At 36.1% G+C, this 72089-nt stretch overlaps 1 protein-coding gene across 2 annotated transcripts; it reads left to right on the top strand.

The window, feature by feature from the left end:
- Nucleotides 1-45111: 45111 nt before the first annotated feature.
- Nucleotides 45112-67778, top strand: NEIL3 (nei like DNA glycosylase 3). 2 transcript variants are annotated; one of them, XM_063402170.1, is made up of 10 exons: nucleotides 45112-46292; nucleotides 49538-49653; nucleotides 51616-51750; nucleotides 53028-53241; nucleotides 54300-54374; nucleotides 56122-56288; nucleotides 59169-59338; nucleotides 62239-62641; nucleotides 64490-64661; nucleotides 65467-67778. In XM_063402170.1, the coding sequence occupies exons 1-10, from the start codon at nucleotides 46200-46202 to the stop codon at nucleotides 65641-65643; spliced, it is 1722 nt and encodes a 573-aa protein (XP_063258240.1). In that variant the 5' UTR covers nucleotides 45112-46199; the 3' UTR covers nucleotides 65644-67778. The 2 variants fall into 2 exon arrangements, with proteins under 2 accessions (XP_063258240.1, XP_063258239.1); XM_063402169.1 differs by having other exon boundaries at nucleotides 45112-46424.
- Nucleotides 67779-72089: the final 4311 nt, after the last annotated feature.

The raw sequence follows: 72089 nt of genomic DNA, 5'->3' as shown, positions 1-72089 counted from the left end.
GCCTTCATTAAACTTACATTATTTAATTATTTCATGCTCATTATACAGCTTATTCAGTCTCTTATTTCAATTTTCATCTAGTTCAGCCTTGTTCCAACTATATTTGTATTGAAAAGAACCAACTATGATAAAGAACACGCCTTCTTTCACTACAGAGTGTAAACTTTCATTTCCTGTAGACATAAAATCCTACTATGTAAAGGTGAGGGCTTACAAACATCCACAGAAATAGTAATTCTCAGTAGGTGGAAGAAGAATCACATGCTCACAGAAGATTACTAAATCAACAGCTATAAAATAAATTTAATATGTCATCTAAATGTCTGCTTAGCCTTTATGGGGGAAAAAAAAAAGAGAAATCCCAGGTATTAGTTTTAAAAATACAGGGATTTAAATTTCTTCTCTCAAGCATAATTAAATGGCTCTAAAAATGTTTAAAAGACTACAATCTCTGGAAAATGCTGGTTTATTAAAATAATAGAAAATCTATTTCCTTAAATATCAGTCGTTCCAGAAGTGTGATATCCCAAAATAGAGACAGTAAAAGTATCAGGCGCTTCTGCACTGTTTTCTTCAGACATGGATGACGACTGTACCAATGAAGGTGTCTCAGACTGGAATGTTCATTTGTGATAAACTAGCAGAGTCTCTAGAAACCTCTAGATTGCCCGTGGCACACATCTACACTGATACACTTGAGATTTGCTTAATCCTGCTAGAAAATATCTGAAATATTATTTACATTTTTGCCACAGATTTCTGTTGCTAGAAAAACACTTTCTGTCTGCAAAAACAGTTCAGAAAGGATTAAAGGTAGAGTGCAGCATGAAGAGGACCAATAACATCTGCTTTGGGCTTTGTTGAGTCATGTGATAAAAGTCATCTGAATACTCACAAAGGAGCCTGGGGAGACAAAGGCCCATCACAGCCCACCCCCACCACCCCCAGGAGAGGAGAGGGGCACAACGGCCCAATGGAACCCAGATTAAGGACTCCCAAGGACAATTTCTCTGGGCCCTTTCCAGGACTGCTGAGGTACAGCCACAGGACCATTGTCCTGGGACATGTTATGGGATGCAGAGGGGGAGTGTTTTGGGACTGCACAGGAATTTTGCAGGATGTTCAGGGAAAGAAGATGGAGAAAAGGGAAGTGTTTAAGTACTTTAGGGAGGAACAAGTGTGGGAAAAGAAAGGTAAGAGGATAAAAAAGGGCTGGTCACATGTGAATTGGTCAATGCAGTCTTTTCTGTCTTATTACACTTTTTTTCTAAGTCTTTCCTGGATGGGAAAGTCCATGTTCTGTCTGCATTGGAAACTGGCAAATCTTGGCTAGCTGTGTGTGTACAAAGTCTGTACCCAAAACTATAATACAGAATAAGTATTCTGAAAGTCCATGGAGCAATATAGTCTGCTTTGCTCAAAAGAAGGTTAGCCAAAGTGGGCAAATAAAGCTCTGAACCACTTTAAACAATGGAATTTAAACAAATACTGTGTATTTGTGTAGTGAACATTATTTGGACTTTTTTTTTTTTTTAGGAAAGCTAGCATTTCTCTGTAACTAAAATTTACATCATAACTTATGTGCAGCTCCACTGAAGTTGCATAAAGACCCTAAATACTAATCTTAAAATTCCTGACTTTGCAACATTGATATTTCTACTGCAATGTTTTTCAAACACTCAGATTAATTCCTGCCCTTTTCCATCCCCTGTTATTATTTAATTCTATTGTCCCCCACATGGATTCCACATCAGGACTTTTTACTCTACCTTACATGTTTTTTTCCCCTCAAGAGGCCAAGTACACAAAGAATGTAATGATTAAGGCACTTGGAAAAGACGTCATGAAACAGTTCATCTGTCATTGTACAAGCACTGCTCATTTACTCAAAGTAGGGCTCTGAGAAGACATTTTTTCTTGAAAGAATGCATCAAAACTGATCAAATATAAACCTACATTAAGAATAAAATATTATACCCAAGGTTTCATCTAATCATATTGCACCACTTTTACTCTTTCTCCCTCAGGAATTCAGATTTTGACCTAGTATCAGAGAACAAATCCTTCCATGTCAACGAATTCTTATGTGCCTATGAAACACAGTGCAATAGTGGGTATTTGTTTTTTGCAACCATAGTGATGAAATGTGTTTATTGGCTAAGGTCATAAGAATTGGACACAACTATTTGCCTTTACTTAATTTTTGAAAATGTGAATGGTCCTCTAACACCAAATAACAGGGATTTGGGGAATAGCAGTATAAATCAAGTTTTGCAACTTTTTTGTCAGATACCAGTCCACAAATCTGACTTTTTGATTATTTCAAAAAAGAATTATGAAATACAGAAAGACAACACAAAACTTACTATTTTACATGGTTCTTGATTTAATGCTGCATTAGTGTTGAGTTTTTATCGAAATGCCCCAATTCATATTCTTGAAGATATTTTATTTCTGCTAGGAGCTGTTTCTACATCTATAATTTTCCAATCAGTCTTATAAGAACTTAACAGAAATTACCAGATAAAGATTTCTTGCTCTTAATGTTGTGAGCAATCAAAATTTAAAACATAAATGCTTCAGTGAATGCTATATAGAAGAATATGTAAGTATCGTGAATTTTAGGGATGATAAAAAAAGTAACATGCAAGAAATCTCTACTGAAAAATAAAATAAAATAAAACAATCCATGCCTGGTGGCAAAGTTACTAAAACACAGACTTCATTCACTGACAAAAATATTTTCCCTTTAGTGCAAATGAAAAACAAACAAACATAATCTTCCTCCTCTAGTGTCATTTAAAATGCTTGGGGGTGCCAAAACTGCAAGCATGTTATCAACTACAACCTTCATCTGATTTTAGCTGCGATTCCTTAAATTTAATAACATACATTTTGGTGATCTGTGTGATTTTTCCTTCCTCAAAAATGCTAAGGTTCTGGAAACATTTTCTGTAGTACGCTGGATAATCTAGCTTTCAAGTCAATATGCCACAAAGCAGAACACGAAATGGATACATTCATATTCTAGTTTATTCCTTCCATACATTTTATCCAAAAAGTCTGGTAGACGTGAAAGCACATGAAACAACACAGTATTGTGTTTAATTCAGAAGGAATCAAAAATACATTTAATGTAGTCTTCTCATTGGATTAAATCCCATTGACAGAAAAACGTAACTGAAAACAGAACATACTTCTTGCATTATTAAAAGAATTATCCCTTAAAAAAAATGAATCCATCTGTTCACTCAACTGCTACACAGAATCCAGAAAAATTCTTATGATAACACTTTTTGACTGAATTGGTAGATAAAAATATTTCAATGTGTTTGTTATCCTTGATTTGACATGGTTTTAGTGCCAGAGTTAGAGGCAAAGATCCAGGGGAGGAAGTCCAAGTGACAGAAATTTTAAAGAAAAACTTGAAATATAGGGCACCACATGAATCAATGGATTCCAGAAACGGTTTCTTCAAGGGTCAAAACCAAAACATGAATGAATTACACTGTCTGGATGATATTTCTCACATGTTAAAGCTATATCAAAGCTTAAACAAGGAAAGAACTAGAAGTATGATCAGCTAATTTTTCAATTTAACACATGACAAGTGATATGCTATGAAATATGCAAAGTATATGACATACAAAACACTTCTAGGATATCTAGAAACAATGTAGTGAAGTGTAAAAGTAACAATAACAACTGTCAATTGAGGAAAAAAAACCAAACTACTTTTTACAGGCACAAGATCCTATTCCCCATCATTTTAAACACTCCGCCTCATTCTAATGATACACTTTTTTGTGGACAAGAGTATTCTCTTTGTTAAGAAACAAAAAAAATCACATCTGTGTAAATATCCTCCTCTACCTTCTTTTTCAATGAGAAGGCCAAGCATATTCATAGCTAGACTGTTGTTAATGACTTGTCCCTGTCAGTAGGAATTCCCAGTAGAATTCTAGATAAAATAATGCTCTTTTGTCTATCTGGAATAATGACATTTTAAATATTTTAAATAGACAAGTCTCTTCTGTTTCAATAAGTTAAACTGGCATCACAGAAGGACAATGATAGCAAGGTAGCAAATATTAATTTTGAATGTTACAATAATGTCTTTTTGCCTAACTTCTGGCTTGACTACAGAAACAGTGTCACAAATCACTCATCACCAAAATCAAAGAAAACCAAATTTCCACAGATAATGAAGCAACTGACCTTGATAGCCAGTGATAGCTTCAAATTAAACTACCCTTATCAGTTACCCTTTTCAGCAGTGTCTGTTTAGGATATCACTAAAGTATACAAACATGATCGGAGCTAGTACTTTATCCTTCACATTTTTAAACAATTTTCGTTTGCTATATAACTTCGCTGCAGTCACAGAAATGCCCTGTGACATTGAACAACTTAACTCGGCTTGACTATCAGTTTTCTGTTCATCATTTGATTTTTCTGGTACTTGAACCCAGGGTCTTTATATGGAAGCTGGAACAGAGCAACACACGATACGATCAATATGGTTAAAACATATGTTCTCCTCTTTATTCTCAAAATGGTGGTCTTATACAGTGCAAAATAATTTACAGTTGCAGATGCATTTTTATTGGCATTCAACATGAACAAATATGTAAACTATCTCAGTTTAAGGCAGCTACCGTGACTTCACTCTAATTGTCCAATCTAAATTAATTAACTAATTAACTTAATTTCTAACTGTGCCACAGGTTTATCTACTTCTACACAGGCCCAAATCTGAAGCCTAGCAGGCCCAAATCTGAGGCCCACTTTGGGATAGCTCAAGCTTCATTCCATAACACATCATGATCCTGCTACAGGTACTCAAAACAAATGCATGACTTGTTAGATTTGGCTGTAAGACATGAATACAAGCTCATGACATTTAAACCCAATGTGCCACACATTTTCAAAAGAACTCCTGAAAAGGAAGTAGGGACAAAAGCTTTTATATATTTTTAAGCAAGATCTTTATTATTTGCTAGTTTTCTTTTAACTGAAGTAACGCCTTAACAGTTTTGTAGTCTGTGCATGGCCATTTTTGCTAAGAATAAAATGGGAAGCATGGAATTGGTGTAACTTGCTGATTTGTTTAATTTATCCCCTGAAAACAACAGCTTTCATTCCTAAGTATTTTTCCTCATGCTGATTTTTGTTCTGTTTACTTTAATTACAAGTACTTTGAGAAAGGACATTTGCTTTATTTTTGTTTTTCACTATGGAGCTTTAAAGAGCCTTCATTATTTTATTGCAAATCTCTCTAAACAGCAATAAAAAAATTATAAAATCTCCCTTTAAAAAATTAAATAGTATTTTGAAGCCTCATAGTTATTATTATATTGTTAAACCATGGTTTTCAAAACTTAAAAATCATCAGCTATAAAAAGCATATGAAAAAATGTTTAAGATGAATTCATAATTTTGAAAATCTAAACTTTGGTTTAACATTCTCAGAGATGGCAATTATACGTCAAGGGTGTGCTATATCAATTAACCAATTAGAAATCCAAAAGCTGAATACTTTGTTTTTGACTGTTTATTGTCATAAAATTATATTTCAACTTATGGTATTTCTTAGCTAGAAAATATTTAAATGTTAATTTTAAAGACCTGAAAATTTTGTTCATGGAAATTCCAATGCTGTAAAGAGAAATGTCCCTCACCACAGCCTTCATTGGTTTTGTCTTCTAAAAAGTTACTGTAGATTTACCACCTTGACATAAAATTATGAAAACTCTGTATCAGAAAGCATAAGCTTCAGTAAAGGTTTTGATTTGATTAATTTTTAATACTATACTCCCTTTATGTATTTGAAGCTTTTTCTGTTTTACTTAGATTAATTAACGCAATTCCCTGCATGTGATACATAGCTTGCTTTTTTTTTTTAAAGTTTTCAAAAAAATCTAAATTGACCGAATAATGGCTTAGACCACTCCAAGCTGATTAGTGGCTGTATTTGAAACAGTTGTTCCAAAATGGGCCTTTAAATCTATAAAGTGTTTTAGTAAGTCTAATCTAGCAACATGTCAGAGATATACAAGAGCTCGTATTTAGCTAGTCTTCAGCTTACGGCTCTCAAACTTCAAAGTGATTTTCTTCTGGTTAATAAGTGACTGGAATAGGCATGTAATCCCTCCAAGATTTTACCTAATTGGGACAGTCTTTGTGACATTTAGTTGACCCTACATAGAGCTATACTGTAAGGCAAATTAAACATCAAGTTTTTCTGACATTTCCTGAATTCATAGGGCCATTGTGTTAAATAAACAACACATTTATTTGGTGAATTTGGAAATTTTGGTGAATTACACCAAAAATCTATCTTTGTGTAAGGCTCCCAACATCAGATAAATGGTATTTTAAATGATAAATAGCTTACTTTTCAGGAAGCAAGCAAGCTTGTAATAACCAATTCCCATGAAGTATTTTTTAATCAAATTACAACAAAGCAATACATTAGGTACAAATAGTTAACCTTAGAATAAACTCAAGTCTCCTAAATAGCCAGTGAGTGCTCAGAGGCATCTGGGCAAAATATTAGCAATACTATTATAATTTCCCAGAGCTGACAGGGCAGGTTAGTGAGATGCACACTATGACAGTGGTCTTGGTTTGAAAAACAGGTATCTGCTAGGAAGGGGCAGGACCTCCCTAGAGATGGAGAATTCAAATCCCCTCCCTCCAAATTATTCTAATTTAGAAAATTAAAGAGGTTTTCAGGCAGAGGTATGGGGATAGGAATAACAGTTCTTTACTAGTATATATGACAAAACAACAAAGAACAACAACTATAGCATCAATAATAAACAGAACCAGGAACCTCGAGGGCTTTCTTTCACAAAGCCCGGGGCAGTTTGATCTCGGTGCCCCTGCAGGGCTCCGAGAGGCCGAACTGGAAGGGAGGAAAGTCCCGGGCCAGTGGATGAGATGAGGAGCTCTGCGCTGGCAGCTGGAACAGCAGGGGTGTCCCGGCAGGGCTGGGCAGGGCAGGGCTACAGAGTAGCAGGGGAACCTCAAAGCTCTGAAGAAGCAGCGGCAGTGGGGGGAGGCTGGAGAAAGCGAGCTCAGGATTCCCGGGTACAGGAGCAGATGAGGGTAGATTTCTCAGGACGAGAGGGAGTGGTGGCTGTGAACTCTTCCTGCAGCGAGTTCATAACAGGCAGCCTGACCGTCCTCCCCGATGCCGAGAGCAAGAGAGCCACTGCCCCCCCAGCTCTGTCTTTTACCTTTCCCAAAGCTCGCGTTCTCTCCCCTGTCTGAGAGAAAACTCCCAGAGACCCCAAACCATAGGTTAGCCTGGTGGTACAATCTTCTTTGGCCATTTCTTTGTTTCAGTCAAAGACTCAGTAATTTATCTCCTACCAACTTATGGGGGAAAAATTCTATATGAAAAGGAAAAAAACCGAAAAACCCCCCAAAAAACAAAACAAAAAACCCAAAAAAACCCAAAAAACCCACAAAAAAACCAAAAAAAACCCAAAAAAAACCCCCCAACAACAACAACAACAAAAACCAAAAAAACCACCACAATCAAAAAAAAAAAAACCCCAAAAAACAACAAAAACAAAACAAAACAAAACAAAAACCCACCACAGAACACACAAACAAATCTAACCCCCAACAACAGTGCCGGCTGTAATCATAATTGCAGAAACCAACTGCAGACATTTGTCTTAGGGGCTTTATAAGGCATCTGTGTGAATCCATGTCCTAGTGAAAACACTACAGTCTTAATATACTGTACTTCATGCAAAGACTGACACTGTGAGAATTGTTGATACTACAGAAGTTGCTTTTAATTCAGAAAGCACAGCCAAACAATTTGTTTATTTTTTTTAACCAAAATGTGTTTTTAAAGAGTTTTTAATTTTTTCATGCCTCTTTAAAAAAGAATGAATGAAAAACCCTAGTAACCCAACCATGCTCTTGTGGAGCCTTCATCTGTACAGCATTAGATTAACAGGAAGGGCATCCTTTCAAAGATGGAGGACACTTTCTTTCAAAGATATAGAAGTTGTTTCCACTGAGCACAGTGCATTTTTACCCTAATGATTACTGGGTATCTGTTAAATTGGTGTCTATTATTATCAAGGAATCTAGTGTTACCTGAGATGCCTTTTATGGTAGTTGAGTATGAGAACATAGGTAATTGAATCTGCAGCACGGAAGACACAAGGTACAAGGTTTAATGGAAATACACGGAAGTTAAATTCTGAACACTGAACAAGAATTTGAGCTCCTCGTGCATAATACGAATTAAGAATATAGGAAAAAGTTATGGGAAGATGATAAATATTTGGGAATGAATGGTAGTAAAGAGTAAGGCTTAGTTTACCTGCCTGTTTTACCAGCCTGACTGGTAATAACTACTTCTCATCAACTGTGGTTTTTGTCAAAAACATTCTGAATCTTATTTTCTAATGTTGGCCGACTGTTTAGGAAGGGTCTTTTTTACAAAGTAAAAAGTAAGAAGGACTCCCCAAACCATAAAACTAGAAAACTCATCTGGATGGGAACAACAGGTTCAAGCCTGCATTCTCTATAACGTCAAGCAGTTCCCTAGCTGAGAAGCCTCCCTGCCTATTTACTGGAGGTAAAAAGGTTCTTAGGTTCTCCTGCTGCTGATGTCAAAAGTTATAAATAATTAAATGGCCATCAGGATACTGCATGAATGCAAGACTAATTATAAATCCAAGTTCACCCAGGATATTGAAAATAAAATGCATCATATAGGTAATATTTTATATATAATTAATATTTTTACTTATATTTCTATTTCTTCTGACAAAAGTATCTGTATTCTGGGTTCAAAGAGCAGATTTTTTTTGAAAACACTTGTACTAAGTCCATGAAGGTATCATTCTCTTGTAAGTAAGTGTTTTATAGTCAACAACAGGAATAAACTTAATTATGAAAAAGCTTAACAATTATTTATGTGATACTTTTCCTCAGGCATGTACACTGCTGTAATAAAATCAAATATGATTTCAGTCTTTTATTCTACCGTGCTGACATTTTAATATTCCTTTTGAATGGTTTTACTGCATTCTGAGACTTTTCATAGTTCTACATGCTTTCTAATTGAATAATTAGAAATACTTTTTGTAGGGAATTATCAACCATGAACTTAACATTATCATACGGTATATATATCTAAGAGAACACAAAAGTTGCATTATTGGAAATGAAGCTGTAACTATTATGGTTATTTTCTCTGAGAGACCATTAAAAAATTATCCAAAGCCAGACACAGAGCTACTAGTAAAAGTTAAATTTCTCTTTAAAGTGCACAGTTCCCAAACCTTATTGTTTCATTGGGCAGCACTATCTACCAACACTGATTTATATAAAAATTTAACATGGTTAGTATACCACAAAAATTTTTATCTTACCCCGAAAAAACCCCAAATGACTACAGTAAAAAGTATTACATATGTCAAATAAACATATTATGTTTTTAAAAGACTTATTTAGAAACATATTCTACATGCACAAATCAGTGTTGTTGAAGGAATTAGAGAAAGAAGACAAAGCAGTAGAAACCAGTATTTTATTCTCAAACAGCTGATTGTGGCTGAGAAGATTATCTGATTTGAACATATCTTTGGGAATTTGTATTTTATACAGATGGCTAGCACAAGCAAATTGTATGGATCTTTCAATATCCCATTACAGGTCACAAAATGCCTGGATCTTAACTGATTGCTTTACCAGCTAAAGCTTAGATTTTTAGAAACTGTGCATGTTCCATAGTAGGTTAGAGCGCTGTATGTAAAGTGATCTCACAAGTAAACAAAAATAATTGTAATTACAATAATAATACAATGTATTTATTATACTTTACCAAATGAGGTTATAAAAATAAAAAAGGTGGTGAGGTTTTATATTAAATCATAAACCTGCAGGAAAATCTAAATTTTTCACTTCTAAAATACTCCACAAAAGAAAATAAAAAGTTTTCCTTCCAAGTAATGTCACATATTTGTCAGGCATCAGTCTGTATCTCTTCTCAAATAGTGTCTTGACCAGATATAAGTTTGTGTATAGAAAAAAAGATATACAGGCAGAACTAAACAGGACAGCTAGTATAGGACTTTAGAACTGTTCTCTTTACCTTGAACTTTTATGTTAAAATTTGCAACTAGTGTATTGTAGTACATTTGAAAGAATACTTCTAACTGCTGGTACATTAGTGGAAACTTCACTTGGTAGTAAGCAACTTGATTTACATTTCGAGATCTGTAAAACTCATTAGTGTTCTAAAAATTATTACCAATCATACGTTAAGCACTTGGAGTGTTGGTATCTGAAGTCTTCCTTCAAAATTAGAGTTTCATTTCTCACAAGACTTAAACATTATTATGTTAATGTACTAAGTCAACGTGCTCATGTCTCCCTCTAGTGCCTTTATCTGTCTTGTGTATTTTTAACTGGATTTTAGAGGTTCTAGTCTAGAGGTTTACTAGGTAAACCTCTGGTTTAGAGGTTCAGTGCAGAAACCAAAGTTTGGTCAGAAAACCAAAGAATTCAAGGAGGGAGAACTAGGTTTGAATTGAGCTATTTTCCCTAGCTATTTTCCATATTTTCCATAAAAATCCTAAAAATAGGGAGCAGTTTTAGGATTGGGTTGTAGGGGTTTTGTTTGTTTGTTAATTTGTTTGGGCTTTTTGTGGGTTTTTTTTTGATGAGGGTTGGATAAAATGAGAGAGGAACAAAGCAAGTATAAACCTAATTCTCAAATGGGCTGTTTGTATTGAGTATTCTTTTGATCTCTCCCAGATTTATTTTAGTTTTACTAACTTCTTTATTAATTATTTATTAATAGGAAAAAATCCTATTAAGCTCTTTTATATAAATCTTTTCAGTGTGCAAAAGTACATCATCATGAAAAGTAGAGGTGACTTGAGAAATTTTTGTTTGGATGTAACTGAATCACAAAAACTTGGTTTTGGTAGACTGTCCAAACAAGTGGCCTCCTACAAAGTGACATATGCAAGGATGTGAGAAATTTACAAGGAAACAGCTTTTTCCCTATTTCCTTTTATTATTCCTTAAGAGATGAAAATAAGTAACCATGTTGACAGTACATCTTATCAGTCATATTGAATGTCTGCTGTTATCAGATATTACAGGTTCTAGTTATTGCTGTTTAATGCTAAGATGATGAGACACGGACAAATAAATTCCTTTGAAATAGACTTAAAAAACCCCTTTCAATATTTACCTTCACCTAGAAAAATGCATTTGCAAATGTAATTGAATGCAGGTTCACAATTATTTTGTGCTTACAAATTGAAACAGAAAGGGTTCATGATTCATAAAGCCAGCACAGAATCACTATCATCTTCTGTATTGAAAATGCTACTATGCAACTCACAGTTAGAAGTTATCTTGTCTCTGCCAGAGTAAATAAAAATAGGTATTACTTCTAAATATACCAATGTTCATTTTCCTATGTTGTTTATGTCACTTAAAAAAAGACACCTCTTTTGTACCAGTTTTAAATTCTGCAGGACATTTTCTCTTAGTTTTCATATACAGAAAAACACCATGTTTAGGAGAATTATTCTGCATATTTTATATAGTAGAGAAACTAAATTAAAAACTGGTTCTTAGGAGTCAGATATGAAGTAATATTTTTTAACCATATTTTCCCTAGGTTTCTAAATCTGAAAAAAGGCAGAATGTTCTTCTGCCAGTTGATGCTTATCCCATTACTCCCTTGTTAGTCTGAATAATTGTACACTCTATACTCAGACTATTTACTTTATACCTCATGAAATAAAATTACCAGGCAGTACATTAGAACCTTAGCTACAAGTCTGCCATGTAAACAAAGGGACCATCTAGGAATTCCGAATCCCACCAAGATTCCCACTTGGTAACATTGATGAGTCTATTTTATTTTGAAAACATTTCTGCTGTAGTCTTCTGATTACTTATTCTTTTATCAGTGTCTTGTCTTGTGAATGAAGTTTGGTCAATCACAATAATTTCCTTTTTTATATTCACTTTCAATGAAGATTTGCATGAAGAATCCCTTAGGGAGAAAGCAATCAAATGAATACGCCCATAACCAACAGTGAGAATACACAAGCATTATCAAATAAAGAAACCAAGCCACATCCAGCAGTGTTTAAAAAATATTAAAAGTTTGTAAAGCTTCATGATTTTTAACCAAAGGGAACAAAACAATAGAAAAATACAATAAGCTGTCTTTCAATACAGTATGGTAAATAGTTTAAATTTCCCTACATTTCATTATACTTACATGTATAGAGAGTTACTATATTCGTTTTGAAAAATAGCTTCCCTATTTTTTAAATAAAGGCACACTTCAAATGGAAATGCAGATATATCTCAATACAAGCAACAAAAATAACTTTGTTAGTGACATTATTCAAAGACTGTTTGCTAGGAAGTGGATAAGAAAACCTGAAGATTTATTACTCTATTGTCTAAATGAAGGTCCTTGTGCACAATAAATAATCTCTGTGCCATTCAGTCTCCAAACAGTTTCAAGACCTATGTTTTCATGCCTGGAATGCCATAAGTATGAGAATTTAGTCCAGAATTTTTTATGTTAAATAAGTGAATGTACAAAGCTATTTCCAGCTAAAATTAGTCTATCACGACAAGAAAACAACAATCCTACAAAAATTCTTTTTATGATGCTTCAGAATAGCATGTTTTGCTGAGAAAAATATATGTAATAGCAAAATATTTTTTGTTTTATCACACTTTTTAAAATGGAAATATAAATAGGTGTTATATTACAACCATCTCTTTCTCTTCAGTCATTCTTTTGACCTTCTCTTCCCTTTTGGGTTAATTTAAGGTTTTCTATCTATCAGCAATTTGAATCAGTCTTAGGAATAATCCATTGGTATCCTCTGATTGAAAATTTTGCCTCAGATCACATAACCATTCAGTGTGTGTATACAAATGTGTCTCAGACATGAAAGCCGAGGAGAGGGCTGTTACATTATTCATTTAATTTCTCGACCACAAAGATGATGCTTTGAAGAAAACTTTGTGGATGCTGAGAGTGTGCAAACTATTCTGCATAGTTACATGCCCTCATAAGTGTAATAAAACCGTATTAGGCAAGTTAAAGTGTACTGTTAAGTGCTTTTTATAACGTAAAATCTATTTTTTTTCACAATATGAAAAGGTTTCTTAGAAGAAAGCCTCAAGAAGCAAGGGTGTTTTTACATCAAAATATTTCCATCAGGAGTATGCATACTGTCAAAGAGAAATAGTGAGATGCAAGCCTCCATGCCAGGAGCCTTGTTTGCCTATGGGCTCTCTGAAGAGCTGGAACAGAATCTGTTGTCTCTTCTGAGAGCTCTGCCCACCAGATGAAAGCAAAGAAAATACAGCACTAGTATCCCTTCTGAGGGAGTAGCTACTCAGATGTCCAGTTATGCTTTCATGACCTACAAAAATCAAACTCACAAGAATTTTGGCAACCAGATACTTCTCTCTATTTAATATGGATCTCCCTTTGTTCAGTTTAATTCAGTTCTCTTCCTCCATCTGAGCTTCAAACAAAGGTTTGGGAAACAAGAGCAAAAGCCTAAAACCAAACTGAATCAAAACAGATAATCTTTCTTTCCACATGTTAACTCTGATGGATATGACAAAGTTCCTTTCTCAGCCCTCACAAAGTTGATAAAAGATTCTACTGACTAAAACTAAACAAGCTTTACTAAAAATTGGCAGTTAATTAAATCTTGAGTTTTTCTTCTAGTTCAGTCTGGGTTTGCATTTTATTATAAAGAAATCAGAAGATATGAGTCCAATTGTGCTTAATCACTGAAAGAAGGGACTGATTATCACCTTGTGTCAGTATTTATTTGGGTGATTTAAGCTCCCAGCATTGTGACACTTGCTGCTCAGTTTACCAGCTCCCACACTTGCAATGGATAATCAGGTCTTAATCAGTACTTTCTTGGCATTTAAAAAAATTATCTAGAAGTATCTGCATATTTGGTTTTGTGCATTGAAAGTGATCTTGACCTCACAAACTCTGATATTGATTTGGGGTAACACCAGTCATATAAATCAGAGTTTGCTGTTAAAGAGAAAGAATTGCATTTTCCTCCCATGGAAATCAGTCAGCTTGCTTTGAAAGTAGTAAATGTAGGTCTGGATCTGAAGGAAAAAAATAAACAATCGTGTTTAAATCTATGCTTGGAGTTCTAAAGCATGAACATTACTTCCTACAGGAAATATTATATCTATCTAGAAGAGAAGATCTTACTATTGACCTTCTATTTTATATTGCAATGTGTTTAAAAAGGCCCAAATGTTCCTATAAAATTGTGTAACTCACAAAGACTTCAGCTGTGGTTGCAGCATATTTATTAGTAGAATGGAAAGTTTTCTACCTGTGCCAATGTGTATTTTGCTAAACCTTTATAGGTCACCTCTAGTATAAGCTTTTACTAAAGTCCAGCAGATGAAAATGAACTGTTTTCTTTTAATGTGTTTGTTTTTCTGTATCAGTCATAGTTTCCATATCCAACACAATGTGACAGGCACTAAGGCAGGTAGTTCCTGAAAGCATTCACATTGGCTTAATGATTTTCAGCTATCTACTATCTACTACTATCTACTTTTATTTCATTTGGAAATATGGCCTTTGAATACAGAGAGTAACCTGGGATATTTTTAAACCTGGGGCTCAGCTTGGGTTGGCAGCAAAAAGCTGTCAAAACCATGAAGGTTGTCTTTTATAGAATGTACTCTTTTACTACTTTAGTTCTGGATTTTGTTGTTGTTGTTGTTGTTTGTTTGTTTGTTTTTGTACTATTGGAGAAACAATACATTGTTATGACTTTATTGACTGTGTTTATGGAGATAAGAAGAAATTTAAGATAAGGAGATAAGGAAATAGGAGAATGCTTAAGGAGATGTAAGGAAGTGTTAGTTCTCATATTCAATTCAATTGCATAGAAAGTAATGTTTTGTTCAGAACCAGAATTGACAGGACGTGGTAGTTTATAAGAGACCGTATTCAACCCATTCAGCTCACAGGCATGAACAAGTAATTTCAAGAGAAAAGTTTTTCATGTTTGAGCTGTGTTCTTTGTTTTCTGTAGAATACCATGATTGGAATATTGAACCAATGGAATAACAGTTCAAAGAGAGGTTTTATTGCTATTTGTAAAGAACCATACTTTACAGACAATTTTTTAGCCATCATAAGCAGAGTATTACTTTTCATGAATAAGCTTATTAGTAATATGTCCACCAAATTGCATATTGATTATTTTTTTCCTCTCCCTCCCCACAGACATGTTTGATGGTGATGTTTTGATACTTGCTAGCCAAAATAATGTACTTGGCCATCTAAAAGTACAAAGTACATGGCCATTCAAACAACAGCACGTAATCTGCTCCATAGAGACCACTGGAGTAGTCCCATAGTCCCACGCAACAGGAATAAAAAACACAAGAGAAATTCTGGTTCTGAGTTACGATTAATTTCCTGGTGTACTCATAGACTATATTGATCTCATTATGCCCTTGCTCAGGGTACATCAGAGAAATACAATTTAAACATAAATATTAGATCTTTAAATGTGATTAAATAGTATAGTGAGAGTCATCACTTAACTGAAACAATTACACCCTTCTGCAAAACTGAAACATGTATGCCTTCTGCATACCATTTTGAAGTCCATTCTTTGAACTCAACAGAAGAAAATCCTACAAATATTTGCTTTGGATTTTTAAATCACCAAACTAAAAGAGAACCAGCATGTATGTTTCTTTACCATTATTAAGCAAATGTCAAGTTAAAACAGTTTGGTTTGCAAGAGAGTAGTACATAAGATATCATAATCACAGAAGAATTCAATTCAAAATTGAGTATTATTTGTATATAATAAAAAATTAACTCATAGGTGTTTTTTATGTCATCATTGAACCCTCACGTAGAAAGGATCCCAGAAGAAAGTTGTACACTATCATAGTAAAATACTATGCATGAGAAGGCAAGAACAGGCCAGACAAGAAAACTTGTCAGGCAAGGAAAGGTGTAAAATCATGTTGGACATGGTGCATTTTTAACTCTACAGCTTCCAGGAAACTGCAGTGGGATTCCAGAATGTAGATGCCAGACTGCCCATCTTTCCAAAGCACATGGGTATCCTATTTCTGTACTGAGTGAGATGCAAAAAACATCTCATGGTTAAATGCAAGCTATCATATTCTAATGCAGGTTCAGGCAGAAAAGGAGAGAAGACTTATACCCTTACAAAGGATTATTGTCAGGTACATAAAGAAGCATGGACACTTCAACTCCAACTCTGGAGTACTTCCACGAGTGTTGCATTCTGCATTGGATGTTACAGCTGATGCTGTAATTCCTTGCTAAATACTGTCACATGAAGCAGATCACAAACTGAGACAGCTTGGACTGAAAATTCTTCTCATTATACAAAGGTGACATGCAATCTTGTGGCAGATTTTTCTATATTCAGCTTACACCTACAGATGCCTATATTTGAAGATTAACTGATTTTAAAGGCCAAGTTACTTTTTGACAAGTACCTTGACTTAATAAGAACTGCTGCTGACTAAAATCCAGTTCTTTGTAAACTAGCACTAGCAGTTCTCTTTCAATACTGGATGTCTGTGCAATGGACATATTATTTATACCCCAAAAACAGAAGTCTCAAAACAAAAGAACACTGACAGATAGAAGATTAATTATTTTTATTCCTGGAAACAGAATTCCACATGTTTCAAATATATTTTGAATTATGACTGTACTTTTTTTCATATTCATATAAATTTCTACAGATAAAAAAGAAATGTCAGTGAAAAGAAACTAGACATACTGAATGAATGTCACAAAAAAGAGGCCAGATATCAAATTTATATATACACATGTGATCAGTCACAAAAGGTATTTTCAGTGATATTAGTCTTATATCTCATATAATAAGTCAGTTAAAATGGTACTTTTGAAATAAGAATTTAACAAAAAAAATACAACATATTTTTTATTTTTAAACAGATATATAAAATTTGCAGGAAGCATTTGGAAGAGAAACAGAAAAAGTAACAAAGAAAAAAGTTAAAAGTCTAAAGAAAATATTATTCTCATATGACAAAATAATAGATTCTGCTTTCAGTTAGAATCACTAGAGGGATAGCAAATTTCCTGAGATATGAATGATATGGCATTCAGGATCAAACTTGTTATGCTCAGTAACAAGCCAGGTTTTGCCTTTCATATGGTTTTAGTGAAAAGATTTACATGTCCTCATTATCTCTCAACAATCATGAGAAAGCAGAGCGTAAGCACTCTCCCCACAGTTTACATGAGGAAAAGGTTTCCATTTATCATAATGATCTCTTGAATCTTTTTAATCCTCTGTTAAAAGGAACAAGCCAGCTGCATTTGAAGCCCTTCCTCCAGCTGTGTATTACTCAGTTGTTGGTTTTTCATGGAATTTGGGAATTGGTGTAATTAGACTGAAGGGAATTGGGTCATGCTTATCAATTAACTCGGCTAATAGAGCTGTTGTGCCTAAATGCTCCTTTTGGGCATCTGTATAAACATTTTCTCTTGGTAATTCTTTGCTCTCCACTTCTTACAAGAATGGATTGGCAGCTCCTTCCACTATCTACAGTCCATGCTTATCAACCTTTAAGTTAGATATATGACAAAACAATTCTTTTATTAATAAACAGAGTAAATAACAATATGACAAGAGATGGGAGAGGTGATTTCAGAAAGCAGATTATGAATTTACATTACTACAGACTGGACATCAGCATCTGAGACATTAGGAATTCTATGTGATTACTGTTACAATTTTAACTTGATTTACTCATCAGTGAAATATAATTCAGCTTTTGTATTGCAATCTTTAATTCTGATCATTTATATTGCAGTTGGATTTGGAAGGTTTGATCATGGAAGGAGCTGAGGCTTAATTTAGTAGAGTTAACAGAACTCGATACTTTACACAATCTGGCCAGAGAAAGCAAACTTTATAGTTGTGGTTCATGATGGCAGCACAAGAAGGGCCAGAAGCTGTTAGAAGAATGAAGCATATTTGAAAAGAAATTGGCTACTTTGCAAATAATTATGAATAAACAGTTCTATTAGAAGCAGCAACATGGAGTCATGTGCCATAGGACTAATGAGAAAACATTCTTTTCTGTGATCTATCAGAGAAACAAGATAAGGTATTTCACTTCTTTCTTTTGCCTGACAGTATGTTCTTTAGCATTCTGTCCCTTAGCATATTTTGTATAGTGCTTAATAGGACAGCTCCTTAATCCTAATCATAACCACCAGTTCTGAATTCTGTTTTTCTCAAGAAAGAGATTTAAGGACACTGAAATAAGCAAAATTAAGTCACAATAAAAACCTGTTGCTGCCAAAGACTCCTGATTCCCTGGATACTGCAGTGCTGGAGCTGTAGCCGGTTCAAATCCAGAGCTGATGTGCTGATATGCTAGAGATAACTCCTCATTTCCATGTAAACCTGGTATCATTCAGAAAACAAGCACTGTGCGAATCCAGGACCCAGACCTAGCAGGCCTTTTAATATCATGCCTAGCACACACTGACAGGAGTAACTAATTTTTCACTGCTATTGTCTGTGAAGAGAAACAAGGAACACAACCACAGTCCTTTATCAGGACTAAGGAAATCATAGCCTACAACTTCTATTGTCCAGCTCCCGATGCTCAGATCTCTGCCTCCCACCTGATCACTACTTTGGACTTCCACCTGTCTCTCTGTAATACCACCAAGCTACTCTTCACAGGGCATATCTGCATTCAGGTTTTAGTTTAGACCTATAGTACACTGTTCATGTAAACCTACTCATCAACGCTACTTATTGTGCCTTGGATCAGACAGCAGAATTTCCTTCCTTTCAGAAGATGCCCAACTGGAAAATTCAGTCCAACTGTCATAAAATGTGCTTTGTGGTAGTTTTTTATAGCAAGCAACTACTCCTTGCAAGAGAATCACCTTCTTCCCTCCCTGTTCCCTTTATCTTGTTCTGTACATTCCAGTTTGGCCTACAGAAAATTAAAGCACACCAAAAAAGTCACGGCAAAATTGATAATAGTTATGTAAGTATTCAGTAAACATTATTCCAAAATCCACCAACCAATTAGAGTGCATCATTTGTATCTGTTTAGCATACTACCAATCATTGCTGATGGCATCAGAAACAAGAACATCAAGCAGTGAGTTAGAGCAAATCCTCACAAAAATTATGTAGCACTGGAGAAACAGCATGGTGTAAACTTGTCTTCATCATCATCATCTTCATCCTTCACCATCACTGTCTGCCGCACACCTTCTCTACTGAATGAGCTTCCCCCTTTAGAGGTGATGTGTGCCTTCAACTACAGATCTCGCTAAGGAACTGTTATGCCTGCAAGTCTATGTAAGTCTGGCTTAACATCTGTGGAACACTGTGTTCCCTCCTCCTGGAAGCCCTGTCTTTCATATTGCTTTCTTCTGCTTTCTTTGCAACTACTCATATACACATGTGCTCTCGTTTTACAAAAAAAATCAAAAAAACCCAACAAAATGACAACAACAACAAAACCACAAAAACAGCAACAGCAACAAAAGCATAAAAACAACAACACCAAAAAAAAAAAAAAAAAAAAAAAACAAAAAAAACCCCAAAAAAACCACAAAAAACCAAAAAAAACCCAAAACCCCAACCCCCCAAAAAAACAAACAAAAAACCCCCAAACCAAACCAAAACTAAACAAAAAAAGTATGGAAAAAAGTGAGACACCAGTGAATCAGTGAATTCTTCTCACTCTTGTAAAGTAAAATTCTAAAGTTCATCTCCATCACTGAATGCAGTTCTATATACTGATTAAAGACAAAAAAACTTTTCCTGATATTTTCTCATTGTGAAGAAGGCGTTTCCCACCCACAGTGTTCTTATAGTGCATGGGATTTTCTTCAACTTTTGAATCCTTCTAGACATGCTTTGAATAGCTGTTTCTCTTCATGAACCAGAGAACAGAATAGTGACATGGAAGAGGAAGATAAGACTCTCCTGGAATAGCTCAGATTCTGTCTGCCTAGCCCATAAAAGTATAGGAACTTTTCTATTTCCTTTCCCATGGTCATAAACTCTGGAGAGAATGTGGAACTTGTGTCAAAGGGGAAGCCTACTTATTTAATGAGTTATGTTGCTTATCCTTATCCTTATTTAAGAATTTGTTTGGATCAGACGACTGCTATCAGAAACATCCTCCTCTGCTAAGAATCGTAGGGTATTTTGGTCTGGTAGGCCTTGCTTGAGATGGAGAAAATCCAAATTTAAAACTTCCTGGACTTTTAATCTTGTCTCCTCTATACCATCCTGGCTCTTGGACAGTTTTGGCAAGGGCTTATAGTTCAGTGCTTGGAAGGACCTCCTTTAAACTGAGCTGTGTAACGATATTCCAAGTATCTTGACAAAGAGTTGTAAGTTACAGCAAAATCAAAAGGACAAGAAGAAACTCGCTGCTGGACAGAAAAGGCAATATAAAAGCCCACTAGAAAGCAAGATAGCGTAATGGATAAGTAGAGAGTTAGCACTTGCTCAGAGGGATTCTTCTGCCTCTGTCTCAGACATTGCAATTAGCAAGACAGTCCTTTCTCTGAGTCCATTGATTGCAACTAAACCACAACAAAATAAGAAGAAAAAGCAGTTCAACTTACCAAAGTTGGTTGTACAAACATTCTCTTCCCCTCTATTCCTGGGAAAGTAGCTATTACGGATGGCAATGTACGGATCACTATTCCCTTAGGGACACTGAATACTTGCAAGAGAGACTGGTTTTATACTGGCAGTATACTGGCGGTATTTAGCATTTGTCCACATTTGGATAGACTCCAGTCATTGTTCAGTTTTGAATAAGTGTTAGGGCTTTGGGTATGTAACAGATTCCTTTTACAATATGCTTTGTGAATATGAGCCTATTTTTTGGTGATTTATATATATGTTTTAATTTTTTACTGACCATAAAATTAATGTATATAAATGAAAATTAAATTCAGCATATAAACTAAAATTACTACAAGAAAGTTTACTAAATCCCAGCACAGGGTCAATATTTTCATGTGACTTTGTTAACTATTTTTTATTTGTTAACTGGCTATTATTAGTTATTAGTTATACAAAAGTAGCTCAAATTATCACTCTTATCTGCAACAAGTTTGAATTACATAATTCATTGGCTATTCTGAGCAAAGGTAATAAGAAATGCTTGCTTCATGCCAAGATGTCTTGTCAAAGATTTGACAACAGCTACTGTGACCTTTACAAGACCCAGAGTTGCAATGCAACTTGCTCAGCAGTTATTAAATATTATGCATCAAAATTGTCATTTTTCTTGGATGAACCTTCATATCCTTCTCTAGACCCGGATTGTTCTTATTTCACTTGCCAGTCCCAGTGCAAATTTCTGTTTCAAATCTTTTGGGCTTTGCTAATCTTAGGGTATATACGCACCAAATAAAAGCATTTACCAAAATAATATGTATAGATTACTAGAATTTTATACAAAAGGAAAGCTATACATTTGGATAATCAGAAATATCTCAGTTCAGCATTTTGTATTTTATTCTTTACACAAACTAGTAAATTCTAGATGAAATATTCAAAAGCTGGAACAAAATCTAAGTTCAGTCAGGGTTGACTTGATACACACAATAACTCAATGGCTAATGTAATTATCTGGAAACCAGGCACTGTAAACACAACCATTTAAATGTTCACTCTGATAATGCAGCAACATTATATCACATATAAATCTGTATATGTAAATTGCAATTATCAGTAAGTGTACATAGAAAAATAAGAGATTTCTTTCACCTGGGATCAAACACTGTGGACTGCATGATTATGAAAGGTTATTACTATAGGACAGAGGGCCAGGTTATTTGATTGCTTTGCCAGGCAAACTAATGACAATTGGCTAAGGCATATGATCTCTTAGATCTTCAAGTTCAAGGAAACATACTTTTGTTCCTTCTGGGAATAATGTTCTTGTTATTAGTACTATTCTCCACAAATTATTATTTATTTATGGCCATACATAAAGTTTTCACACAGGGAAGGTCAATTTATAGCAAATACTACCAAAAAAATGAAGAACAGACTATAAGATTACTGTTTGTAACCAAATCAAAAGACAAACTTGGATTTTTTTTTCCAACATGAAAGAATTTTACTACTGGCACTGTAGAAATGCATACATGTTAACATGTATCTATACATATCAAAGAAGGCCTAGAAAACACACTAGCTAAAGTTCTTTAATTTTAATTGTAGTGGCATTTTGATAATGGGTTTTTTTTGTGGTTATTGGGTTTTTTGACAGATCACTCGGTCCATGATAACACAGATGCTTACTACAAATTCACAGAATGTAAACTACAAACCCTCTACATCTGTAGAACAATGTGTTTTGACTCAGCTAAACCCAGACATTTTGTATAACTGGCTGAAATACTGCCAAACTTCTGACCAACTGGAAATCTCATTGTGACAAAAAAGCACAAAAAATTGCAAGAAACTTTCATTTTGTAATACTCTCTTTGTCTTCAACTTTCTCAGTTGAACCAGGCTGCCCCATGTCCTGCTGAGGTAGCGCATGCTGGATGTCTCATGTGCTGGCTCACTTCATCACCTGACAGATTGTACCAGTCTGTGCCTTCAAGTGAATCTACAGCCCTAACCTGGACTCTACAGAACCTAACACAGTGGTGTAGAGCAGGGCACCTACAAGGATGAAGGAGCAAAAAAAAAATTTAACTTTTTTACCTTATGTAAGAGGGTAAGAGTAACAGGACTTAGAAACCGAATCAGAAGACACATATTTTATTCCCACTAACCAGGGATATGCTCTACAGTTTCCCAGGCCAAAACACTCTTCCTAAGAGCTCAAGAAGAGCAGAACTCTATAACCAGCCTCCAAAGAAATGTTTTCCAAGGGCCACAGTATACTGCAGTTCTTAAAAAAAAACCCAAAACCAAAACCAAAACCAACAAACAAAACCAAAACCAAAAACAACAAACAAAAAAACAAACAAACAAAAACCAAAAACAAACGAACAAACAAACAAACAAACAACAACAACAACAAAAACACAACCAAAAAACCCATACCAAAACAACAAAAACCTCCTCAAACCAAGGGACTAGATGAATTGAATTGACATTGTCTCCTTGCCCTGGGTTAATCTAAAATTAGATGGTTTAGGAGTATGGCTTAGGGCACTTGTTCCCTAAACATGAAGATACATTTTCAGACAAGAACCATCAAAAAGAGTCTAAGAGTCTTGTTAGCTATTGCCAATCAGTGAACAGTATTTGACCTTCAATAACACTGATTTTACTACCAGTTATTTTGTTTTACTGATGCTAGTGGATCGGTTAAAGTTTCTACTAGTAGTAGTAGAAACTAGTAGAGTAGACACTGACTTGAAAACCCATAAAATATTTTAAAGACACAAGTTCACACACACCTTTGTTTTAAACTAAAGTAGACATGCAAAGTAGTGGCTTTATTTCCAAGGAGTTTTAAAATCATTAACTTGACAAAAAAATCTGCTTTCTAAAGTATTTCAGAATATTTTGGAACACTTTTACCTCAATAAACAAGAGTTTCTTTAACTTTTCTGATTTATCCCAGTTTATTCTAGATGTGTGTTTAATCCTTCGTGATCTACAGATTTATTGGAATAACTCAGGTAGAATGATGATGTGAGAGCAACTGCACCAAAAAATACAGCTAACAGAACTTACTACAACATCCAGTCTGAGCAGCCAGCTTATTTAGTCCTTCAGGACTGACAGTCTGCTAGCTCATATAAATATTTTATCTTATTGAGAAAAAAACCCTAGCACACTGAATTGTAAAGAATGTCAAAGCTTGTAGATACTATACCATATAATTTCACCATCTGTGCTGTATTGGGCAGGTGTAATTTTCATAAAAAACTGCTGTGTAACTAACAGCTTCTAAAAATACTTTGTCTTACTTGTAGAATATAAACAACTACAAAATGAATACAATATCATGCAGAAAAATAGGTACATAAGTTAGCCACTGACACGTCCAGTAAAATCCCAGCTAGCTCTGCTTCCCAGCTGTGCCAAGAGCCATTCCCAAATCTGCTAGCAGAATCAGGTAATGGTGCAGAATAAGGCTGTTCTACGGCTACAGGTGTTGCAGTGTCTAGACTTCAGAGCAAGAACTAGAGAAGACTCCTTTTCATACAATTTCTCAGAGACCTTTATTCCCCAAGAGGGGGACACAAGAAGGAGCCAGGAACAAGCCTGTGCCCGCTTTTAAACCTGAGGGGGTGGGGGGTGTGAAACAAGCAGGTGATTGGTCCCAGGACAGATGGACAGGGGTTTTCCATAACATAGGGCAGGGTCAGGGAAAGATGGACAGCTGACAGAAGGTTCTAGGGACAGGGCAGGGGTAGGAGAGGTACACAAAGAGAGAGGGGGGACTTGCCTGGACAGCACCCAATGCATTGAGCCGGGGGAAACAGAGAAGAACCATTGAGATACAGAACTCAAAACAGCTTAACAAAAACCCACCACCACAAGCCACTTTTAGAATATCACACCCATAAGAGTATTTGTTTTTTTAGTACATGCAGCATGAGATTCTGGTTCAAGTGTCTCTTTCCCTTGCACAGAACTCTATTTGCCACCCTAAGGGTCTATGAAGCATATATTCTCTGACTCCTGATGAGAAAAAAGAGAAAAGAATGCTTTCCATATAAGTAATAGGGAAGGAAACCTTATTCCTTCTAGTGGTTGTTTAGCAGCTGAACTTCAAACATTCTCTGAAAAGCAAACAACTCCAGGAAAAGGAAAATTGAAACACAACAAGCACACTGAACATATGAAAGGTTTTGTGCAACTGCAGATTAAATAACAGGTTAACAATGATGGGAACCAAATACATAGTTACAAATCCAAGATAAAGGGAGGAACCAAATTCCACAGGTTCATGACAAGTGTTATTCTTCTACTGATAATTTTGTAGGGTTCCTGTTCATATTTATACACCCTAGAATGAGATTTTTTTCATTGTGTAATGGGGGATCATGAAGCATCAATTTCACACAGAGTTCATTCTTTTAACATCTTATATGAAAGAAATAGCAGGTGAAAGCATCTGTATTTTAAAGAAAATTATTCTAGGTAAGATATATGAGCAAGTCAGCAAATAACACAATATCTTGGGTGCTACTGCTTTAGCCTATAACAAATAACAAAAATGTGTCACTGTCTGGAAATACTGCATTGCTGCATTGGAAAAACAAAGCAAGAGCTCCCTCTATGTAACTCTGGATACATTACTTTGTTGCACTGAATTATATTTTACAATATGCTGTGAATGTGAATGATGCATATTACAAATCAACCAAATTATTCAAAACAATCGGAGTTCTGAGCAGTAGACTTAACTATTTTTTTCCCCCTCAATACAAATATACAAGAGTTACAAGCTAAAACGTGGAAGATTTTTATACTACATGAGTTGTTAGGAAGATACAAGACTGGAATTTCAGATGAAGCACAAGAACACTTCCACTTGAAAGTAAGTTAAACCACACTAATAAGAAACATCTGAGGAAGCTTCTTCTTATTGCAACAGTCAGATAACAGTAGAATTTACCATTCTCAGCTGTTTTCCCTACCTCTCTGTTGAAAGCTTCTGTTCCCACAGCAGGAACAACTCCTGAGCTATCACAGATGGTTCACTATCTCACCCAGATCACCACAACCACAATTATACTGATGCTACTTAGGGTTACTTTAATATCCTGTGTAGCAAATGGCAGTAGTTCAGAACTTGTTTCATGTCTGGTTACTCCTGCTACAGGAGCAATATTCTCCAAGAGAATGAATACCAGGCAAACAATAATTGCTTCAGCCAAATGAACTGTAATAATTTGTGTTTGCAATTTAAAATTCTGAACACAAAGGTGATCCCTCAGTGATGTAATGCAGAAATGGGAATTGTTGCAACATTTCCAGGCTACTTTTGCAAGCATTCTTCTGCCTTATATAAACAATTCTTAAGAGTTATTTTGCACAAACTTTGGCAGATTACCCTGCAACCAAGAGGGGAAAAAAGTATTTTTTCATGAAAAATAATCAATAATGCATAATGGTAGCGTGCACTGTTAACATATAGTTGCTGCAGACATTACTTACTGCCTTGAAGCTTTATAAAATGATTCTGAATGTCATTGCACTTTCTATAATAAGAAAAAGCCATCCCTTGCTCATATTCTCTTTTCAGAAAGAAAACATTTGCCAGTATACTTCAAATTTAAGTCTGAAAATTACTTTCTGGCCTGAAGATTGTGTCATTTTTATTTTAAATTTAATGTGCTCTGAGATAGATACCATTAATGTAAAAGGTAACTAAGATGTTAACAGCACAAAAATCATACTGTTCATTTTGAAGTTTCCTTGTCTTCTCCTCAGCGGCCAGGCTGACAAGTATTTTGCACAGGGAAAGGAGAACAATGAGTGCTGGTAGCATACTGACTTCACAAATTCTTTTCTCATACCCTGAGGAAAGAACAAATTTTCTTTAACTTCAGAATCACTTGTTATCTGGCAGAAATACTTATTGCCTGTCTGTCAAAACTTCCATCAGAATGTGTCACTTTGACCAGAGCAGTCTTTTCTTGTCAAACTGTGCTGTTGAGACAATTGCAACCTAATTGCTGAAGACATCAACCAAGACTACTCTAAGAATTTTCAGACACAGGCCAGCCTAAGAAAGCTGTTTCAGGAGTCTTACAATTTATTCATAAGGATGATGGTAACCAGCCTGAATAATATGATTAGAGATTTCTGCCATGATTGCATTCTGTACAGTACATTCCACTCATAAAAAATATATTGTCAGAGGCTTGGTGCTTCTAGAATTAGCAAACAACTTATTCAGATCAGCACAGCAGAAGTTTGCTGTTGGGGTGTTAATGAGTCTCAGGTTTATACTCTGGCTTTGTGGAAGTCTTTATGATGACATGTCCCCAGCACAGGATATTGGTACTGCCCATCTGAATAACCAGCTGGAAAATACCAGTGGAGTGTGGTTTCTGGACAATTAGAAATGTGTCAAAAGAATTCAGACCTTATGCCATGGAAAGTACTCCTCTAGACATTACTAACGATTCCAGAGTTTTAATACCAATAAATTAGATTTGAAATATATCTGGTTCTAATTACAGGACAGGCAGGCATACTTTTTATAACTGTAATCTGCCCAGCTTTACTAATTTGCTGGAAATCAGAGTACCAGACCTCTGGCAATTCTCTGCATGTTTTCTGGCTTCCTGAGGCTGCACAGTAGTATCTTCACTGCCTCTGTGAGATTAATTACTCTAAATTTACTTGTGATGTGATCATACAGTTATGTGGGCTGACAGGCCTAGCAAAATAGTATCAATCTTCCCAACCAATGGCAGAAGCAGCATGAAGAGGGACAGCCAATATAGTTGAATCTTCCTTGGCTGCTAGAATGGTGGGAGGTAGACCACTGGCACCTGCTGCCTGTTAGAGGAAGCAGCTTTTAATTTTGAGTAAAAGATTAACAATTTACTCTTGGATCTAAAAGTATATACTGAGAAATTCTATTCAATAACAAAACTTTTGGAAGAAGTCTATTGTGTTGATTCATCTCTTTTGATAAAGGACATCTTAATACTGAAGTGTATCTTTTGTTAATATTTAATGTGAGTCAGGCAACACCAGTGTGAATTTGCATTCATAATTCCTTTCTGAAAAGATAATTTGACATGCCCTCCTTTTTCACTTTGCTATTTATTCAGCTTTAGTTGCAAAGATCATTTACTGTGCTAATGCCTTTCCCCTTCAAAACTGTCTGTGCTTGCCATGTCTCATGATGAATACCCATTTGTAAACAAAGTAGTGATGCATTATTATAGCTGAAGGGCATTGTTTTACCTGGATGTAAATTCATCATTTTTTAATGCATCGCAGCTTGATGCTTGATATCTCATCAAGCACTTGAAAGCTTTGTTGACACAGATTGATGATCCAAACAATTAACTTAATAACGGAATCAGCAACTGGAGGTTAGTGTTAACCAGAGAAAGAGCAGACCAAGTTCTTCTCTAGTGTATGCCTAATAAAGTCAAAGAAGATATGTTTGGGACTTATTTATTGCAAACAATTTATTTGATCCTTTTTTTTTTCATTTTCTGAGCTAATTTAAGAGTCTAGCTATGCTAAGTACTCTGTGAACAAGAAATGGTAGCACTTTTTTTAAAACAGGTTATATTCTGTTACACTTTATAAATAATTCTCCTTTCTCAGAGTAGTTTCTGAAAAGCTAATAATTTGTGAATATTTTGTTAGAGCTCAGCTGGAGATAGCTACTTCCCAGCTGTTAACTACTGCATCTCACCCGAGACATTGTGTTTATATGGAGATGTTGTAACTACCATGCACGTACTTCTGGTTTGTTCTAATGTGTAGTAAAATGACATTCTGTAAAACCTTTGTTCTTTGTTATTTTTCTAACTTGCCTAACTAGAAAAGCTTTCCTGTTCTAGCACCATCTATCTCAATGCATCTCTGTGTGGACCTAGGAATCCACGAATGAAATTATGGCATAATTTAAATTCAGACTGAACAAGTAATAATTGTCTTAAAGATCTTCTGCTGTAGATTCGACAGATTCTAGAAGACTGCAACCTCATTATTATATCCTTTGTTATCAATCTTTCTGATAACAACTGATCAGAAAACTCAGCATCTAACAGTATTCAAAGTAATAACACTTAAAACTAGGGAACTTAGATCTATGATGGTTTAACAGGGAGTCTAATGTCTTGTGCCAGCTGATGTAATTGTACCTGGCAAACAGTGCATGGGAACTGCCAGTTTCAGGCTGGAGACTGACAGATGAGTAGCTTTTCTTTCTGAAGTGAGCCAGGTGCTTGGAGTTAGATGTAAGGGGCTTAAGTATCGCCTTGAAGCTAAGCTGTTTCATCCTCTCTTTGATAGTAATAAATGGGAGAAATTCATGAGTCAGATGACTATAAAAGTAACTTAGATCCAAAGATGACACCTGCCACCATCTGTCTACCTCTTTTTTTCCCCCCTTTTTTGAAGTTTTTGTCATTTTTTTCATAACATGGATAATTTCTACATCCTCATCACTCCCTTCCTCTACCAGAGTTTTATTAACTCAGATTCGGAACAAATTCTTCAGATATTTCACAGCAGCTGATATGTCTTTAATGGTACAGTTAGTGTTCCCATGTTAACACAAATCCTTTTCCCCTTGTACATCTGGCACCACACAAAAAGTGTGAGTGCTTAGCTAAGTAATCTTCCTACCTGTAAGGTATGACTACACACAGACAACTACTTATCCTTCCCAGGTCTGTTCCATGCATCAATGATCTTGCCGTTGTAATTTACTTGCAGGAGCAACAAAACCTTGTATGTTAGATGTCTAGATACTTTTCACTACCTTAGGAATACTGATTTTAATAAAGTAATTAACAAAGTAAAAAAACCCCAAAAAACACTGGTAACCATTTCTTGTATTAAGATGCTGGGTGTGCTCAGTATAGGTTTGTTTTTGAGAGAAACAAAAATCACATTAAAAGTAATTCTAAAGTAATTTCTAAAGAAATAGACTGTTAGAGATGATACAGCATGCAAATAAAGATGATGATACTCAATACAGTATACATTTGTTTGCTTAAGTCTAATGCATAAACAAACAAACAAAAAAAAAGCTGAGGCATGGGGGATGGTGACCAGTAGAGATCAGGGATAAAAGGAGAGGAACTACCAGAGAGCTACGTACAGCCAGGTAAAAAAAAAAGGAGGTCGAATTGTGCTCCTAAAGTATGATAAGCTGTAGGGAAAACAAGAATGGATGCACAAGCTTGTATTTTAAATTAATTTTTCTGAAATCTTCCAGTTCTAGATTAAATTATTTTTTACTGCTCATGACTTCTGAAAAGCAGTGAATCTAAGTTGAAACAGAAGAGTTAAATGGGAACACATCTTTATCTTCTTCTATAATCTAAGAGGAAGGAGTCATTCAAGAAAACAGGCTTGAAGTTAAAAGAGAATATTTTTATGAAGCACATAATTAATGTGTTAAACTCCCCACCACAAGATAACAATGACATGACAAGAGCAGACAAGAAAAGCATGTATTTAATGAATGTTGTTACACTAGATGAATATTAAAATATATTTTAATAGATGTAAAGCAATTAGAGAATTGCTAGCCATATAAGATGTTTCGACAAAGCAAAAAAAAGCATGGAAATGAAAATAAAATAATACTATATCTCTTTATTCGAGCATCATTGTTATTACAACTATTATGTAAAACAGATTGTGCACCACAACTCAGATTTTGAGGACTTGAGCTTTTTTTATGCATCTCTTAGTTAGATCTCTCCCTCCCTTCAACCCTATTCCTTTTCTAAGAAAAATGTGTACGTATTGGATTTTTTCCAGTCAGTTCTGCTGTGTATAGTAGTCCGGTGAAGACTTGTAAATAGTGAATAGATAAGATAAAGTGGTGCCTTTGACAGGCAAAATTAACGTTGTGATGCATGGTCTGGAATGTACAATTGTTCTAAACATCAAAAAAGTATTCTCTTCAAACATTGCTCAAGTTGAATTAATTAACAGAAGTAGAACAGCTAAATATTCTGTCCACTAGCTAAATAATTTTTTCCACTAGCATATGCACATGAACCTTTTTTGTTTAGTTTGAAAAGACATAGTCCCTTTTAAAGAAGGCTATATGCCCCACCCTTACCCAGCATATTGCTGCAACCCAAGCACTGCCAGTTGGGTAGGTTTTACAGCCTGGGCTGTAAAGAATCTCCTTTGTCCGTGAGATTTGTGTAGAAAACTGTAGGTCATCTTAAAATGTCCTAAAGTTATCATGATGTCAAAGTCAGCACAAAAAAAAAAAAATCAATGTGTTAAAGTTCTTAAGTATAAGTATTCTAACATTGACAAGGAGATGTCAGGCACTGTGAAAAGTTAGTTTCAAGCTCACTTAACTGAAAAAAATCTTTCTTTGGATTTTTTTTTAGTTGCTGCCACCCCTGTGCAATTTGTTTCAACTCTGCTGGAGTATTTGATGTTGGCCACCACCAGTTCCTTTAAGATAATAGATAATTAGGGTTTGGCAGACCAATTCCTGTGACAGACTAGCCTATTTTGCTTTTGTAGCTTGCTGTTCTAAGATTAGTGCAAGTGTGATGATAAGCTTCTCTGTAAATGCTCATTAGGAAACCTCTCTTTTCTGTGGGCAGAATCAAGAAAAGGAAGTACATGATATATCTCTACTTTTAGGCTAATACAGTCAAAGACAAAGTTACTTCTTCATTTTAAAGGTGACTAGGTCTAAACGGAACTAGATGTGTCACTCATAGATTCCATATAGGTTATTTTTATACTCAGTGACTTCTATTAGCACAGAAAATTGAAATTTTCAATATAGGACTGTATAGATACAAAGCACTATATTGTTTTCTGCAATACATTGTTAGAATGCTAGAATTGTTAAAAAGTTAGAATTAACTTTTAACAAGAAGTTGGAATTAAAATGTCTGCTACTAGTTTACACTGAGAAGACACCAGTAGTACAAAACATACTATGACATTTTATAGACAGAGCTATAATGAAAACATTGCTAACACAATGAGAGTTGCCAGCTACTGATGAGACTCAGGAGAAATTCTTTAACAGATGTTTCCCACATCAAACAGATACTTATCCCTCTCTGATTACCATGATCTTGAGAATTCATTACTTGATTCAATGATCAACACCTCTTCATCAGTCTCATTTAAAAAGAAAAAACAAAAACTTGCAATAGGTTTCTCCTTCCCCCCAGCGGTTGATAAAATATATTATGGCTTTAAGTCCCTTATGGTGAAATTGTATTACAGCATTGCTGTGTTCATGACATAATTAAGATCCTCTCAGCACATCAGTTGTACACTGATGAACACACATCTCATTGCCTTTCCCATTTTAAAACCTACTATCCTCACAGTGACTAGTGACTACTGTACTACAAGCTGACATGACCACATGCGTAATTCTTTAAAATTTCAACTGCTGTGAGCCAGGATTATTTATTATTTTTTACTGCAAACTTAGTTTAAAGAGCTTCTTTTGACAGCCATTATTTATTATTTTTAAATGCCCCTAAAACACAATGCACTGAATAATATTCTATCTGGATAGCCTCTTTCTTTAGCTGGAAGTTTCATCATTAAACATTGTTAGACAGCTATCAAGTAGACATATCAAACCCTTTCTAGACTAGATAGTCATCACCTAAAGAAAAAACTTTAGCAGCTTATACCCTGACTGCAATTAGCAAGAAAATAAGTTTGAGATACTAAACAAGCCTGGAAATAGGGAGGGTCAGATGAACACTGTTTGAACACAATACTCAGTTTTATTTGTTTAATCTTCTTTAATTTATAGAAATCTTCAAACCTAGGTCACACTAATAATATTTTTATATCTATAACATATATACTTCATTCCTAAAATAACTTGCACAGCTCACAAAACATACATCATGCATATAACACCACTGTACAGTGAAGTACACTCATTTTACACACAAAATACCTAGACATGAGCTGTAACAGACACTGAAAAGAAATTCTTGCCAAGGAAATGTGAGAGGTCCCTTGATTTTTCACATTATTAGAAATGTTTAGAATTATGTTGTAGCTTTTTGTCAAATTTTATACCTCTTCAGTTTTCACTGATTTTCATAAGAAAAACAACACAGCTCAGCTTAAGTGTTCTACTGCTTTTAATATCCTTTAATATTTATCCTGTTAGTATGAATAATAACTCAGGTACTCCAAATGGCATTATTTACTTTTGCTATGCAGCCCATGTTATAGTTTCTTATGAGTAGGATGATAGTAACAGGCATCTTGGGCCAAGAAAAACGACTTATTAAATAGAAAGAAAAATCTCTATAATATGTATTTTTAATTCAATTAAAGTTTTTTGTTACTTTTCATTGGTGAGTCAGGAGTAATAATTCAATTTATATAAAATTTATCAGCATAGATGTGACATAAAAATATCAAACCCCTTGATTATCAATTAACATTTCTTTACAATAAGTAATGTCATTTAGTCTGGAACACAAGACAGAGCAAATCACTGAATAAATGGATAATTCCAGCAAAACTGGTTTTTTTTATAATTATATTATAGGCAATAATGAAATTGAACATCTGAACTTAGCCTAGCAGCTTAAAACCTACACTTCAAAAATATCACCTTGCCTACCTCTTGCACATAAATCATAGAGTGCCACCTTGCCTGTGCAGCCCTTACTTTCTCAACTGCTAAAAATTGCTGGCATCATTAACTCACTTCATATTATGCTATTTCTCTTTCTGTTGAACCTGTCATCACCTCATTTTCTCCTGCATCCCCCTGGTTTGACAGATGCACTTGCAGTAACACTTTTCTAGTTTTTGACTTATTCAGATTCTGCTATATTGCCAGCTTCCTCCTGAGAGCGCTGCTGGATCAGGCGCCTGCTTCCTATGCTTGCACGTAGCACTAAAGCAGAGTTCCAAGCACAAGAACTGCAGTATTGTGTCCAACAGTTAGGCTGCTTATTTCCAGCTTAACGCATGCTGTGCAGATTTATCCATGATTGACAGAAACAATGGACTTTTCCAAGGGAAATGCATACAGCCCACATTACTGTGGTTTAGACATCTCTGAGTCATTGACAGGGAGAGAAACATGCCTTACCTATACTCATTCCACACCGAAGATTACACATGAAGTACATTCACAACTTCCAAAAAATTAGGCAGATTTTTATTCTATGTTGTTTGTATGTTCCTAATTTATAGCGCTGGTGATTATAGCTATTCTTTTGTGTACTTTACAGGAACTTGTATAAAATTGGCATGTAAAAAATAATGAGTTTCATTTTTCTTTTAAAAAGAATTCTTAAACAGGAATCTAGAGTGGTGATTGCAGCATAGATAGATTGATATAGAACCCTATAAAAATCACAAAACTGCTGATACAACATTATTTCAGTAAGGAATTTAAGGAGATTTAGTTTAAAAAAAAATCCCACTGTTTCTAGAATAAGTTTTGTGACATTGTTAGACCATATACAATTTTGTCTAAAAGCTACTCGTAAAATATGAAGCAAATTATTCTACCCAAAAAATCTAAAAAAGTTGTTACCAGTATTAAGTTGAGGTACCTGTAGAGTAGTCTGTCAAATTCTAGTTAGCTCCTTTCACTTCAATACTTTGTGGTCAAAATCTACTACACTGATAAAAGGTATACTGATATTGACAGGTAATCTACAGGGTAGACTTAGTGTCTGAAGAGTACTGTAGTTTACTCTTTTGCTCAACAGCCAAAGGACAGTTGCTACTGCCTTACCCACTCACTCCTGCTAAAAAGGAAACCCTGTATTTTATGTTGGTGTTACTTCTCTCAAGCTGCTGAATCTGTAATTGCATGTAAACAGTGTTTCAATGTCTGGCTCATACAAAATCTATGCAATCTCAATCTGTAAAATAATCCAAATGTGGCTGCAGACAAAGAGAAACTGTTTTCATAAATTGCTCTTATCTTCTTAATATTTGTCTTGGTTTTAGTCTGCTTTTATTTCTAATCTAGCTAGGATCCTAGAATTATTTCTGTGTAATATCTGCCAATTCAATTAACGGTCTGTTTACTCCCTCTTCCAGATCATTAATGAAGATGTTAAGTAAAACCAGCTCTAACACTAATCCCAGGGTGCCTTGGCAGACACTTTGCCTCACAACACAATTCATCATACCCTTTTTCTGGAGATTACTTGGATGATATAGCTGATATAAAAGAATGCTGCCCACCTGCTTGGCTATGTTATCCACAGGGAACTTATTACACCAATTACAGGAAAACTTCACTGACTTTATCCGCTTCTTGCTGCAAGTCAGAAAATGAAGAATGTTGGTAAGGTTCTAGAGAAGAGTTCTAAATTTTTTGGTTCCTGATACCTGAGAGACAGTTCAGCAACCAGATCACTGTAAATGCTCTTCATAAAGCACATTTCTACTTTTTGAAAAGAAGACTTACTAATTAACAGAGGCAGAGAGAGATGCAAACTCCCAGGTCAAAGAAGGAAAAAAAAAAAAAAAAAAGGCAGAAAGAAAGCTTTTTTATGAAAGCGCTCCCAAACCAGAGCATATTAAGCAGAAAATCACCTTCCTTAGAATCTTTAATAGCAAATTCTATTTAGCTGAACCGTATTTAAGTTACTTTGTACAGAGACTTCTACAGATGGAGAGTTCTCTGCATAATTTTCACCCCAGATAATGGTTATGTAATGTTGCTACTTACGTGGTATCACCAACTGTTTTTCAGTGGTTGAATCTGCTGGTGTAGTTTTCCTTGCTGGCAAATCAACATACAGATGCTTAAAGCAAGGTCTTTCGCCTTTTTTGAAAAAATAAATAAATAATAATAAAAAAAAAATTAGCCATTTAGTGGTCATTGTGAGTTTCAACAGTTTTTATTCTATTTGTATAAGTAATCTCTATAGTTAGCATTATCTCTATAGTAGAAGCCACAGTGGAAGCTTCCCACTACTACAAAAAGAGTCCAGGGGCTCTACATCTTAAAATAGCAGTATGCTTAAACCCAAGATTACTGCAGCTGGTATTCTAACTGAGTAATTTCCTGATTCAGATATTATTTACATTATTTATGGATATAAATCCTATAAATGTGTTTCTGAAGTCCAGTAAGAGACTTTGTTTTATTTTATGAAGTTCTTTCAGTTTTCTTTGTCAGAGTCTATTCAGCATTAGCCAACATTAATCTTTCCCTAGTTACTCCAGCGTCTAAAACCTTTCACAGTGATGCACTTTTATTCACTGATTTATACAGTCTCTTTTTTTTTTTTTTTTGATTTTTCACTAGATCTGACTTAAAATGGGTAATAGAACAGGTACAGTCTACAACGACATATCAACAATCTTCCTTTATCTGTGATGGGCCATATTCTAAATAAAAAAATCTCACCATTATCTCACCATATATCTGCATGAGGGAACTAAAGCCAAAGGTTGAAATATAGTAGAGTTCAGAATACCTGAAGGCAAAAGGAATAAATCATTCATAGTATTAAAATGTTGCCAACCTTTACACTGAAAAAGTGCATCCTAAAGAAAGGTTTTGTCCTTTCTGAACTTTCTGGTACTCCTGTCAAACCTCTTCCTCCTCAAGTTCTATCAGTTTATACTCTGCCAAACAACCTTGTTGCCAAAGCAACCTTCTCTCCACTTCAAAAAAGCATCAGAAACATTTTTGCACAGAAGCTCTTACTGCTGTAGCAGTTTAATCAGCAACTGCTCTTGACAATCCTCTGTTGTCCAACAGCTCTTAGATACAGTATTTCATTATCAGGAGAGGAAAAAAGAAATAAAGTCTGAGTTGTCAGCATGTGCAAAACACAGTTTGGAATTTGTTTGAGTAACAAAGAATTTCACACAGAATTCAAAACCACAGCAAGAGCAATCTGGTTCATGAAGAATGAAGATCTTAGACTCACAGGAAACAAGCAAATTGGAAGAAACCTCTGCTCAGCTAGTGCCACTCAAAGCAAGGCAATATTCAAAGTGAGATCAGGTTCCATAGAGTTTTACCCCAAGAGTTCTTTCTTAGGGTGGAGATTTCACATGCAGCCTGGACAACGTACTCCTGTTCTTAACCTGTTTTCATGAATTTCTCTTTTCTCTGTGTCTGGTGTTTTTGTTGTTGTTGTTGTTTTGTTTTGTTTTAAATATATATCTAGAAAATTATTTCTGGTCCTTAATGTGTTGCATTGCCTCTTCTCATTTTGCTGTGAGCCTCTGAGAAGAGCCTCTGCTTCCTTAACAACTTTCCTTTTTCTTAAGCAGAAGACACAAATCAGAGACGTGCAGAAAGCCTTGCCTCTCTCTTCTGCTAAGCACACACTGCTCTCTCAGCTTCTTGCCATCCAGCTCCTGAACATATTGGTGGAGCTCGGCTGGACTTGCTTTAGCTCGTCAGTCTTCCTGTGCTGAGAAATCCAACCTGCACACTGCAGTCCAGGTGTGGTTTCCTGTGTTATAACTAAGCAGACCCCATCGCTTCCCGTGGTGTAGCTCAGCAGAACCCACGGTTCCCCGTGCCCTGACAAAGCCGGCCCCGCGGCTCCGGGAGCCGCAGCCGTGCCGCAGCGCGGCAGCCCCGGGTGCCGTTCCCCCGCACGGCCACACGGGCGCGCTGCCGGCCCGCGCTCCCCCTGCCGCACAAAGGCCCGGCCGGCACCTGTTGTGTGGGGTTATTCCACCCCAGGAGCTCGACTTTGAAAAAGAGGCATCCTCTCGCTTCTGCACAAGTCCAGGAGTCCAGGCTTCTTTGATTCTGACTTTCCTCACGTCTAGAAAATACACTACATCTATCTCCTTCAGGCCCGTGGTTGTTTGTTTGTTTGTTTGTTTGTTTGTTTGTTTTTTGGTTTTTTGTTTGTTTTCTTGTTATGTTTTGTTTGTTGTTTTGTTTTGTTTTGTTTTGTTTTGTTTTGTTTTGTTTTGTTTTGTTTTGTTTTGTTTTGTTTTGTTTTGTTTTGTTTTGTTTTGTTTTTGGGGTTTTTTTGGTGTTTTTTTTCCCTTCCTTCTAACTCCCTGAGGAAATAATAATAATAATAATAAAAATAAATCTTGGCTGGCCTTTCTCTGCTTTTCTGGCTTGAAAGCCAGGAATGAAATGAGAATCTCAGTTGCAGTAATGATATGCTGCCTCCTTCCAGCCAGGAGGAAAAAATCTTTTTCAAATCTCCACCAGGACAGGTGGACAGCTCATAAAGAGCTAAAGCCTTTTTATCCTACATCAAAACAGCCTCTACCAAACTAAGCAAGATCTAGCATTTCCTTCCAAATGTTACCCTTGACTAAGGCTCAAGAATAAAGTAGTGATTGTAAGTTCTTTGGGACAGTCAGGAAGCTGGACATCACTTTTGGGTAAAATGAGTACCTAGGAAAACAAAAATAGAAATAAAGTTCATAAAATGGGACATTCACATTACTTTCATTAGCCAATGTTTTCCATTCTTTCTAGCTGATAGGGTTGCAAGTAATAAATATATGTATGGAAGGCATCCAGTTTTGTTTAATTCATTGGCATTGTCTGAGAAGCAATGAATCATGTCAGAGATTTAAAGGGATTACTGATAGAGAAGAGTGTAACCTTTCTTCCAATACAACAGCTGTTCTGAAAAATTTCCATAATAACAGTTGCTTTTAATTATATAAAGAATTGCAAAGCCTTTTTAGCTTCATATCAATAATGCAGCTTTGATTCAAAAGTTGCTAAAGAGATAATCCTCAGCCTTTTTTGTCAGGGCCAGTTTGTGAATAGCAATGATTTAAATCCCAATGTCATCTTCTTTTTTCAAAGGAAGGAAAGAATAGTCTTTATTTCCTTGGAACTTGGACTGAAAAATTACAAACGATGCTTGGAAAACATTCTTCCCATATGATGCCTTCAAGAAATGCTACTGATGCCTAAACAGACACATGTAAGATGAAATTATAAGAAGTATGGCAAGATATGAGGAGAAAAAGCTATTCTAAAATACCTAGTCAAAATTACTGATAAGAATAAATCATAAATCTCTATATCTAGAATTGGTGTGTTTTACTAAAGAAGGATTATTTTTAGTAATTTTCAGGGCCCTGCCAAGCCAGTAAAAATTGTATTTCTTTATCTTCCACTCTTCTTGCTTCTCTCCATGATTAAGTACTGGCCTCTGACTGCTTAATGCTTATTCATTCCTCATTTTCTGGGCAGAGCACTAGTTTGTAAAGATAATTAGAGACCCCTGCTATTCCTCCTAAGTCTTGAATCTTCAGACTAATTAAAATGGAGTGCCGCACATACATGCAGCTGATAAAGGCTTACAGCAAGATACTAAGAATCATACTATTTGTGTCACAAAAAAAGTAAAAACTCATTGCATCTGCTAGGATGGAGCAACATTTTTGCTGTGGTTCTCTTTCATGGCTTAAGAGTAGTATCCTCCAATTTAGTACTCACAATGAGACACTCCACGTGCTACTCCCTCGCTTCCCCTTTCTCTCTCCTCCCATTCTCCAGAGGGCTGGAAAGGAGAACTGGAGGCACAAAAGGCAAAGATCATGCATGGACTGAGATAGCATTTTACCGGAAACAGCAAAAGCTCACAAGAAAGTGATTCACGTGCAAACATGCTCACCACGGCGCTCAGCCTGACCGAAGTCACCCCGACCACTCCCTCTGGCTCCGGCTCGGGACCAGCGCCACCCAACTGCTCCCTCCGGAGGGACCGGCACCTTACTCGAGCAGCAGGGGCCCTTCTCCCTGGAAGAGTCCTTTTCCTCCTCCCCTGGCAATGACCTGAGGTGGTACAGAACGACCTCTGCGTCCTAGCCATGCCCCCTCCCAGCTACTGCAAAAATGAATCCTGTCCTGGACAGAACCAGGACACTCTCAATGTATTTTGCCCAGCCACCTATTACTTATTTTGTTCTGTTACTACAGCTTCGTGAAACTTCTAATACTTTTTCTGCTTTTGAATGAATATTATCCTAATATTTTCCAATATGGCATTAAAGTATAACATTTAACGTTGAAGAAAATATGGTAAATTCTTCATCAGGATCATATTCTCCTAACTTCTTTTATTTTTCCTTGAGGTGTTAATCTTTAATATAAAACATGCAGCATAAGTGAATACACCTCAGAGCAGTGCACATCTAAATGCAATATAGGCAAGAAGGTTACAAAGAATTTTTCTGCCTCTCTCCAGGTACCGATTTTCTACTTTCATCTCTTTTAGCATGTAGATAGCCTAGAGGCACTGCTGGACACTTTATCTTAAAGATCTTCAAGACTTTACTGTTTGAATAAACTACTGCAAGCTCTAAATGTTTTCAGTCCTCCTCCAGACAAGTGTAGTAACTTCTATTTAATTTGGGACAAGACAATGTCCATCAACAAAACAAGGAAAACTACTGGCCCTGAACTGTGTCTCAAGATGCAGTAAAGTTATGAGCAGTATTCATAAATTGCCAAGAAGGTTGTCTGTACTCATCCTATGAATATCTAGCTTCAGTAAGATCTGCTGTCCCCACCCTGAGGCAGTTGCACATTGCTGTCATATCATTTCTTCAAATGAAGTTAAACTATGACTGCAAATTAGATTATGCTGTTCTCAATGGGTAGAGGCATCTATGCTGACAGATAAAAGCAACAACAGTATGTATCTGGGAAGGGAGTAAGAACCTATAAAGAGTTATAGTTTTCAGTACAAACTTAGAAAGTAACTTTTTTCTTTTCAATTATTTTCCAAACATTTTATTTCTGAATTTCAGTAGAGTCTAAGTCAATTCTACTCCAATGCTAATCTATAATTTAAGAATTGCAAAAGATCTTTTCTCCTTTGGGTAAAATATTTTCAGAAGAAACATTCAGAAAAGAAATCTGAAATGCATCGTTTGTTTGCTACAGTGAGCATCTCTGAACAAGTTAATATATTTTTGGATCTTTCTTTTTCTCCAATTTTGCTTTCTAACAGAAAAAAACCCTCACTTAACTACACTCCCAGCTTCATATCATCAGTGAACTTGCTGAGGAGAATTCTAATCCTTCTGCCAAGTCTTTTCCTAGGAAGCTAACTATGTGCTGTAGAAAATTATCTCCACCTAGAATGTGCTCACAAATCAAGAGTTGATACCATTTGGTCTATACCTCATACATAGGTGGAATTGTTTAACTACCTCTACATATCTTGTTTTTGAAGTGTGTTCCAAGAAATTTAGTTTCTTGAAATGGTCACATGGTCAGCTCGAACAAAAACATGGTGAGGAGTGTAGTCTCACTTGGAGCAGTCTCGGCAAGTCTTTATCCTGCTGGCTTAAAATAGTCACACAACAAGGAACATATCTAGGTTCAAAGCACTCCATATGATTTGAAGAAACATAAGGACTGTTGATCTGGTGTCACCAAAGGACCATCATTTTCACTGGGTTACTAGGTACTCTGATGGAGAAAGAAGAGGAATCTTTTAGTAAAATATTTCTCTTCAATAAAAAAAATAAAAAAAAGTAGATGGATACTAAATACTTAAGAATATAACTTATTAATATCATCAATAAGACACAGATTCACTTCCAACAAGCCAAAATTAAATTCATAATCTCAAAACTCCCTGTCACAATTAATGGCAAGATCACAGTCTTAGATCAGAATATCCTTCCAGAGGTAATTCTGTTACAAAACATATAGTTTGAGGTGGCTATGTTCAGAAGTCATATGTTGAAAATGATATTCCAGGCTAATGTAAATGATTAAATGAAATTATCACCTTAGTGATAGTCATAGCTCAAGTGAAAAACAAAGCATGTTATGCAAAGAAAAAGCATTCTGATAAGAGGAACAGCTCAGAACAGCGTCTTTTCTAGTCTACTGCATACTTTCTCAGGAAAGCTCTAGGATCAATTTTCTCTACTTCCCAAGGGAAGGAGGCACCACTGATTGGATTGCTACAGCAGCTTAAAGAAGCCACCACATTCTCTTTTTTGAAATAAAAAAAAAAAGCTTTGCCTGGATTTCTAACAAAAGGAACTGTTTCACTGCAATGAATCCAGACTGCAGAGGCATCTAGGAACTCCACTGGCACTTTCAGACAGTACCTGGCTCAGCATAAGACTGAGCCACGTTCTCTGACATAACTCTCCCCCTGCGTAAGGGAAATAGGTGACAGCTCGAAGGTTCGCAGCAGGGTATCCAATAGAAGGAACTACTATTGTTCCCTGTGTGGCTAATGGAGAGAGAGACCTAATGAAGCCTCTGCCCCAGATCACTCTCTGGTGAGGTGCCTACCTATTGCCACTGATTACACAGAGAGTTCACAGAGAGAGTTCTCCATTACCTTAGATATATAGTATAGTTGATGGACCTCAATTATGACTGGATTTTAAGGCATGTGAGTAGCCAGCCTGTTTCTTTTAAATATCAACTCCCTCCTGTGGATTTAACCCTTTGGTCTGAGCAGCAGAAAAATTCAAATTCAAGAAAGATTATTTCCACTTCCCACCCACCCCCCCCACCCCAGCCAAGTTCAAGACATTAATACAGTATGAAGGTCTCTTTGGAAAGAAGTATGATCTTCAGTGTTTGAAAGCAATCCATATCTAATTCCTGACTGAAAATGGCAAAATTACTCTGCTGAAAACTAACATGTTAAACTAGTCCAGGTTTTCAAAGGTGTTGCATTTTTTATCTCTAAGGAAATCAAGGATTGCTATAGAGATAAAAAGCTATCTTTTCTGAAAGAGTGGTGTCTTGTTTACAGCTGACCAGTCATTGACTGGTGAACCTGTCATACTCTTCATCACTACCCAGGGAAATTCTGGTAATATTGTGAACAATATTGAAAATAGTAAGTTTTGAAAATATAATTGCACTCAAAGTTAAGCAGTTTAGGGGTTTTTGCATCTTCTATCTGTCTAATTCTAAAGCATGTCCTCCTCTTTGGAAATTTCGAGTACAATATATACCTCTATAATTTTTTTTTTCTTCTTTAATATATAAGTTGGAATGCTAAGAATATACTTATCTGTATCCAGTTTTAATAGACAGAAATTAGGACAGAACTACTAAGTCTCAACTATCCCTTTTGCTTCCAAACCATTAATCCATTAATTACTCCATTTTGAACACATACTCCATGCTCAGTGAGAATGGTACCTAAGTTGTACCATTTTAGTATGGCTGCAACAAAATGCAAGAAATTGTTATACTAAAGCTGCTATTTACAACTTGGTTAATAATTTTACATTGATACTTCACTGCAGTTCTAAAGAACCTTCTTGATCCCTATCTTTACAACAACTGCACCTGTAAAAACAAAGCTACAATAGTATTGGCTTCTTTTGTAAAGGAAAGCAAGAGTCCCTACTAACAAAAGAATCCAAACACTCAAGGTATTATTTACTTTCAGATAACTGACAAAAAATAATTTGACTATGTCTCTGTATCAAGTATGCATGACCCTCAAAAATCACTGGCAGACCAGGAATTTATAACTAGCACACATTCCCTGGACAGTGCAACTATTTGGATTAATTACATTAAGAGTCTTAATTTTGAAGGATCTGGAAATGTTTTTACAAGGTTTAGGAAGGATTTCACTGGGATTACATGATGAATAATTTTGAGTGTGCTTAACTCAAGTTCAAGTTCACATTACTTTTCTAGGCAACCACTAAACAGATCAGTCATCCACTGATTATTAATTCTTATCCAAGATTTTGTCACCATAAAGGAAGTATCCTTGTAGTTCACTGTAAACTTCAACCAGCCAGTAGAAAAAAACCCCCTATGCTTTAGCAAGGATCTCAGTGCTGATGTTCTTCATACTGCTGGATTTGAACAGTGTGCTTGTACTCTGCATATTTCTGTTCTCTTGTGTTGCCTTCAGAAAAATGTAATTTTACTATTGATCTAAAATGATATTTAAGTTGGCCTATATTTAAATTGATCTCTGTTTGCCATATGATAATATTCCTTGCCAACACCACTTTCAAAGCTCTATTAATTGCAAATTTAGCTTAGGCATTTAAACTGAGCACTAATGTCCTAAGCTTAAGATATTAATTCAAGGGAGAAAATATTAATGAACTAAAAAGTTTGAGCAGTTGGATGTTGGTAGCTCTACTTGCACAAATTAGCCATATCAATTTTATGTCAAATATCCTGTTACATGAACTGGGACAACAATGCAGAGAATTAGGGTTCTATATAAATTCTGGAAAACTGAATTAAAAAAAGAACTGTATGATTTTCATATTTCTGGGAAACCTGAAGTTTTAGAAAGAACTGTACTTTTCTTTGTTTAATTTTTTTCCTAATGAGATCACAACTGCAGAAATATACCAAAACGTGAGAGTCCAATGTTGAGCACAGTGTTCTATTGTATGCTATTATCTGAACGTAAATATGGAAATGCACAAATAAACCCAGAAACTATGCCTGCAAACACCACTGGGAGAAATAACAGAGGCAGCTGTAGAGAGAGCTCCAAGAACACAGGACAAATTTATGAGTATGTATAGATTTACCTAATTTTTGTTTTAAAAATAGATTTTACCTTTCACTGCAGATAATTTGTCTTATTTGCTATATCAATTATTGTACAGTAGAACAATCTGATTTTGCTGATGCAAAGGCACAGAGGAAGTAAAAAAAAAAATAGTCAAATGTTAAATTTATACTTGAGTGAGATTTACTTGCTTGTTTCGGTTTTTTTTGTAATTTGCACATTTAATTACCTGTGGGAGAGATTCTTGTGGGCATTGGATTTTTCAAAATCAAAATAAGGTGTGAACAACTTCTGATGGAATTATCTGCCAAGAAATGTTAAATTCTAATACAGAACTCTGGAACATATTTAAAGAAGTTTGTTGGGTTTTTTTATATTTAAAACTTGCCTTGTAGCCTGGGAACTTCATTGTTGAAACTGAATGGCAGCAACTGAGATTTCCTGACTGAAGGAAATACTTTGACAAAAGCAGCTAAGACTATTCTATTCAGAAGGCTGTAAAACACAAGCAGCTGTATATTTCTCACTTGGCTACACTATTAGATCACTAAAAAATTGTATCAGCAAGAATACTGCCCAACAACTGTTCTTCATTCAGCTGTTGTCATTTAGGTACTTTTACCAATAAACTATCTGGATTTAGAGTTCAGCACTGGTCATTTGCTTCAGAACAGTCAGACTGGTATATTACAGTGCTATTACCTCTCTTCCATTTGTTACAAATATATTATTGAATGTTTTTTATTATAGCAAAGAAATTCCCAAATGTTTGAAACCACCAACCACTTTAACATGAATCTCACCAACAAGAGATAGTGCATACCTGGAATTCAGCTTTTAGTGGAATAAAAGTGCATGCAAAAGGGGAGTTAATGCAGAATCTCTTTTTAAAATTCATGTACATAAGTGGAAAAATGGCTAGAGGACCTTGTTAATGGGTACTGTTGGAACTTCTGATTCATCTGCAGAATTAGATGTGGAACTGAAAACCCAATCTGCTGTAACTCACTGCACAAACCATCTACTGAAAAATATCTAGCTATGAAATGAAATCCCTTATCATGAAAAACATTATATTTGACTGCCAAGTGACAGGAACTATTGTCTGTACTTTTAAGATACTTTAAATTGTAACACAGAACCCTGAGTTATGTATCAACTTCTATTTGCTTGAAAGAACAATAAGGCAGAATTCTAGAGCAGCAGAAAAATCACTTTAGCATGCCCTTTTTAACATTGCTGATTTCTGACTTATGAGCTTAATTCTCTAAAAATTGCCTTATTGTATTGATATTAAAAGATCAGAGCAAAAATACCACTGAGGGAAAAAAAAAAAAAAAACAAAAACAACTAAACAGGCATTTGCAACAAGGGCAGCACACTCCAGCTTCACCAGAAAATGTGAATTGTATTTTATTTCAGCAAACATAATTTAGCCCGATTTATCCACTTCCCTCCATGTTAAAAAACAAAAATATATCTTTTAGGAAAACCACATTTTGATTGAACCCAGACGGAAGACAGGATATGGATTGCGTATGTAAGAAATAACATTGAGTGGTTTTTGATCGGTGGGAGTATTGCCTCACGAGCTGGGCTTTGGGAAATGGTGTCCAATTTTCTAACTTGCAATGGAAATTCCCTCAATTTTCTTAGAGTATTTTACTTCTGTAAACCTGGACTGACTGCAGAAAGCTATTAAATACCGACGTCTTAAAAGCTGAAATTAATTTCTGATTGTGGATTAAGTCTTGGATTAAGATTGTGGAAAGTAGATGCACTGCGCGCGTTTTAGAGAACACCAGGGAGCTACAGAACCCAGCCAGCAACTTCCGAGCAGCAGGAGCTGCCTTTCAGGAAATCAACAGGAACCACCGGGGCGGGGCCTGGCGCGGCCGCACCGCCCTCAGGCGAGCGGGAGATTCGAAGGGCGGCGGCGGCGGCCATGGTGGAGGGCCCGGGCTGCGCGCTGTGCGCCGAGCGCCTGCGGGCGCGCCTGCGCCGCGGACAGCGCGTGCGGGCCGCGCGGGGCGGCGCGGTGAGGGCACGGGCACGGGCACGGGCACGGGCACGGGCACGGGCACGGGAAGAGGCGCGGCCCCGCCCGGCGACCGGGACAGCGCAGGGCAAGGCAGCCGCCTCGGGCAGCGGAGGCCCAGCGCTTTTGCTCGTGGGTGTCCGCGGTGGTAAATGCCGCCGGGTGTGGGTGAGAGCAGGCGAGCGGGCAGGAGCCACTGGGGTGCCGGGGGCTGGCGGCCGGAGCTCCGAGAGGGGTGGTTGGTATCCCCCGTGCCGCCGCTGCCGGCGTCCGTGGGCGCTGACGGATGTCATCCCGGAATACTGTCTTTATTCTTCCTTTAAGTTGTGAAATATTCTTGTCGGCAGCATAATAGGTCTCGGCAGGTCAGATGTGTAAAGGCGATGATGAAACTGTAGAAACAGGAGGAGTAATGACGGAAAGATTTTAGAATCGATCGTGTTCACTTAGGATAAATTTCAAATTCTATGTTGCTTGAGGAAATGTTAAATCCAAGGGAAATTATTGCTAATCTTATTTATTCATAATCTCCACAGTCTAGACATGTCCTAGATGCTCTTTAAGGTCCTTCCAAACCAAAGCATGCTATGATTCTAATCGATGTGAAACATGAGAAAGGTACACCTTGACTTGCAGAAAGGGAGCTTTTACTTCTATAAGTATTTTTAAGCAATTTTAATTGGACCAAGTATTTAAATAAGGAGTGTGACATTTGCTTTCAGTGTACACAGTATGTAATTTCCGTACTAGTTTTTATCCTTTCACTGGCAGCATAAAATAGTTCACTGGTATAAATCTGCTGGGACTCATGAGACCTTGTAGCAGATGGAGAAATTAGTGTGTCAGTAAGCAGGCCTTGGCTGATGAGTATGTAGGTACTGTCATCTGGTCTTGATTACAAAGCTAAGGTATTTTTTTGTCCATGACTCGTTTTGCTCATCTGTAAGATGTTAAGATGCTCATCATCTGTGTTGCTTGTGTCCCAAGCAAGTATACTGAGTGCCTCCTGGCAGAAAATTGGGGAATTTTTACCCAATTTCGTAGTGTATAAAGCAGTGTAGGAGTTTGTTTAAGGTGCAGTCAGATAGTGCTTCAGTGAAACAATTTAGGAAAGAATGTGGTTGAAAATACATCTGTCTCAGATAGGCCTTAAGATTAGTCTTTATAGGTTAATATCTTTCAGGACAGATTTTTGAAGTAAGGAGTTATAGTCCTAAGGTTTCAAAAAGGAATCTCACTCCCTCAAGTGGATTCATTTTCATCACTTTACGCAGTAAAAGTCACCTCTGGGCAGCCTCTGTTCATTGGAAAATGACCAACATAAGGGTCTTGGACTTCTTAGATTTCACAGGGGCTGCTGACCATGGCCAGAGCCTTGGCCACTGCTGAAGATTACACTGTTTAGGAGAGTTTGTACTATTATGACTGTAAGGGTTTGCCTGATAACCAAAGAGGTATGAATTTAACTTCAAATATTTGAAAAGACAAGTTAGTTTTCCATTTCAGTAATTTCCTACTCTGGTTTATTTTAAACAAACCTGAGTGGCTTAAAGTTAAAATAAACTTTGTTGCACAGCAACAGATTCCAATACTTTTATTGGAAAGCATGAACTGTTTACATGGGAACAAAATTTTGCTTTCTTCACATTTTGATAACAGACAAGGTAAGTGATGTTTTGCAAAAAATATTTTTATTTTCCTCCTTGACAGAATAATAACCACAAAACTCTCTGTATGTATATCATTTCAAGGTAATAATACAGTGGGAGATTGCATAGAGAGTAGCTCTGAAATGCCACTAACTAGCAGAAGCCTGGCTGATTTGCCAGAGTTGCTTTCATACATATTTGCATTGAAATTGCGTGCTGGAGTTGAAGCACTGATATGTGTATCTGCTTTGCAGTCAGGGCTATGATGACAGTGAATCTTGGGGTGCAAGTCAGGGGGACCTTCAAAGGCTGAGAAAAATGGGCTGGTAGAAACTCAAGTTCAGCATCTGCCGAACTTGCAGCATCCTGCACTTGGAACAGAAGAGTGTCATGGAACAGCACTGTTCTGGCTGCTGCTCAGATGGGAAATGGCTCTGTGTCAAACAAGGACCTAGGGTCCTGTAAAAGCTGAGTCCATGTCATTAGTGTGCTCTTGCAAGGAAGAGGGACAGTCCCATGCTGGGCTCTGCAGGTTGAGGAGAGTGATTCTTACCTCTGATCAGGACTTGTAAAGCAGCACCTGAGTTTCCAGCTCCCCAATAATAACAAGATAATAACACAGTAAAGTGAGTGCTCTGGTATGATTAGCAGGGTGAAGCACATGGTGCTCAAGGAGAAGCTGATAGAACTGGGATTTTATTGCTCTCCTCACCTACCTGTAAGGAGGGTATGGAGGAGACAGCAAGGCTTCTGTTGGACATGCACAGTGGGTGAGAAGCAGCAGATGCAGGTGACAATAGGAGAAATTCTCTTAAGGTATTAAGAAAAGTTTTCCACCACAATAGTCAAGCCATGGAACAAGGGCTCAAAGAGACTGGCGTGTCCATACCTGGAGCTGCTCTGAATTTGGCTGGATAAGGCCCTGGGCTCCCTGTCCCAAGCATACTGTGCTTTGACCAAGTGTTTGGACCAGATAGCCTGTAGACATCCTGTATAATTTCAATGCATTTTCATGTGCTAAGCAAGAAAATATGCCTGCTTCGATCTCACATTTATCTTGTCCTCTAGTAGTGTCCCACCTGCTGCTCACCTGCTTCTGAGATTAGACTTTAAACTAGTAGGAAGAGAGAGATATCTCTGTGGGCCCTGTGGAGGTTTTTCTGTAATACACAATGCACTATGCGAAATACTGAAAGCTTGTCATTAACATTTGAGGAAGACTATAGATCTGCAAATAGCAGAATTGACACTCTGACATGTTTTTAATATTCAAACTGTACCTGTGTATTTTACACCAGTCTGAAACTCTTATTATAAATTCATTACTCTAAGGAAGAGGCATAAAATTCCCTGATAAAAAAGATGTATTACTTCAATTAGGAAAAAATTGAGCTAAGTTATGATAGCATTAGCAAAAATGACTGCTTCCTAGGTTAATAGTCCCATTGTTTTTGGTAGAGTGCTTAAGGAGAGAATAGTTACTGTTGTCCAAATTGGAAAATTAGTTCATACAGCTGCTTGCAGAATGTGTACTGTGAAAGAATCTAAGCAGTATAAATTCTCTTTAATCTTTGTGTGTGTGTACTCATTTTTCAGACTGCTGCAAGTAACGAGAGAATCTCTGGTCATGATTTCCTTGTTGGACATGTTTACAGGGGTGTGGAGACATTGGGAAAGGAACTTTTTATGTATTTTGATCAGAAAGCTTTGAGGTAAGAAGTGAGAAAAAGGCTTCCTATGCACTCAGAGTGAATGTATTTCGGGGGTCATCTTTTTCTTGCTAATGGCGCTTACAGAGATTTGAAAGTGTTACAGAGAAACTTCTCATCAGCTTCTCTACAGTGCAGGAGTATTGGATATAGTCACATGTTCAGATGATTTACTGCTTTACTCCAAGAGTCCATGTAAAGGTATCTGAAAAGGACAGTTATTTATTGACATGCTTTGTTTCAAACAGGAAGTTGCATTTGCTAGAGACAAAACAGTTATAGTACATGCAGTACATTCAGATCCCTGCAATATTGTGTAGCACTAAATAATTCTAAAGTCTCACCCTTTTACTTCAAAACAAGAAATCATCAGCTCCTTACTAGTTCTCACTGAATAACAGATCCTAGGTTTAATTAGCATGACTTTTCTATTTGTAATTAAAAAGAAGATTTCTATTTTGCCCTATTTCAGAACACCAATGGTAATTAAACACTTTAGAATTAAATTTTATAAATTTCTTAATGGTTTTGAATCTAAATGTGTTGTGATGATTTGATTTTTTTTTTCTAGTCATGAACTGAGAAGGTAGTAGGATATCTAATAGTTGTGATTTTAAACTCTGTACTGGAGCTTCGTAAATTAAACCCTCAGGTATTAAATTGAATGAAAAAAAAATTCTGGAAGCATTTTAAGCATCACTGTTTGGTAGCAAGATACAAGAGTGTAGTTTTAAAAGAAATTTGTCTAGGTTTAAAAACAAATTTGGCTGGTTAAGCCTGTGTGGTAATACTCATGGCACTTGAGAATTGAAAATGGCTATTGAAGATAAATGATTGAAAGAACTATATTATCTGAACTGACTTGTAAGAAGATTTTTGGAAGGACACAGGTTTTTAAGTACCTAATAACATTTTTTTTCAAATTTTAAAGAGTTAACTTTGAGAATATGCTTAATGACATGTTGTGTTGGCCCGTCTGTAAATATTTAAAATGTCTGTCTTTCCTGAAATGTAAGAAAGCTGGGTTTAAAGGAGATACTGACCTGATATTGCTTTTCTTTGGTCATTTACATAGTTTAATTGGTTAAATCTTCTTGTAACTACAAAATAATCCACTTTTTCTGATATTCAGTGTGTAGTAATAGGATATTCCTGCTATATTATGATTTTTAGGATTTGATTGTACCAGATGAATTTGTAATAAATAAAACGTAAGAGATGATAGTCAGACTTGTTCTTTGCTCAGGCATAACTCCTGGTAGAATATTTTATAAAATGTAAGACCTCTTAAAGCGTTACTAATCTGTAAAATGTATGCTTGAATGAATCTGTTTGCCTATTTTGCCATCTGTGCATTTTTCAGTTTATTTCTTTTATTAATTTTTAATTGACCTGCAGGCTTTGCCTTGGTTGTAGGCAAAGAAAATAAAAAAAATAACATATGGCAAATACTAATTAATTTGTTTATAGTGTTACTGGTTATAGCTATGATGGGATAACTGTGGTGGCAATATGGGGATTAAACTCTTTCTTTGCATACCGGGTGACTTCTGCCTGATTTAACTGAAATTTTTCTGGTCAAGTGGCCTAATTTCTTTCAGCCTCCCTGAAGGTTTAAGAATCTATGTTGGAAGATCAGCATGTCAAGTGAAAAAAATTCTAAGTGCACCAGAAAATGGTGCTACTTAATGATTACAATTGACTTCTGTATAATGAATCATGAAGACTACTCAAAGCCAGCTATGTTTTGGAGGGATTTTTTCTTGGGTAGCATTCTTTCCTCTCTGGGAATTGAGCATTCTGTAAGATAACAGTTTGTTGCTGTGTTAGTGGTAATGACTAAAATTAATGTACATACATACTGACTTGATTAGGTAAGGTTCATAGCTCTAAAAATAGACTCGTGTTATGCTTGGAAACTATAGTGAAGTTAAAATACCTGTAATAACTCTCTTTCTTTCCGAGGATTCACTTTGGTATGAATGGTTCCATGCACATTAATCCTGTTGGAAGCAAAGACAGAAATGGAGCACAACCAATTTTGGAGATACAGCTTACGGAGGATACTGTTTGTTTTTGGGATGTGACAGTAGAGTATAGGTAAAGCAGAAACTAACAAAAGAGTTTATTTCTGTTTACAACATTTTTTAAGGTAAATGAAAAATCACGTACAAATTGTTAACTGTTTGGATTCTATCAAGACAAAACTTTCTGAACATACCATATTTGTTGGTATGGCAATTTGTTACTTTTTAGCAGAGCTTATATGCAGTTAAAGTAGTTCTATGCCATAGGGTCATTAGGTAGTGTCAAGACTGGGAATGAAAGTTGGATTTAATTCTATCCTTAGGTCTGTGTGCTGAAACCAATTGCTCTGTTAATTTCCATCCAAGTCTCATTTCTTAACAAGGGTTACAAACAACCTGTCATGATTACAGGTTTCAAGTTTTTATGCTCCCAAGGTTGGACTTTTATTTTTTTCTTTTTTGGAAGCAGATTTTTATAATTGTTCTGATTTACATTAAGCAGATGTTTATGCCTATTAGCACTGTACTTCACACTGCTGAAAAAAAAAACCCAGCCAGCTTGATTTTAAAGTGATTGAGGCTCTTGAGTGGAAATGGGCATGTAAATTCATGTAACATATATAAGCATACTTAAAATTACAAAACACAAAATCTCATCTAAGCCAAGACTTCTTGTACTGTATTTTTTTTCCAAATGGTTATCCTAATAATTTATTTATTTAAATATAAATATATATATTTTAATTTTGTAACAACTATTAAAATCTACTACATATAGATATTACATAATTATAATTATAATTAGCTCAGTTGGTTAGAGCATGGTGCTAATAATGCCACGTTTATGGGTTTGATCCCCATTTTGACCATTCACTTAAGAGTTGGACTTCATGATCCTTGTGGGATCCTTCTAACTCAAAATATTCTGTAATTCTTTGAAACATAATATATATATATAATTTTTACACACACACACACATATATATATATATATTCATGTCATGTTGTAACTAGTGGACCATGTAACCATACAGTTAGGTATGGGCTTTCCATCTTGGAAGAAGACTTAAAGCAAGGAGCTGGCAAATATTTTTCAAGCTGGTAGGAACAAAATGAGATAATTTCTTGTATTTTGGACTATATGCATGTTCCATATGTGTGTCATTGACCTGTTTTTGGAAGAGATGTTTAATGGAATTTCTGTGCCACTTCCTGTCACTGGTATTTTCATGGTTTCTGTTATCTGCATATAATGTTCTACTATAATTTGTTGGCGTTGTTTTTAAAACCACACTGCTATATTAGAATATATTTAAAATAAAAATTAATCAGTGTATTTTTCTCTTCTAGAAATGCAGCTGAGTGTGAGCAAAAAGTGAGGATGATGGAAAGTTTGGATGTCTGTTCTCCAAAGTTCAGCTTCTCTAGAGCAGAACATGAGATTAAGCAGCAGAACACCCGTATGTTGTGTGATGTGTTACTGGACCAAGCAGTATTACCTGGAGTGGGAAATATCATAAAAAATGAAGCACTGTTTGATAGTGGTCTTCATCCAGCTCTTAAGGTGTGTGAATGTCTCAAGATGGCTTTTAAGGACACCAAAATGTTAAAAATTTAAGTACATATTTATTTACAATTTTGCTATCATCTTACCTTTATCACCTGTAATTTCTTAAGTTATTCTTAGACACTAAATTAATGTTTTATCATTATAACAGGAGGTTTTTGTCATGGCACTCCTTGGAGCTGATTAACTTTCATATTCTAAGCCTGGCATCCTGTTATTCTACCATTAAACTGACAGTCCATAAATAAGGGAAAGTGAAAAGTGCTCAGGTTTTTTTGGTTCATTTAATACCCAAAATAGTTTTTTGCAGCTGCTTCTTCCACTTCTTATCTTGCTTGCTGGCATCAATTTTTTTTTTTTACCATTGTTTATCATACTTTTTATGTTTTAAGATCCTCAGGCATGTGTCTCCAAACTTTGGGTGAGAAAATGATATTTGCAAAACAGAGATTACATAGAATGTAAATGGAAGCTGGTGAAGATTAGTAATTGAAAACATTTTTAAACATAGTATTTTGAAAATTGTTCATAAGGTCAATCTGGATTTTAATTTTATCTGCATTATGGCAGAAAAAATAAGAATGTGATTTAAAATGTTGGGTTCTTAAGACAAACATATTTGATTGATATGTCTCTCTAATTGTTTTGTCTTTGACTCACATATTCTCCCTGAATATCTCTCAGAGGAAAGAGCCTCATATTACCATATTATGATCCATGAGGGAATTAGGAGGGATGTGGGACTTGCTAACTCTAATGTGACTCATGTGGTCCTAAACTCTTTGGTCAATAGAGGGGAGACAACTGAATTTTCTACCACGTTTTGCGTGGTTGAGGCTAAGCACATTGTTTGGTATGCAAGCAGTGAATTTTTGTAGTATAAAATGTGAACATGTACTGTTACTGAGATGATACATATAATATGGAGTCAGGGAATTATCACAACGTGGAGAAAAGTAACTCCATATCAAAGTGCACCTACCTCATAGGTCTTTCTTTTGCCATTGTCCCTTAGCATCGTAATATTCTAAAAATCATTCTTGTGTTTCTTACAGGTCTGCCAGCTGACAGATGAACATATACGTCACTTGGTAAAAATGACACGTGATTTTACCCTGCTTTTTTATAAGGTATTGGCACGTATTTCTGGAAAACTTCCAAAATGTTATTCTGGTATGTTAGCTATGTATGTAACAAAGCAAGTGTTTCCATGAATAGGAATGTTGGTTTGTGTGCTCTTTATTAATTGTGAATTGTCAGATGATGGAAAGGTAGGGGGAGTCAAGATTGTCAAAATATGCACAGCGTGGCCCAAAAGACTTTCACAGCTGCTGCCTGAGGGCCAGTTCAGTTTTTCTGTGCATGTGCTGTTATGCCACTCTGAACATATCAGAATTGATGTAGGCTAAGCACAAAGTTACATGTAAGATAACATAAATATTACTTCTCAAAGTGGGAACTTGAGATTGTCCCAGGGAAGTATGAAGGTAGTTGATGCGGCTTCCTTTATAAAACTTGAAATAGCAATTAAATTTATTTGATTATATAGTTTGCAACTCCTAGCAACTTTTTTTTCCTAACTGAAATAATGGTTTTGGTTGATTAAGTGAAATAAATTACAATTTCTCCCTACTGCTATAACTTCAGTAGGACTTAATTTCTTCCCATATTAACTCCATAATTCCTGGTGCTCTTTAACTTTCCACTGAAGAAAAGGAGAGAATTTGACCTAATTCTTCCATGTTTTGTTTTTTTAAGCTGCACACAAAGAAATGAACAGCAGTAGTGACATTTTTGTCTGTTTCTCTTGATGTTCATAAAAGGCAAGGAGCAAGCACTGCTAAAAAGAATTTTTTTGGTAGGTGAGGGTAAGGGCATCTAACATTCTTAAAATCATAAAGTTTAAAACTGATTTGTTTAATATAAGTCTGCTTAAATATCTACTTTCCTTCAACCCACTAAAGAGAACTTTAGTTTGTTGGTAGGGAAATGTTTTCATTTCTCCAAACTTCATAGTAGGGCAGAAACTTGTGTGGCTCTGCAGAGTTGGCTGCATCTCTACTGGGCTCTTCTTGTTTGGATTTTTTTTACAACTTTTAGCTGCAGTGTGCCTATGCTGACTTCATGGGTGTTTTGTGAATTGTCTCATGAAATGTGCCTGCCTGAAGGCTCTTAAGGTCAGTCCCTTGGACTTGTACTATATTTAATGTAATATGGCTTTTCTGCCAGAATCTGGGGAGTTCACCAGAGTGCAAAGTGGCTTTTCATTAGCCAGGTTGTCTGGCATGGCTGGGGCCAAGATGAATCTGAGCAGTTTTACTGCTAAGTCTACCTAACATTTACAGAATCTTGGGAATATTTTGGCATTGCACAGTTCTTTAGGTTTTGGGAAGGCTTATTAACCCAGATTGTAGCATCACATCTTGAGCTGTGCTGTGTTTTTGACTCTTTGGGGGTGAGAGAATGTGGTGTTTGTTTTGTGGTTTGTTTTGCTTTTTTCACTGCATTGATTGGAGCTCATTAGCTCTTCAAGAAGACTCCTGCAGGTTCCAGGTCAAAGACAACTGGTGCTGAATCACAGCTAGCAGGTCCAGCTGAACTCAGAGAGTTCCTAGCATGTATTTGCTTGCACCTTGCTAGCATGCTTTTTTTTCTTCGGTCTTTTATTTCATTATGTGGAGAATTACAGACACTGTTACATCTCATTTGTCAACCTTTAAATAAAATAGTGTGAAATACAGAGATAGCGTTTAATAGTGTCTCTCTTAAATATCTTCATCTAGTCATTGAGTTGACAGTCAAGGGTTTTTTATTTTCAGACTGACACAAAATTTATCCTGAGTCTCTAACATGGATTTTAAACACGTTGTGTTTCAGTGCCGCAAAACGGGCTCCCCGCTGTACAAACACTACAAAGTGTACAAGCGCCCGGCCTGCAGGGAGTGCAGTGGCAGCATCACCGTGTGTCGTCTGGGAGACCACAGCAGGATGACTTACTTCTGCTCTCGGTGTCAAAAGGCAGATCCCCAGCTCGTCAATCTTAGGTACGATGGTAACACCCTCACATTTCTAAGCACCTCCAAGTGCTGTTACAGTAAGAGGACACCCCCTTTGAAACAGAATGGATCTCTGTGCATTTTATAACTAAATTAACTATGCCAGACAAAAACAGAACATCTTGCAAAAAAAAGCTTTGGCTATTGGTGTTTAAAAATGGTTAGAAGCTTTGATTCTTTGCTACTATTCTTTTCAAAGGTGTCATCTATTATGAAGTAGCTATTGCTCTACCCAAATGTAGGAATTAAAAAACAATTCAGAATACTCAGATTTATTCACTGAAACTAAGTCATTAGAAAAGTTGCCCTTTGTTCTGGTTGTTATCAGTTTAAAGGGCTTGGATGTTTCCACTCAACTGAGTTGAATATCATGAAGAAGGAATCTGTATCTTTCTTTTTGCAGGATAGCCCCATCAGTCCTGGCACATCTAGATAGCTGTGCATCTGTGCAATTTTCTTTTGGATATAGAGTTGTACTGAGGATAACTAAAACTTCAGTAAATTCAGAATGCAGCCAGTATATTAGGGGCTTAGTACTTTTTCTTCCTCCTTATTGGATTTTAAAAGCTTTTGCTATAGGTGTGCTACAGAGACACATTCACATAAATTGTGCTAGCCGCAGCTTTCCTCTTTTTATTTTGGGAAAGCAGAAAATGCATTTGATATCACAAAGGGTCAAAAGGTAAAAGTTCCAAAAGCACCTTATTCAGACTTAGGCATCTGTTATTCTTGAAAATTTTCATCTGAGGCTTCAGAGTTTTGCCTTTATACTCTCTGTCAATCTGACACAAGATGCTGTTTCACTTTGCAACTTTGCCTAGTTAGTGTGTGTGGGTGTATATATTTTTTTTTTAGATAAGATTTACAGAATGCACAAATCCCTCTCCTACCTCCAAGCTTCTTTCAAGACTCAGATAGCTGAAGGGATTTTGCTTAAAGCTTAAAAATTTGCCTTTGAGTACAGATCAAATATCAAAAATTCCAGCATGGAAAATAAATATTTCACAAGCTGATAACCCAAATCTGCTGTATTTTCAGAAAGTAATAATGAGAATTATTTGCCAAAGTGTAGGAAGACAGCATTGTTCTGTTGAGTCAGATAATTAGAAACAATGTAATGAAAAAAATCTCTGTTTACTAGAACAAGTAGTGATTTAGTGTTTTGTTACTGTACTTTTAAATAAACAATTAAAGAGTGCTGTATTAAGTGAAAAACATGGTAGTGGTAGCTATAAAATAAAAAGGTGGTTTCTTGTCTTCTCCTTATTCTAACGGTCAGTTCTTTCTGTTCTACTGCTCTCTTTTCATTATACAGTAACGGTTACCATGTAAAATTATGTATAGCTCAAGTAATTTATTTGCCATTCCAGGCTTTTCACATTTGAAGACTGGAAGGGGGGCCATGTGATTACTCTGACCTGCTACAGATCATAAACTGTAGAATTCAACCCAGTGGTCCTTGGGTCAGGTCAAATAGCTTATGATTTTGCTCAACTGAAAAAAAAAAATACTCATTATAAACCTAGCCCATCAAAATCAAATGTACCTTGAATTTTAAAAATAGACCTTTCCCCACATATTTCATAAATTGGGAAAGGGTGTGGAGGGTAATGACAGATGAACCAGGTGAACTACATGTAATTAAACTCTCAGATATGACACACTGAACATATTCAGTCTACATCCACTCATTTGTGGTAACTGAGTGGAACAACTGATCTAATAATGTGAAAATGCCCATTTTAACACTACAGTTCAGCTATTTTGTTTGCTAGCCACAGTATTTTGGTGAATGCTACTGTAATGTCTGTTCAGCCTCTTAACAGCACAAACTCTTTGGTATGTCAGCAGTTCTCATTATCCTCCTCAGTTTTCCTGTTCTGGAAGATGTGGTAGGTACTGGATATCTCTATCATTATCTTAGAACTCTAGCCTGTTACAGAAAGTGATCATTATGGAAAAAGTGATTGGTCAAAGGAGTGTCACAACAGTGCCCAACTACAAGATTCGCATTATTGATCGAAGTGCTTAAATTCCTAGGATAAAGTGCACAATTCCACAAAAACTATGAAAAAAATTGCTTGTCAGCTTATCAACTATAAATTGGATGATATCATAATACTTAAAAATATACATAACGTAACTAACTGAACAGGTAAGTTCAAATTACATTTAACATGCTGTCAGGGTTTGGATACAACAGTAGTCCCTGGTAACAGGAAGCTGTAAAGGAGTAACTGTGATTCTAAATCAGTCTATCAACATAGAGGTTGAACATAGGAGGTATTATAATTTATGGGAAAATATATAAAACTAAATCTTTAGTGGTGTCTGGAGTAGTTTTGTCTCACAACTCACAGCTAGGTTCCTTAATTCTGAACAGGTTCCTACATTTTAAAAGGCTTTCCAGCAAATGGTGACACACAAGAGACTTTCTAACTTTTAAGGCTTTCAGTGCCTTTGCTGTTACAATAACAAAGTGGACTTATGGGTAGCATTCAAATGAGAAAAAAAATTATATGCTACACTATGTGATTTTCTGCAGTTCATCTTCTAAACAGTTCTTCATCCAGTAATACATTTGTTAGCAAGTGTTGTGTACAAGAGATGGGGGGGAAAGCCCTGCAACATTCTTCCTTTCTCACCAAGCTTTATTTGTATTACTTCTGCAGCATCTGGAAAGATTTGCCCTTGAGGTAAAGAAAAGAAAAATCAGACTTGAACAGTGACATGCTGTCCAAGCTCTGATAAGGAGGCATAACACTGTGTACTGCTTGCTCTGTAGCCCATGCCTCCCTGCACAGAGTGGTGTAAGGCAATTTGTAGAGGGAACGTCACAAAACACTAACATCATTCTTTGTTTAACAGCGAACTGCCAGCTAGAAATAGCCTAATTGGCTGGGCATATGGCAGGGGGTCATGTTCTAATGAACATGTGGCTCGGAAATCTGAAGAGGAGTGGACGTGTATGCGCTGCACCCTAATAAACAAGCCTTCTGCTGAAATTTGTGATGCCTGTTTGACTTCAAGACCTGAAGGTACTGAAGGGTTGTCTGGCATATGTGTTGGGAAAGAGGAGAGGTCTATGATTTTGATGTAGTTTTTGTGTAGAAGTGTCTCATTGTGAATCACATATATATAACTAGCTTGAAGTCAGATTTTGAGAAAATCTTACACAGACAATATGGAAACTATCTTGTCTTAAAACCTAAAAGTGCCAACCTGGTGTGCAGGTGGGATTCTATGGATAAGTGTCTTCAGTGACCCTTTGTTTCTACTGGGGCAGGGAATGAGAAAAATCTCCATTCTTTCAAATCTCCTTAAAATCAAAGTTTTAGTGTGAGTCTGAATTAGAAATCATCAAGGGTCAGATGATGTTAATTTATTTGTTGTTTTTCCATGTGAACAAAAGCCATGTGCTTTAGTACCCTTTTCACAGAATCACTAGGTTGGAAGAGACCGTCAAGATCATCAAGTCCAACCCATGCCCTAATACCTCAACTAAACCATGGCACGAGTGCCACATCCAGTCATCTTTTAAACACATCCAGGGATGGTGACTCCACCACCTCCCCAGGCAGACTATTCCAGTACTTTATCACCCTTTCTGTAAAAACCTTTTTCCTAATACCCAACCTATATTGCCCTTGGTGCAGCTTAAGACTGTGTCCTCTTGTTCTATCAGTTCCTGGAGAAAGGAACTGATCACTCTACACCTTTCAGGAAGCTGTAGAGTGATAAGGTCACCTCTGAGTCTCCGTCGTTCCTCACAGGGTTTGTGTTCCCAGCTTCTCTCCACCCTTGTTGCCAACTCTGGATGCGCTCAAGCATCTCAACATCCTTCCTACACTGAGGGGCCCAAAGCTGGACACAGCACTCAAAGTGTGGCCTCACCAGTGCTGAGTACAGGGGAAGAATGACCTCCTTGCTCCTGCTGGCCACACCATTCCTGATCCAGGCCAGGTGCCCTTGGTCTTCTTGGCCAGCTGGGCACTTCTGGCCCATGTTCAGCTGCTGTCACCAGAACCCCTCGGTCCCTTTCTGCCTGGGCACTGTCCAGCCACACCGTCCCGAGCCAATAATGTTGCAGGGTCTGGGGCTACTTTTTTTCCCTCCAAGTTCAGAGTAAAAATGATTCTCAACTTCTTACCTCAGTTTGCTGTTTGACTCTTGCTGGAGCTTTTAATGCTGCTATCTACATGAAATATTGCTTCGTTGCTTAATCATTTTATGACTGGAGTGTGGAAAACCCTTATCTTGCACTAGCTATAGTTCATTTTCTCAGGTCAGGAATCAATAAAAGTATGTCTTCATGACTCACATGACAGTGTTGCCAACGCAGGCTAATCTTGCATAATTCTGCCAAATGCACTAGAAACCTGAAAATTTTAATCTGTTCACAGAATACGATTTATCAGCTGATGATTTGTCCTGGAATTAATATTGTCAGCTGTCATAATATATTTGTAATATATTATGCCAAGTGCAAAAAATGCTTTATTTTAAGCTTTGAAACAAAATCTTATTCCTTCTCCTGTACTTCTGAGTTTTACTTGTTTAATTATATGCAAATACTGAAATCAGGTCTGGAATTTGAAGATATCTTAGACTCGATGGAATACTGTTACAAAATTTTTTTTTTAAATAAGACTTTTTTTTTGTATGGGAGTGGTATTTGAGTTTTTTCTCTTTTTTTCAAATATGAGTTTGCTTACCTCTCTTCTTTTTAATTCTTAAGAGTCTTTCCCTTCTTACTTGGTTCAGTGTTTGCTTTTATGTTGTTTCTAAAATTAAATACTGTCATCAGAAATGTTTGAATTTTTGAGGACAGAATACCTTGTCTGTAAAATTAGCTGCTGGCACTACAGCTGAAATAATTCAGTCTGTAGACAGATAATTATTTACTATTACATTGCAATTGCCATGCTCCTTCACTAGGTACACAGCCTAGCTACTACCATTTTTTCTGAAGAAGTCTGAATGAAACCAGTATGTTTCACTGGTCAGAAGTGGCAAAATGGAAGGAGCCTGGAAACAAGTAATGTTCCAAGTCAAATGTAGAGGTTCTTATTTTGTTTTTGAGTGAGAATGCCTTTGGAGAGAGTGAGCCCTTCTATATGTCTCATCTACCCATGTTCTGCCTAATTCCCTCTTCTTTGTATGGAATAGTAGAAAAGGAGGGACTCTGTCCTTGAATGCTTGTTCTTGTCCTCCTACCTAACAAGGTTGCACGTAGGATGCCATGAAGTTCTTTTCACCCTATTCTCAAGAAAGGGATTACCTACAGACCCCATATGTATTAAACTGGCATTAATAAATTTTTCCCATTCTTTTGAAATGATTACTGCCCACTAGGAGGGCCTCTGATTCTGTGAAGAAACTGTTGTTTATACCACAAAGCACATGTCTGAACTGCTTTCTTCTGAAAGCCTCTTACAGTAAGTAAGTTTGGATGAACACAAAGGTTAGAAAGGATGGGAACTCTGAAAACACTACAGACCCCAAAATCTGAATATTCCTTTTTGTGTCAATAGTAAAGTAATACTTTAAAAATGAATACTGCATCGCTGCTTGGAGGTACTGTTTCTGTGACCTTCCATTGCTGGGGTTGTTAAAGGTTATTTTGAAAAATTTAAATACTTTAATCCTTGTTTGGGTCAAATTAATTTTTTTATGGTTAACTGTCCAATAGCTTTCATTTACCTTGTACTATTAACTGATCCTATTCAAGCAATAGTAATCTTATCTTGAAACACATGTTTTAAATGACTCCAAGAGTTGTATGAGGTTTTTTATATTGTAAGAAATTTCATCTGTGAGAGATTTTGAGATGGCACTGTAAATTTTTATTCTCCACATGACAACTTATGAATACAGATGAGAAATATAATGTGGCATTCTATGCAGATGGATTATAACTAATAACTTTCTTCCTTAGTTCCAAAGATGGAGAGTTTTGAAGATTCTGCAGCCTTTAACACAAACCTAATGAAGTACCCTTGTAATGATTTCAGAAAACCAAGCACAGAAATAAAGATCAATAGGAAAACTGCATTTGGAACTACAACTCTTGTCTTAACAGATCTTGGAAACAAAACTGTTTTGAGAAATGACACCCAGGTATCTGGTGGACACTCTCATTGTGTTATTCTGAAAAGCAATTGTAAACAGATCCAAAGCAATGCCTGTCTATCAGGGGGAAGCACAGACAAGGACTGCTCAACACATGTAACTGCTCTGGCTTCATCCTCCTGTCAGCAGCCTGTCTGTTTGAAACACATACAGAAGAAACAGAAAACTGATCATGTACCCTTGGTTCACCCATATAACATAGCAATCAGGTATGTATTCTAAAAGGAAAGCAAGTCTTCATAATCCCATAAATCAGCTTTATCCTTAAAGATCATTTGAATACTGTGCAGTTGGGCTCAGACAGTGCTGTCTTTGGATTTCTGCCAGAGGTAACTTATTCTAGGCTAAATATAATTAAATTCAGATTTCAAAAGCACTAAGTTACCTAGGCTGTCACTAGAAAAGTCCTGAGTTTGGTATCTAGCCAGTACTGCTGTAAGGTAAACAGCTGTTCATAGTTCAGCTATTCCCATTGAATGGGCCAGTCTAATTTTAATAGGTTAGGCACATTTCTACTGAAGGAGTTGTCTAATCTTAGCACTGTAGTTGCAATCTGCTTAGAGAGATTGTGAAACCAGTGTGAAAGATTACAAAAGGAAGCTATCTGGATGAATATATTCTAATTTAAGTTATTTGTCAATTACCAGGTTTCAGCATTCTTCCATGACAGGCAGCTCTGTACAGTTACCTTGATGAGCTTCCCATCACTGCTTTTACTCTTAACTTCCCTCCCCATTCGGTATATAACCACTTCAGTGCTCTACCCATAAGTTATCCTTTTAACAGGATGCCCTGTTCAGACACATCCATTGCCTAGTTAAGAGAAATGTGAGGATCTATGAGGGTTGTCACAGAAAACTTGGGCAGATAGTCACAACAGTAATGGGAGTGCAAGGTAGATGTTACTTACATGGGTAAATTATGCAGGCTGAATGTGAAATATTGATGATATGCTACAAAATTCTTGGTCATGTGTCTGTTATGAAATACAGAAATTACTTCTTGCATTGTTGAAGCATAAGTTTTCAAACAATCTCACTGACTAGCCAGGCTAGGCTGAATGAATACAGTTTTCCCTTGCACTCTCAGTACAGACTGAGGAACTGAGGCTGTAGGCAGGATAATTGAGAATACAGAGGAATGTAAACAAGAAATGAGACATTATCAATCATGACAACAGGGTTTTGCAGGAAGTCATCAACTGAAATGCTTTTTTATAGTATTTTTTAAACAACCAAACCTATAAAAAAAATCTGTTGGCTATTTTTAACATCTTGTGTTTTAATGAGGTGTTGGAATAAAACTGCTAGTGTCTGCAGGACTGCAATGTTCCAGACATAGAAGATAACATAAATTCCTAAGCTGACAACTTCATCAGAATGAATTAATATTTTCTTTTTTCACTAAGCTTCCATTACTGCTCTTCTTCTATATAAATGTATTGGAAAGATACATTTCAGAGCATTTATCTTTTTCATGTCACTATTTTTAAATGAAACCTTGCAAACAGTCAGAAAATATCTCAATCATGAGGAAGAAATAAACATTATCCTATTCAGAGAATTCTACTCCATCCCATCATCTAGATTACTTCTTGTCCAAATATGATTTGGAGCATTACTGTAACTTTTTAGTAAAGAGGGTGGGAGTCTTTTCTGTGACACATACAAATGCCTTCAGACTGGAGTAATTAGTGGTATTAGTCTTTTTCCCACTGAGAGCAGAATACTCTTTTAGAACATGTCACAATTTGAGGTAGGCAGTATAACATGAGTGGTAGTATTTAGTTCTTTTCATAAATGAATTTGAGTTCTTCAGCATAATTTAAGGCATGGTTGGAAACTGGTATAATACCTCAAAAAAGCACACGGTCATGTCTATTCACTACTCGCAATCATTCAGCTTTAAAGGCGCAATAGGGTGCATGAGAGAAGCAAGTCCTTTGTCACTGTGTGCAAAAGTACATTGGGTGAACTATTGTAATGGTAGAAGAGAGTTCTTTGGCTGGTAATCCCTTTTAAATTACACAGAAGTCATTTTGTAACCTGTCATTACAGCGCACCTCAAACTAATGTGACAGATACTCGTATGTTGAGCATGGGGCATCCTCGCTGCAGTAAACACAGCCGTCTCTGCAGCCTCAGAGTTGTGAGAAAGGATGGAGAAAACAAGGGAAGGCAGTTTTATTGCTGCCCTCTCCCCAGGGAAACTCGGTGTGACTACTTTCAGGTGTGTATAAGAGTTCAGGACCTGTTTTTATCATCAGTGTTTGTTCCTGCAGCCTCCTTGGCCCCATGACTTGTCAGTCATGGACAGATATATTGCATTTAAAGTTTGACATAAATACTCTTGCACACTGAAACTAAGAGTATAATAGTAGCTATGAGCTTAACAGTTTTATTTGCTTCTCTTACTGTTGAGAAGGCACCTGCTTGTGTAAATGCTATTAATCTACTTCTGGGTGATGTAAAACAGATGTGTAAGAGAAATATTGGTTTGAGGGAACCTGTACAGGTTGTTCAGATCAGCTTCTTCCTGAAAGGACTACAGCAAACTAGATTGTCAGCCATGGTTCTGGCTAGCCAAAATCCTGATAGCCTTTTAGGGTGATGATTTTGTAATCTGCCTGGGCAAATCCTACCACTGCTGCACTGATATCTAACATGACCTTCCTAGCTGCAATTGGTGGCCTCTGCTCCTTACTACAACTGTCTGTAAAGAGCTTGACCTGAAAAGTGACCTGACAGTCATGACTATCAGGTAGTTAATAGATGAACTCAAGACAGTAATGACCATAATGCCTGAATTTGAAAAAACCCTACATGTTAACATCATTTCAAGTTACACCAGTCAAAGCGCATGTAGTTGCAGTTGATGTTAAAAATCTAAAAAGTGTTCACAAAAGAGATAAAACTATCCTAAGTACTACGAAGAATTTCTTCCATGGCATTTCCTGTAGATCTTTTTCTATTGTCCATTTTAAAATGAGGAATTCATAGCCATCACAGGTACCTGAAATCTGTTTCTTTGACAGTGGGCCGACTTGGATTTTCCATTTTGTAACCATGGCAAGCGATGTGTTATGAAGACTGTATTGAAGATTGGTCCCAATAATGGAAAGAACTTTTTTGTGTGCCCTCTTGGGAAGGAAAAACAGTGTGGCTTCTTCCAATGGGCAGAAAATGGGCCAGGTTTGCAGATTCTTCCATGATGCTCATGTTACAGTTACCTTTTCTTCAGGATGTCTTAAGTGCATGCAACATTCGTAGTAATTTCTGTTTTGTTCTTTTTCCTTTTTGTTCACTCTAGTAAAAGAGCTCCAATGTAAAGAACAGATCTAGAAAGAGTAATTTTACATAGTCCTATAAAAATTACACACTGCTGGTGTGCTGTCTACAATTTTGAAATAAACATTTAGCTTGCAACATATTGTGACATACTATTGTATTTCTAATAAAAAATTGCACTATTTCCTTTTTTATGTATTGTTTTAAACTGTTTTAAATGTTCATATTCATTGTTTTAAATTTTCTTAAGTATAAACATGTATTTAACAGAGGTGAATAAAAATATACTTTATTAAATACCACTTTGTGCTTTCTCAGAGCTTAAGATGAAACAGCGATGAACTGTACAATTCAAATGTTACTCTAGTTGATTGACCTTGCTTAGGTTTGGAAGACAAAGACAAAAAACTGCCCTGAAATAAATAACATGGCTCTTTGGTTTTCTAAATTATATATTCTAAATCCATATCTTAATGTTTTCTTCTAGTTGCTACTGAACATATTTTTCCCCCATCCATATGTAATGGATAATAAAGTCATACCTCGAAGGTGGTTCAAACTCAGTTTATGTTTGTTGGATTGACCGCTATTTTGCTGAAGCAAGGGGTAAAGTAAATAGAATATGCTAAGCTATCAAATCAGGAACAGAATTCTTCAAATGTCTAGAAAGCGTACTACAGATAGCAAGGAAAATGAGGCTAATGAAGAAATGGTCATAGCTTCATACATCATTCAATTGCAATCAGTTATTAATTGAAAATAATGAGAAGTAGTGTTCCTTCCCAGCAAAAATATGTGGGATGAAGCACATTTAAAAGCACCTTGCAAATGGTTCTTTGGTCTGTGCAAATACTTGTGGTGTTTTGTTTTGTTTTATGGGGAAGGATTACTTGATTTTCTTGAGAACATCATATAACTTCAGTTCAATTTAAATCTTCCAGTCCATGATGCAAGGGAAACCGGAAATTGAAAATTCTTTTCCTAAGCAGCACAAATTCAGAGGCCTTTTTTCTTCCTCTTTTCAGTAGCCTTTGATTCCTTTGAAATCTTTCAAAACTTTCCTTACATGAAAGAAATCTTTTTAATCAGACTGTAGAAACTATAATCTTTATGTTGCTCAATGGCCTCTTTCCAAATAATATATCTCTTTCATGAGGTACAGAACTCCACCTGAGAACAAAAGAAGCTACTTCACATGGTGAAGACTGATTTTTCCATTTCCACCTCTTTCTATGATGCTTCTTGTTACAATGATATGTTCTGCTAGCTTGTGCTTATACATCTAAATCTTTAAAATTGCTATCTAACTGGTTCCTCACTTGTATTTGTACAATTCATTATGGTGATAAAATGTTTGATTATTTTTAAATTGTACATGCTTTTGGATGTCTGGCACAGGGATAAATCTTCAGTAGTTCAGTTGAAGTTGAAAAATAAAAAAGCAATACAACCATTTTTGATTACTTGCCTTCTGCGAATGCTTAGATTTCTCTAAAGCTGGAAGTTAAATGACTTTTTCAAACTTTAACACATGAAAAATAACAGTTGGGCTCTTACATATATTTTTTTTTTTAACTTAAGAGCCGGACAAGTAGTATCTGTTAAATAAACTGCATACAAGTTTTAAAGGATTAAGTGCTTTTATTAGCTATTGCAATCACTTTTTCTGTTCTTGTATTTCTTGAATATGCTGTATTTTTTTTTATTTAATCTGTTTTGAAGGGGTGGTATATTTGTACCACCCTGATTTTGCTATATATACCAACTGTGTAATGTCACAAGGTGAGAAATGGCAGACAGGGAAATCAAAGGGGAAGTGTACTAGCACGTGAAGGAATCTTTCTTTTTTACAGTTACAGGGAGCAGGAAACTAAACAAGAGTCAGTGAATTCTAATTCACTAGATATCTCTGCAAACCTTACTGCTTCTGCCAACACTGCTTTTTAAATTTTTTTTGGCTTTTTTTTTTTTTTTCCTTAGAGAAGAGGCACTTTGTAGCTTGTTTAACAAGGTCTGGCTGATAGCTGATTGTAACAAGTTTTGACCATAAAAAGCTGGCCTCTTGAAATAGATTTCCTACTCAACCTTTCAAAAAGAAACTGCAACCAAGGATGCAAAACCAGATAAAAATCCTGATTTTCAGCTTTTATTCTAATAGTTTACAAATGTGTTTTTATTTTTTCACATTGATTCATCTATCAATGCAAGTGCATTCATCTATCAGTGCAGGAGATGGAACACACTTCTTTCAGATTTGTATATGGCTTACACATTTTAATGGCTTGTGTAGCACACAATCAACTGTGAAGGCAAAAAGAATAACAAGACCTAAGTTAAAAGTGGGAACTGTTTTTCACAAAGATTCTCTGTAATTTATATTCCTAATTGAAAGCAAATGTAAATATTTTAGAAAAGAAATGTAAAGTTTTTAGAAAAATACAGCCTTTTTTAAAGGTCGTAGGGTTCTGACACAGTGTTGTTACTTTGGCCTTTACCCAAACACAACCAAGGGAAATGGGATGATTACCAGTGCCTACAGGAGGCTGTTAGGAATGACAGGCTCACATAAGTTCCTTTGACTGGATGATTTCTGAAGCGAGGTGGTGATGACAGTTTTGCAATAAAAAGGAGACTTCCAGTAAAGCTGACTTCTAAGTACTCTTGTGTACAACTTTTAGAGAGCTTTTTTAGACATTAATACTACACAGTGATAGCATGACTCATAACAGAAGCCTGTCTTTCACCTTAAGCTGAAAACACATTTTATATATCACAAAACTAACCTCAAAAAGCTCCTGAACTCAGCTGAGATGCTATGTGAAATAGCTTTTAGAAGATCAAATCAAGCTCATGAGAGTTTTGGAGTAAAAATTTTAAACTCAGAAAATACTAATGCCATATACCATGACCAGTTTCTGCGTTATTGGTAGCATTTTCATTCCTATTACAGCTCAAGTAAATTAGGTAGAGTATACCCTTTAGACTGAAGCTAATGGTTATTTTCCAATTTGTGCCATTCAGTTTAGAATCAACAGGTTTTATGCCTGGTCTCATGCCTTTAAACCCTTGTTTAAAATACTTTTTTAACCAAGTATTTGTTAAAGACAGGCGTGCCATTTGATGTCAATGCAAATTCAGCAAATAGATTAATAGAATACTACTTATTAATTCACTGAGGGACATTTACACTGAAAATATCCACTTAAGTTTTGGGACGTGACTACGTCACAACTGTGACTACAGACCTACAATTACACAGCTATTCTGTATCCACCTTCCTGCATAAAAAGGTGTTAGTTCTCACTTGTTTTTCTGCAATGGAAACTTAAGTTTCATCATTTGGCTTGATGGAGAGGGGCTTTCAAAGAAGCAGAGGATGCCTTAATATCTGTATGAATGCTGATCATTAGTGGCTAAGCATCTTTCACATGAAATCAAAAGGTATTATGAAGTCTCTAACACTTCACAGTAACTGTGAACATCTCTAGAAGATTTAAAATTCTTTTGAATGTCACTTCTTGTACCTTTTTGCACTTCTGCAATTCAGCTTGCTGATGACAGGCAGAGTTCAGCATCCAGTGTAACTTAATATTCTGCACGTCTGTTTTTTTATTTCTCTGATGCCTAAAAAGTTGTTTGTTATGACAAATTTTTACTTGAATATTCAAAACATACATTCAAAATTAATTTAGAAGTGTGTGGGAATGTGCTCTAATTTATCTTAGTGGAACAACAAAATAAAATCCAATCTAAGGAGAGAACCCAACAAATTATTTTCTATATGAAAGCTTATTAAAAATGCATCAAGCACATTTAGGGGTGAGCAGAATTCAAAGTGCACACAGTATTGTCTAAACATAGTGCTTTAGTTAACTTACTGAATTGCCACTGCTGTAGAAAGTGCAGGTCTCTGCAGCGTTTGTACGCTTTATAATTTTTATTATAAAATCAACTTCAATCAACATGACTCTCTTTCAGCAATTAGCCATATGATACGATCATACTATGAAAAGGTGTTAACACTACTCATCTTTTAATACTAAGGTTTTAGGTGAATCTTAACAGAGAGGTGACAGAGTAAAGAGAGACCTCGGCACTGAGCAGCAGAGTCTGATTTAAAGGTGGGATGAACTGTGTAGATAGGAGCACAGAAAGGGAAAGTGAAGCAAGAATTCCTCTGTTTTGGCAGGACAAGGCCCATTTGACTGGTTCAACTACACATGGAGCTGAAATCTATGACACCAAACGCCTGTGTGGTCTTTCACTCCAACCTGTACTATTACCTCCATCTGCACTTTAGATCATCCAACAACTTAACTGCAATCCAACTGCTCTGAGCTCAGACTAAACAGGCTTTAATCTTAGGTTATAAGTAAATCCAAATGCAGATTTCACTAGACTAGAAAGTTACTTATGTGTAAATGCTGCTGACTGCTTCAGGTGGATTCCAGACAGCTCCGAGGATACAGTCCTCAAAGTGGGCCTTGCCATAGAAGCTTGAGCGTCACATATTCCTCAGAGGTATTTATTCACATACCCTTATAACTAGAAAGGTTTAAATAATCATATAACCCACATTTCTGTAGAAAACATGTGGATTTAGAATTTTTTTCTGGCTGTTTAAACATAGCTCCTTTTATTCTATCACAGTACTCATGACGACAGTGACAGTAATGACTTGATGTGCAAAAAACCCTTCAGCATTTATCAGAGTATGGAAAAAATCATCTGAAATGGGGGAAACCTGGAAACACATTTTAAGTTTTATTCAAAAAACAATGCAGCTCAACACAGGGATCACCAGCTTTGTTACCCACCCCCAGTTAAGTAGCATTTACAAGGTACATTTGCTCCAGCTAGCTGACTTTTGAAAAGCACAATATTAGCTTAGGCTAACATTATTTCAAACCTAAGGCAATATCCATTAAGAACAACTATGGCAAAAATAATGCATAACCTCTCATAAAAAAGATTCAGACTACATTTCTCAAACTATAAATAATTCTATACCAGCAAAACCCCAAAGGTTTTAATAAAAGAAGAAACTAAATCCAAGCATTTATTAATTTATTAAATGTGTTTTAGAACATCAGGATGATCTTAAACATAAAAATGAAAATTTTGAAATGTCTTTAGAAAAATACTCAAGTTACAAGATACATATAAACAAGCTAAAATTTAAATTTCAGTTTTAAATCTAGACTACATTTGAAGAGTAACTTTGCAATATAAAAGTTAAACTCATTACTATAGCAATACTGCTGAGCCTGTGGAAGTGAAAAATACATTTAACCAAAGTTCCACTTAAGGCAAAGATGGTGGACTGCTGGGAAATTTCTTAAGGATGGTTCTTTCACATGAAGTGGCCTTGAATATAACAGTGTAACTTGCTTTGATTATAACTGAGAAATAACATTTAAGTCAGTACTTGGCCTTGAAGAGATAAAAGTAAAAAATGCACTCAACACTAGAATGCACAAACAAGCTTAAAATCCATTTGTATGAACAAGAAATTAGAAAAAAAATGCACTTGCTTTTTCTCTTTACCTTACTGTACACATAGAATATATAATTTATCCTTTGCTTCTCTGGCAGATCAAATTAGTTGCACTGTGTTTGCCACTTCTCAGCTTCTTTCCAAGGTTCAATCACCTAGTATTTCAATGCCAATTGCAATTTCTATTTTCACCTAGAAATCCATGCAATGTCTTATGCTATACTTCACTAGAAAAACAGAATATACTGATTTTTAATCAGTCTAAAGTCATCTAATGGGACAAGGCTTTACATTACAAAATAAAAACCTTTCTATAAAAGAAGGCTTTCAGCAAATGCATTTCTTAAAAACATGAACTGACTTCAAGCAGACCAGAACAGATATATCTAATATAATCATTTCCCATTCTTTTCCCATAAATTACTCAGGATTACTGTAAGTAATTTAAACCAGAATCTGATGCTAAAAGTAGCAACAATGTTACACAAGAAGTTCACAATAAGGACAGAAGGTTTCAGAAAGTTATCTCTAAACTTTCATATCTTTGTGAAACAAGGACACTAAAAAGGAATTAAAAGTCAAAAAAGCCACAGTCATATAAACACACTAGAAAATATGTTTTCCCTTTGCAGGAGAAATGCACTAAACACGTAGTCTTGACAGTAGCTACTAAAGGTTCTTGGATTCCCACAGAGCCCGACAAAGATCAGGTGATCAAAGCAAGGTGTAACCATACAAAGTATCCCTCTCCAGTCTGACTTGGCATGTTTGGACACAGCAATGAGGAATGAAATATAAGCATAGAAAAAACTTTCACCATAAAATGACTCAGATATGCAGATATTACAGGACCTACAGAAGTTTCAACTATTT

The sequence above is a fragment of the Prinia subflava genome, chromosome 7 (genome assembly GCF_021018805.1).
Source record: "Prinia subflava isolate CZ2003 ecotype Zambia chromosome 7, Cam_Psub_1.2, whole genome shotgun sequence".
Lineage (NCBI taxonomy): Eukaryota > Metazoa > Chordata > Aves > Passeriformes > Cisticolidae > Prinia > Prinia subflava.
Note: the sequence above shows the minus strand (reverse complement) of the source record. Positions and strands in the feature narration are given on the sequence as shown.

Excerpts from the sequence above, each read along its gene's own strand:
- NEIL3 (XM_063402169.1), top strand. The coding sequence starts at position 46,200 with ATGGTGGAGGGCCCGGGCTGCGCGCTGTGCGCCGAGCGCCTGCGGGCG. Across the intron at positions 53,242-54,299 it reads GTCTTCATCCAGCTCTTAAG|GTCTGCCAGCTGACAGATGA; the intron begins GTGTGTGAATGT and ends TGTTTCTTACAG. Across the intron at positions 56,289-59,168 it reads CCCCAGCTCGTCAATCTTAG|CGAACTGCCAGCTAGAAATA; the intron begins GTACGATGGTAA and ends TTTGTTTAACAG.